This window comes from Arachis hypogaea, chromosome 5 (genome assembly GCF_003086295.3).
Source record: "Arachis hypogaea cultivar Tifrunner chromosome 5, arahy.Tifrunner.gnm2.J5K5, whole genome shotgun sequence".
In the NCBI taxonomy this organism is placed as follows: Eukaryota; Viridiplantae; Streptophyta; class Magnoliopsida; order Fabales; family Fabaceae; genus Arachis; species Arachis hypogaea.
The window spans coordinates 98104854-98176942 of record NC_092040.1 but is presented as its reverse complement, the minus strand read 5'-3'; the positions used below and the strand labels follow the sequence as shown (position 1 = coordinate 98176942).

General features: G+C 32.3%; 2 protein-coding genes and 1 pseudogene across 3 annotated transcripts; 1 reads left to right on the top strand and 2 right to left on the bottom strand.

Moving 5' to 3' along the window:
* Positions 1–15226: 15226 nt before the first annotated feature.
* Positions 15227–32558, bottom strand: LOC112803836 (aldehyde dehydrogenase family 2 member C4). 2 transcript variants are annotated; one of them, XM_072237581.1, is made up of 14 exons: positions 32310–32558; positions 26094–26236; positions 22127–22510; positions 21942–22031; positions 21448–21621; positions 21216–21353; positions 20893–21030; positions 20711–20772; positions 19258–20632; positions 19072–19175; positions 18862–18981; positions 17010–17538; positions 16671–16714; positions 15250–15950 (listed from the first exon to the last, which is right to left on the bottom strand). In XM_072237581.1, exons 1-9 carry the CDS (start codon positions 32404–32406, stop codon positions 20359–20361), a joined length of 1500 nt encoding a protein of 499 aa, XP_072093682.1. In that variant the 5' UTR covers positions 32407–32558; the 3' UTR covers positions 15250–15950; positions 16671–16714; positions 17010–17538; positions 18862–18981; positions 19072–19175; positions 19258–20358. The 2 variants fall into 2 exon arrangements, with proteins under 2 accessions (XP_029154280.1, XP_072093682.1); XM_029298447.2 differs by lacking the exon at positions 16671–16714 and having other exon boundaries at positions 15227–15950.
* On the top strand, positions 17023–17672 carry LOC112802164 (multiprotein-bridging factor 1c-like; annotated as a pseudogene).
* A 10254-nt stretch (positions 32559–42812) lies between the features above and the next one.
* On the bottom strand, positions 42813–53266 carry LOC112802159 (aldehyde dehydrogenase family 2 member C4). The gene is made up of 9 exons (XM_025845253.3): positions 52921–53266; positions 51560–51702; positions 45021–45404; positions 44762–44851; positions 44338–44511; positions 44107–44244; positions 43628–43765; positions 43451–43512; positions 42813–43211 (listed from the first exon to the last, which is right to left on the bottom strand). Exons 1-9 carry the CDS (start codon positions 53033–53035, stop codon positions 42938–42940), a joined length of 1518 nt encoding a protein of 505 aa, XP_025701038.1. The 5' UTR covers positions 53036–53266; the 3' UTR covers positions 42813–42937.
* Between the last annotated feature and the right edge of the window lie 18823 nt (positions 53267–72089).

Sequence of the window (72089 nt, the reverse complement as noted above, 5' to 3'; positions counted from 1 at the left end):
CTACCACAAGGGCTATGGGCACCAAACACAGGACTGCTTTAACCTGAAGGACGCACTAGAACAAGCGATAAGGGATGGTAAACTAACAGAATTCTCCCATCTTATAAGGGAGCCGAGGAGATGACATCGAGACCAAGATGAGGAGGGCAAGACCCGGTCAGTGAAACGGCGACAAGAGCCACAAGACAAAGACCACGGCCTCACCGTGATAAACGTAGTAACAGCCAAAAACACCGCGCCAAGGTCGAGATCAGCGCACAAGAAAGACACCAAGGTCCTGGCGGTCTCCTCCTCGCTGGTGCGAAGCTCTAAGAAGCCCCCATCCATCTCTTTCGGCCCGGAAGACCAATGGTTTGACGAGGCCCCTGAAAACCCACCCATGGTCATCACGGTCATAGTGGGAACCGGCCTCGTCAAACGAATCCTTGTCGACACGGGGGCAGACTCGAACATTATGTTCCGCAACGTGTTCGACGCACTGGGGTTAAGGGACGCCGACCTATCGACTCACCAGCACGGGGTCATCGGGTTAGGTGACCACTTCATCAAGCCAGACGGAGTGATATCTCTGCCGATTTCCATGGGACAGGCTCAAGGCCGAAGATCGGCAATGGCTGAGTTCGTGGTTTTCTGAGACTCCACAGCCTACAATATCATCTTGGGAAGAAAGACAATTAACGATGTTGAGGCGATAATCAACACAAAGCTACTAGTCATGAAGTTTGTTACCGACGACGGATCTATAGGGTCCATAAGGGGAGATCTAGAAATGGCGGTCGCTTGCGACAACGCCAGCCTCTCCCTAAGGAAGAAATCTAAAGAGGCGTCGGGGGTGTTCTTGGCCGACCTGGACGCCAGAGTTGACGACAAGCCCAGACCGGAACCAGAGGGGGACCTGGCGAAGTTCAGGGTCGGTGACACGGAGGAAAAGTTCACGTTTGTCAATAGAAACCTTCCACATGAATTGAAGGAGCCTCTGGCAGAAATGATCAGGGCCAATGGGGATTTGTTCGCCTGGACACCGGCCGACATACCGGGCATAGACCCCAAAGACATGTCGCACCACCTAGCCGTCAAATCGGAAGCCCGCCCGGTAGCCCAGAGGAGGAGAAAGATGTCCCGGGAGAGGGCAGAGGAGGTGGCCAGGCAGACGGCCAGCCTCCTAGAAGCGGGCTTCATACGGGAACTAGACTACTCGACCTGGCTTTCGAATGTAGTTCTAGTAAAAAAGCATAGCGGCAAATGGATAACGTGCGTAGACTACTCCGACCTCAACAAGGCATGCCCTAAAGATTGTTTTCCCCTCCCCAACATAGATGCACTCGTCGACGCGGCGGTGGGCTACCGGTATCTGAGCTTCATGGATGCCTACTCCGGCTACAATCAGATACCGATGCACCGACCCGACGAGGACAAGACAGCATTTATAATGCCTGGGGGGACCTACTGCTACAGGGTGATGCCATTCGGCCTAAAAAACACAGGGCAACATACCAAAGACTGATGAACAAAATATTTGGTGATCTCATAGGCAAGACAGTGGAAGTCTATGTAGACGACATCCTCGCGAAGACTACGCGGCCCGACGACCTCCTCAATGACCTGGGAAATGTATTCGCGTCTCTCCGACAACACGGTATGAGGCTCAATCCCCTCAAATGTGCCTTCGCCATGGAAGCTGGAAAATTCCTAGGATTCATGATAACCCAAAGGGGGGTAGAAGCCAACCCTGAGAAATGCCAAGCGATACTCCAGATGAAGAGTCCGGGCTGTGTCAAGGACATCCAGAGATTGGCAGGTCGACTCACCTCGTTATCCCGTTTCCTCGGAGCTTCGGAAACAAAAGCCCTACCCTTCTTTAACCTCATGAGGAAAGGGATAGCATTTGAATAGACGCCCGCGTGCGAGGAAGCTTTCAGACACTTCAAGGAAATCCTAGCAACACCCCCTATGCTCGGGAAGCCAAAGGCCGGAGAGCCGTTATACCTGTACCTCGCCATAACGGGAGAAGCCCTGGCCACGGTTTTGATACGAGAAGAAGGAAGGGTTCAACAACCAGTCTATTTCATGAGCAGAGCCCTACAAGGGGCGGAACTAAGGTACAACAAACTGGAAAAATTAGCTCTGGCACTCTTGACCTCTTTTCGGAGGTTAAAACAATACTTCCAAGGTCACCAGATTATCGTAAGAACGGACCAAGGAATCCGACAAGTACTCCAAAAACCCGATTTAGCATGAAGGATGATGACTTGGTCCATTGAACTCTCCCAATATGACATACGGTACGAACCCCGGCAAGCAATCAAGGCACAAGCAATGGCAGACTTCCTGGTAGAAGTGATGGGAGATCCAACCGAAGAGACGGGCACATGGTGGAGGCTCCACGTGGACGGGGCCTCCAATCAAACGTCCGGGGGCGCCGGGATCATCCTAGAGAGCCCAGCTGGGGTCGTATACGAGCAGTCGATCAAGTTCGAGTTCCCCGTCTCGAACAACCAAGTAGAATACGAAGCCCTCATAGGGGGCTTAGCCCTAGCAAAAAGGAAGTTGGAGCGACGAGGTTGGAAATATGCAGCGATTCACAAGTCTTCACCTCCCAAGTGAACAGGAGCTACCAAGCCAGAGACTCGCTACTACAAAAGTACTTGGAGAAAGTCAAGGATTTGAGCCAGAAATTCGAGGAGGTCACGATCCACCACGTTCCAAGAGAAAGAAACACATGGGCAGATCTCCTATCAAAACTGGCCAGCACAAAACCGGGAGAAGGCAACCGATCTCTCATCCAGGGTATGATGAGGGAGCTGGCAGTCACTCTGCACCTGTTAAGGCTAAGACCCTCATGGTTAGATCCCATCACCAGCTTCTTAGAAAACGGCAAACTCCCCGACGACGAAAAAGATGCTAAGAAACTGAGAAGGGAAGCAGCCAAGTACGCGATCATCCAGGGTCAGTTGTTCAGAAAAGGACTCAACCAACCCCTATTGAAATGCTTACACCCCGACCAAACGGACTACGTTCTCAGGGAAGTCCATGAAGGGTGTTGCGGCCATCACATAGGGGGCAAAGCCCTAGCAAGAAAATTAATCCGAGCTGGATACTACTGGCCATCAATGATGGCAGACTCTATAAAGAATTCGTTAGAAAGTGTGTCAAGTGTCAAGAGAACGCCAATTTTCACAGAGCACCAGCTTTTGAGCTAAGCTTGTTAACGTCCTCCCACCATTCTCACAATGGGGAGTCGATCTTTTGGGGCCCTTCCCGGTTGGTCCAGGACAAGTCAAATACCTCATAGTCGCCATTGACTACTACACCAAATGGATAGAGGCCGAGCCGCTGGCCAGCATATCCTCATCCAATTGCAGGAAGTTCATGTGGAGGCAAGTGATAACACGGTTCGGTATCCCGGAGGTCGTCATCTCGGACAACGGGACACAATTTACTGACAAGAAGTTCACGGAGTTCCTCACCGGCCTGGGCATAAGACAGAAGTTCTCCTCAGAAGAACACCCCCAAACAAACGGACAGGTCGAGTCCGCAAACAAGATCATCCTGTTAGGACTTAAGAAGCGGCTGGATAATAAAAAAGGTGCTTGGGCCGACGAGCTCGCCTCGATCCTCTGGTCCTACCGTACAACCGAGCAGTCATCCACTGGGGAGACCCCCTTCCGACTAACATACGGGCTAGACGCGATAATACCTGTGGAAATCGGGGAAGCAAGCCCACGATTACTTCTGAAGGGAGTGGGGGAAGCTGTGGAGAAGGACCTAATAGATGAAGCCAGAGAGATAACCCACTTGACGGAAACAGCGCTAAAGCAAAGAATGGCCCTGCGCTACAACACCAAAGTACTCAAAAGAGAGTTTCAACCAAACGACCTCGTCCTAAGGCGCAACGATATCGGTCTACCGACCCCGGGAGAGGGCAAACTGGCGGCGAACTGGGAAGGTCCCTACAAAGTTAAAGAGGTGATTGGTAAAGGCGCCTTCAAGTTGTAAAGGCTCGATGGCAAAGAAATCCCAAGAACGTGGAACGCGAGCAACTTGTGAAGGTTTTACTCCTAGCATGCGCGTGGCGATTTAGCGACCAAACGAGCTAAGTAGTCAATTCATGAGATTGTACTTTTTAATATGGCTTATAGACCTTTTGTGCAATTACCGACTAAAATATACTTGCCAAAAGTTTTGTTTCTTTTGTTTACTTTTCTTGGACAACCCATTGCGCAAATGAATCCCACGCAACGCGCACCGAACAACACAATAATATGTGGCCCCGGAATTGATCACCCCGGGAGACCTTCAGCTACCACGATGGCAAACGGCTACACTAAAAAGCCACGACCTGGCTTAGCCAGAATACCATCAATACGGTAGAACGAGTGCGAACAACAAACCAATAACGGTGAATATAACGAGAACACAACCAGACAAACGGAAAAGTATTAACTACAGTAAACCGGGCAGACGACCCAAAAAACCATTGTTCACAAGAGACTAAACAAAACCACTCACAAAGATTTCATGAAGTTATACAAGACATAAGAAGTCATTTCCTGGGCATGTCGACAATCTTGCCGTCTTTGATCATCTTGAAGACACCGATTGCCGACGTGTCGAAGTCAGGGGCAACGATTTGGACCTGAGCCTTAAGGGCCTCCTCAGTCGCCAATATTGCACCTTTTCCCTGCTTAACGACTTTCTTGTACTTTATTTTCCACCCCGCGAGCTCAGTCTCGACAGCCTCCTTCGCCGAAACGGCCTCGTCGCGCTCTTTCTCTAGCGCGGTCACCCGCCATTGAGCCACGCCGACTTGACCCTCTAAAGTCATTTCCCGCTCGACAAGTCGCGAAACGGTGGCATCAGACTCCTCCAGTTTTTTCTCGGCAGTGGAGGCCCTGTTCTCGGCAGCCTGGAGCTTCTCATTAGATTGGGCAAGTTTCTCCCGAAGAGTTTCAACTTCGCGTTTAAGATCATTATTGGCTTTCCCAGCAGATTCCAACCTCCTACGGAGGGATTCCATCCCGGACAGCTCAAACTCGGCCTTCCGAGCTATCACTGCGTTGCGCAAGAGGGTACGATACATCCACCTCGCTTGCCCGACCAGAGATGACTCGTGGAAGTGCTCTTCAATGCCAGGAATCAACTGAGCGTCTATGAAATTCCCAACGTCAAAATTTTTCTCCATCACGGTGAGGACCCCCTCAGGACTGTTGGACGTTTTCCTCCTTTTGAGATTGGGCAACTCTTCCACGTCGTCGTTGGTCACTGGATTAGACGTCGACCCCCAGTACCGACCACTTCGGGAAAAGGGGAAACACGCACCTCTTTGTCCCCGTGAGCTAAAGCACCCTGAACCGAAGTGCCAACCTCATCAGCCACAACTCCCAGCTCGGAAGAAGCCTTACTCTTATCCTCTTGGGGGGCAGTTGACTTCTCATTGGCCGCTTCGTCGTCACTCGCACATAAAAAGGTCTGGAACAAGTGAGGGAGACCAGTCACCTCGGTAGACATCCCCACTATAACAGGAAAAGGAGATTGTTAGTCGCAATGGAATATTAAAAAAAAAGAGCAAGAAACAAAAAGGAAAGCTCAAGTTAAAACTGCTCAGAAATATAGTTCCGACCGACTTCCCGATCACCCATGAGGAGGTGAGGATTCACATGATTCCTCCCGAAGACTGCCCATAACACGTCGGCAATCTTCTTGTCCACAGCGGACATACCCTTATAGGTTACTTTAATAAAGGCATTAGACCCCGCCCCGAAGCTCCGATACGTCGGGATGAGGCGTTGCCCTTCTAACGACAGCCAGAAAGGATGACGACCTTTGACGGGGCGCACCTTGAAATAGTTATCTTTGAACCCGTGGTAGGAGTTCTCAAACAAACCAAAAATCCTCCGACCTTGGGCAGATCGGAAGGACATGAACCCCTTCCTCGCTTTCCTTTCCTTTGAAGGGTTTGTAAGGCTGAAAAAGAAAAGGAAGACATCCACGGACACCGGCAGCTCGAGATATTCACAAATTATCTCGAAACAGCGGATTGAAGCCCAACTGTTCGGATGCAGTTGCGACGGCGCCACAGAAATCCGGCCAAGGAGCACCATTTAGAAGGCGGAGAAAGGAATACGAACCCCCACTTGCGTAAACATGGATTTGTAAAACCAAATCCAGTCGGCAACTCGGGGAGCACTGAAGTTGATCTCGTACAATCGCTTGTGGGGAGCCGGGACGAAGACGTCATAGTTAGACTCTTCGTCGGTTCCGCCGCATAAGTACCCGTTTTGACAGAACTCGGTGAGCTCCTCCTCGCCCATTTGATTGGGGGAGTCCTTCAGATCGGAAACCACCCAGGCGTAGGGGTCGTACGCCGCGGGAGAAGGAAAAGCTCGGGAGGCGATGCGAGCCATACCTACATGGGGGTACCACCCGGTTAGTCTAAGAGGTCGGGTGCTCGGAGTGAACGCAGAAACTAAACTCAACCTATTCTGCAACTAAAACTAAACACGGCTAAAAGGTAAAACCTAAAAAAAATCTACCCTAGAATGGCAACCTCCCCCTAATGCACCTACTTAAGGCCAAGGATCAACCATCATGCAAAGTTAAACAAACAGCATGCATGAAAAGGAAGCAACGACAGAAGCAAAAGAACAACAAAAAGAGGGTAAAAAGGATGCATAATTACCTGTATTGATTGCAAAGATATGAAAGGAAGACAAGAACAACACCCTGAATTGCTGAGGGAAAAGAAGATGGGGATAGCTAGATTGGAAACGAAAAGATAAACGCCAAATGAACACCAAAAGCATCACAAAACTGTTTTAAAACTACCACCAAAAGGAGCGCAAAAGCCTAGGGGTATATTAGTCTTTGCACGAAGGGTTTTAAACCCATTATGAGCATTTAATGCACTGTGCGAGGAACGAGGCGACAGAAGGTCACCTCAGCAACGAACGGACATGCGCGTAAAGATCGCGTCCTCTCCACGGATGGCCGATCTGACGGCAACACGCGAAGAAGGGATAACACGCCAATAACAGACCACACGGCTGTTACTGGTGCATTGGGGGCATTGTTACGGCCTGGCCCAAAGCGGCATGGGCCAGCCCGACCCATGGGCCCTCCGACCCAGACGGTTGGGCGAAAAGCATACGAAGTTTGACCCGAACACACGTCCTGGGCAGCTCCTCATCACAGCTGTCTAAGGAAGCTTCGAGGAAGGTGGGCTCTGCCCTTGCGGGGCCCACCCCTGACACGGTATATATGGGGGGTCCAGCTCTTCCCCAAGGTACGTCACACATTCCACCTGTCTATTTCTCGCCTGCACACTAACTGACTAGAGCGTCGGAGTGTCTTTGCAGGTGACACCCCTCTCTCTACAACAAGAGCCCGGTAGTCCGGTTGGCCCGATCCGATCACAACCGATCAGAACAAGGCGTCTCCACCACCTCAAACCTCCACCCGAATCATCCGGTAACCAACCAACCGTACAGATCCTTAACACAAATGTTGGAAATAACAATAAATATACTGTTTTTTTAATTTCTTTTAATCCATCAATTATAAAAAATTTCGACCACAAGGAATACTCAATTATATTTAAGGTGTAATAAATAAAAAAAATTAAAAAAAATAATACATGTATCTTACAGGAATTGAGACGATAAGTGAATATAGATTCTTCTCCGCAAAGTATGTTACTTGATGTGGGATGGACTTCAGTGGATTCTAAGGATGACAACAGATTAGAAAGGTCAAGAAATAAGGAATTGTATACATGAGAGAGGTACTCATTTTCTGCACATGCCTCACGGTTGGATCCAAAAGGCAACTTGCTATGGTGCATGAACGGGTGCTGCCTCATAACACCGTGCAAGAAGGGCTCTCCTCCTGACCGCACCACCGTGCTGTGCACAATGAAGTACCCAGAAAATTTATGTTAGGGAGACAAAAATAATATACATTATTTAATAAAAGATATATTAATTCAAATTTAAAAAAATAAAAATGCACATTAATTATGCAAATAAAAAAAACAAATATTACATCTAATAAAATAAGACGAAAGATATTTTTTAAAATATTTTTTTATTATTATTTCTAAAAATAAAAAACATATATTCTAAATTAGTAAATTAATCCATTGACTTTAGAAATTTATATGTAATATAATTACATATAATAAAATAGAACGAAAGATAAATAAATAAATAATAATAATCACTAAATTGAGAATAAAATAAAATATATAAATTTATAAAGAGATTGTTGGAGGAGGAATACGCGACATCATTTCCTCAAACCACCTTTCCAACAGAAGCTAGTGCTTGTTTGCTTTTTCTCCTTTATCCATTAGATAATTTTTATTTAACATCTCGATTAACATAATGTACTCCAGGAGAACATAATGTACTCCAGGTATGCAATAAAAAATATATCTTTAAAAAAAATAAAAAAATAAAAAATAAAATTAATACTTAAACTATAATTGCTTGAATTAAAATTTACAATTGAAAAAATAAAAAATTAGATTAATACCTCAAGAAGGGCACTCTCGATTGAAGATCATGCTGGGCACCACCACCGCGCTGTGCATGAACGGATGCTCCACCACAGCACCATGCAAGAAGGGCTCTTCTGGATCGTGCTGTCGCACCACCGCGCCGCGCATGGACGGGTGCTGCAAGAAGGGATCCCGTTGAAGATCGCACTGTCGTACCACCGCGCCGTGCATATGAACGGGTGCTGCACTACATCACTGTGCAAAATCACTAAATTGAGAATAAAATAAAATATATAAATTTATAAAGAGATTGTTGGAGGAGGAATACCAGCGACATCATTTCCTCAAACCACCTTTCCAACAGTAACTAGTGCTTGTTTGCTTTTTCTCTTTTATCCATTAGATAATTTTTATTTAACATCTCGATTAAAAAATTCTTTTGTCTTGACATAATGTACTCCAGGAGAACATAATGTACTCCAGATATAAAATTTTTTTATGCAATAAAAAATATATCTTTGAAAAAAAAAACAAAAAAATAAAAAATAAGATTAATACTTAAACTATAATTGTTCGAATTAAAATTTACAATTGAAAAAATAAAAAATTAGATTAATACCTCAAGAAGGGCTCTCTCAATTGAAGATCATGCTGGGCACCACCACTGCGCTGTGCATGAACGGATGCTCCACCACAGCACCATGCAAGAAGGGCTCTTCTGGATCGTGCTGTCGCACCACCGCGCCGCGCATGAACGGGTGCTGCAAGAAGGGATGCCCGTTGAAGATTGCACAGTCGCACCACCGTGCCGTGCATATGAACGGGTGCTGCACCACATCACTGTGCAAGAAGGGCTCTCTCTGTTAAAGATTGTGCTGCTGCACCACCATACATGAACGGGTGCTGCACCACTAGCATGAAGGGCGGTCCTGGTGGAAGCACCACCGCGCCGTGCATGAAGGGGTTGCTGCACCACAGCACCGTGCAAGAAGGGCGATGTGACATGGTAATTCGTAATCAAGATTACAGAAAGTGAGTAAGAAGAAGAGAGATTACAAGTAACATCAACAAACTAAAATAACCATCTAGTAAGAGATGAAGCCATATATATATATATATATATATATATATATATATATATATATATATATATAACTAGGGTAAAAAATGTTGATACGAACATGAGATAGTGATATACATAGTAAATTTTTATATTTTTTAAAATTGTGGATGTACACATTTTTCAATTTGTATTTAAATTTTTTTTAAAATTTGGAGTACATAAATTAGAGCTTTCTATTTGTGTTTAAAAAATTAAAAAAATTGAGAGTACACAAATCAGACTCTTTGATTTATGATTAAAAAATTAAAAAAAATTTAGAGTACACGAAACTAAATTTTTTTAATTTTTTAAACACAAATCGAATCCGGTCAGATTTATGACAAAAAATTGGACGGTCCAATTTTAACTTCTAATATCACAACTGTGTAAAGCACTCATACACTCCGTAACTGCATCCTACACCATTTTCTCTTCCATATTTAAATTAAAAAGTGGGTAGACTGAGCAATTTAGAGTGGCACAGTATTAGGTGATTAAGGCTTGGTTTGGTAAAGCTTTTCGAGGAGGTGCTTGTGCTTTTTAAAAGTACAAGCTCCTCATTTTGTGTTTGGTAAATAAAAAAGATTATGTGCTTGTGCTTGCAGCTTTTAAAAGATCGGGATACTTTTAAAAGCACCTAAATAGGGGTGAAAACAGGCCAGGCCAGGCCAGACTTTGCTCTTAACAGGCCTGGCCTGTCATACAATTGATTGGCCTGAGCCTGGTTTGCAGCCTGTTATAGGCTCTTTATAAATTACTAGGCCTCACTTGTTATTCAGCCTGGTCTGGCCTGAAGCATGTTAAAAGGCCTGATAATTTTTTTACCAAAATAAAAATATTATTTAAAAAATTATTTTTTAATAAAAATAGTTATATTTAATATGTCATATATTTAATATTTATAAAAAATTTTAAACTTTTAACATATTTAAAATATACAAAAATATTTATAATAAAATATAATAAATTTAAAATATCTCATAATTTTATTAATAATAAATAATTATTTATATATTTAATTATATTTTAACAGGTTCAGGCAGGCCTGACAGGCCTATAAAGCTAATTAGTAAGTCTGGGCTTGGCCTATTAATGTATTAAGACTTTTAAAAGAGCCTGTGTACTTATTTTATAACAGGTCAGGCCAGGCCAGGCCAAACACAGGCCATGCTGCAGGCCCCTGGCAGGCCGCCTAACCTTTTTCCACCCCTACACCTAAGATAGAGCTTTTTAAAGTTGGCTTGTGGTTTTCAAAATTTAAAAGTATAATATAACCTCATATGTTAATTAATTTTCAAATTTAATGCTTGCATTTATGTCTATTATAGTATTTTTAAATTTTAAAAGCTATTTTACCAAATACAATTATTGTTGCTTGTGGTTATTAAAAGTAATTTTTAATTTGATTTACCAAACATAAATGTCACAACTTTTAAAAAACTATCTTTTAAAAGTTAGCTTTTATAAGCTACTTTTGAAAAGTAAAAACTTTACCAAACTAAGCCTAAGCACGGTAAGTTTATGAGTTTACTGGAGCAGTGGAGGGATTTTGACCTCAAAATAAAGGGCTGTGACATGGGCCAAAGTGTTGGTGGACAAAAATTCTTGTTTTGAAAAAATAGTTGGATGAACCAAAGATTGCTAGATCCCTTTTAACCATGAAATTTAGAGAATAAAAATGGATCTAAAGTTCTAAATTAATAACCATAAAAAAGTTTTAGTATAAAATTTTCTTATATTAATTTAAGTAAAATTGAATTCATTTGAAAAAGACTAATTCACCCTTGTTGTAATTTTGGAATTGGATTTATTTGTAATTTTCTTATATTAATATCAAGTAATAATCTTAAACAGTTTAAAATTATTTTATTTAATAATTATTAATTATTGCTAGAATGTACAATTATATAATTTTAGATATAATAAATATATATAATTATAGTTGTAATTTAAAACAATTAATCAAATTAAAATTTTTCAATATTAAAGATTTATCTTATCCTAAACCATAAATAATCTTAAGTTTTAATTTAATTGGTTTGAAATAATTTCTATTTGTAAAATTCTATAATAATCAAGACTCAAGTTATCAGAATGTACACAAGCAATTGCGTTAAGAATAATGAACATATAGCCTGAATTCCTATGAAAACATTTTGTTCCATATATATATTCATATCATATGGATATAGTCCAGGTAGTGTGTACAGATTCAGAAGGTTAATCATATTGTGTGCATATTAAAACCAGGTTCATTTTGAAATAAGAAAAACAGAATTACCAAATATATCATAATATTTTCCAACCACAAGATGTTTATTACTATACAGAACCGTGCGAAATCAATTTCAAGTATTGCTGTAATAGATGTGTAGCTCCCAAGCCGAAGAAACACCCATATAAAATCCCATTAATACATCCCCACACCAGCAACAGAAGATCACATCTCACCATGTAATGAGAATTTTCTAAGCGCTTTCTGAGCTCCTTTGGACAGCCCTGAAAAAAACATTATATTTTAACATGAAATAATGGACCTTTAGATTTGACATGTATTTGAGAATAGATTGTTGTCACCTCTACTTTCATATATTCTTCCTTAGGCGACGCCTAAACACCAATGCCCAAAATTAAATTAGCTAAAAGTTTTACAAATGAGTTACAATTCATGAAACCTATACCCTAATTATAAAAATGAAAAATAGGTAATTAAGATGTCCCAAAACATGCTTGCATCAATAAAGCTCCCAGAGCAGAACATGATGCATCACCATCAATGGAGCCAACCCAAAATCGAAGACGAGCACAATCAACAAAAGCAAATCCATACACAACTGAACCATCATCCAAGATGGTGCTACCCTGTAAAATTTTCAATTTATCACCATTTAACAATTCAAAGTACCAACAAAACTATCTATGCATTAGGTATACTTATAATAGCTTGCAAAAATTAATAACTCAGTGCAAACCTCTTTTATTGCAAGCAGATAGTTGGCATCAGGCCCAATATTACCCTCCACAGTGGTTGATGGAGTGATGACCTGAACTAATTTTCTTTGAATAACCTGAAAATATGATGACCCTCAGAGTAATACCAAGCAAAAAAGGCAATCTAAATTTGCACGTTGCATAAGATAATTTGTTAGAACTCAAAAGCATTAAGGATAATGAAGACAAATAGGTCCTTGACCTTTTACCCCGCGGACATTTTCGTCCCTAACTATTGAAAAATACTTTTAAGTCCCTGACGTCCTTAAAAATTGGACAGATCAGTCCCTCCGTCCAAATGCCTCCGTCAGACTCAACGGAAAAGTCTGACGTGGCTACTGTTCTTCTTACCTAGCATTACGGCTGCCCACGTGGCTTGTTAGTGAAATGGAACTTTTGAAAAATGGACAAAAAAGTCCCTGTCTCTCAATGCGACGTCGTTACCCCACCACCACCTACCAAAGCCACACTTTCCTCATTCCCTCTCCCAAAAACTCATTACACATCAAGTTCATCATGTTCTTCAACTTCAAGAAGATTCAGAGTCAGGGCCTACAACAACACCAGCAAGTTTGGAAATTTTCTCAACTTGAAGCCTGCCCATCAACCTAAACCCTTGGATTTTGATCTCCCATGGTGCCATCCTTCTGATCGATCTCGTTTTGACGTGATCATCATTGGATCTGGCCCTGTAGGCACTCGTCTAGCAGAGCAAGTTTTCCGCTATGGAATTAAGGTTTGTTGTGTTGATCCTGACCCACATGGTACGGTGTGTGGGTGGATGAGTTTGAGAGTATTGATCTTGAGGATTGCTTGGAGGGTGTGTCTCCAATGGGGTTAAATTTCACAAGGGAAAGGTATGGGGAATGAGCCTTACTTGAGAGCTGATAATTCCAAGTTTTCTACTTTTTTGTATGCAATGCCTTTCAGTTCCAATCTGATATTTCTTGAAGAAACTTCCCTTGTTAGCCGTCCGGTTTTGTCTTACATGGAGGTGAAGAAGAGGATGGTTGCAAGGTTAAGGCACTTGGGAATCAAAGTGAAAAAGATATTGGAGGATGAGAAACAGACATGCATCCACACCACAACCTATGCAAAGAAAGTTTGATACTTTTGACTGCAAGTGTGTCTTTTTCTAATAGTGATAGTATTCTTTATGCATATGATAGGCTTAATCCTGTTTTCTCCTATAATGAAGTTCTAAATAAAAGAAATTTTAGATTAATTACCTTACATTATATAGATGCATCTATAAACAACACGAATAATTTTGAAACTAGTGCATTGCTACAACTAACTACAGCCTGAAGAGAAAAAGAACAAAAGGAAGCATGAAACAAGAAAATGGCACATATACCACAGAAACAGAAAGAAAATGTAGCACAACAAAAAATTGGTGGGCTAGATAATAGAGTGGTTGAAATTTCATAGCGAGTAGTGAAAACGCTGAGGATGGTCATGCTTTGGTGGTAAGGTGTGATTTGGTTTGGTTGGTGAAATCTGAGGTACTGTTGGAGGGGCCTTAAGCATTGGCGGATTCTGCTGAGTGATTCTCTGAGTTGGTGCTGGTGCATGCGCCTCTCTTCCAAGCTTTGTCGTTGGGGAAGGTGTTGAGAGTAAAAGTTGGTGGGGTTGGGAGGGAGGAGGCAGTGGTGGCGGATATACTCTTGGGAGAGAGAGAGACAGGGACTTCTTTGTCCATTTTTCAAAAGTTCCATTTGACTAACGTGCCATGTGGGCAGCCGTAATGCCAGGTAAGCAGAATGGAAGCCACGTCAGACTTTTCCGTTGAGTCTGACAGAGGCATTTGACAGAGGGACTGATCCGTCCAACTTTTAAGGACCTCAGGGACTTAAAAGTATTTTTCAATGGTCAGGGACGAAAATGTCTGCGGGATAAAAGGTTAGGGACCTATTTGTCCTTTTCTCTAAATAAAATGATATATAAAGATTTATCTTAATTCAGTTCAATATCATGTTATCTGCCGCAACATTAGGTAGGATCTTTCTGAAGCAGTTTCCAACACATTCGATAGACTAAGACACAGGAAATTCAAAATGTTTGAATGAAGATGAATTTATCCACAACTAGAGTATAAAGCTATGATGAAAAAACTTTCTATGTACAACCAAAGAACAATGTCATCTACAAGAATTTAACAAAGCCAACACAACTGTAAGCATGGAAAAACTTACAGAGTTGGCTCCTCTAGCACGGATGTCTCCAACTGCTCCACCCTTCCAACCTTGTATCTTCACAATGAAAAAAAAAACTCAAAACAGGCATACGAAGTCCTCAATTCATTAGCTAGGAAATTTATATGCAACATGATTAGTAAGATTAATTCATATCATCCAATCTATCTGGAGTTAGCCATACTCATCTATGTGCTGCACAAAATCTCCACTTCAGATGTACATTACATTTAATCAAATCAACTTTCAAACGAAATCTCACTCTATCCTTAGTACTTACCCCCGAGCAACCAAGTTTTGAACAGCATCATCAATCCCACTTTCAGATATACCAACCAGAAGTAGCAAGTAATAACAACTCTCTTTAATCTTTAAGAGGTAAACAAGTAGGAAAGTAATAACCAAACGACTATATACGACAAAAGAGTTGAGCTGTCGACATTTTCCCACACCACTTAATGTTATTTTCCAATCAAGCTCCTTATGGCCAATTTCAGCATCCATTTCATAGAACTCATAAAACTTCCCCTGTGATTGCCATTAATTATGGCAGACTACTATTAATTGAAGTTAATGAATACACAGTAAATCCTCAAAATTAAATGGTATTACGACATCAATAGTCAAAATACTTCATGGACTAACCACTTTATAGCAGAACATCCATGTATTTACACTTGACACTCCAATACTGTTTCTGTGAAGCTGACATCTTTTTCAAAGCATCCGGAGGTATATAAAGTGTTGTCCTGTCGTACAAAGGATCATTGGGCCTTCTTCCACTTGCATCCCTGATTCGAGAAGGATCAAGCCACTCAAACCTGCTAGCCACTTCTGCTTCCTTCTTAGTCAAGTTCAGTGATGGTGAATCCTCAAGAAATCTGAATCGTTTGCCAGAATCCATCAATAAACGAAACTTGGATTCGTCATCTCGACTTCACTTAGCATGAGAAGCAAGAGGCTGCATTCCTGGTGTTTCAGGCCTAACAACATCATCATTAATTTCGATAGGCACCATGTTTAACTGATTTGCCTTTGCCTCGAGACTTACAGCAGTATTTTTCACCATAGGATGAAAAGCTCCTTCATATTCCTGATGCTGTCCTTTACCGTTATCACATAATGGTGAAGAGACTTACACAAACTGTCATCTGATGTCTGGCTCCTGCAAAAACATTAGCGCACATAAGATCATTGTAGTGGCAAAATAACAAAAATAAAAATGAAACTAAACAGTATTTTTCATTTAGAAATTTCAGTTCCAGCTGTATGTTCGGTATCGTTTAACTTGCTAGAGAATCAAATTCTTTGGAGAAATCAAATTGCTTCAATTTACTATGTTGCAAAAGTTCACCGAATAATCCAAAATATTGATCATCATTCTCAAAGTGAAAATTCACATGCTATTTTTTTTCCAATCACCTTTCACATGCATTTAGTTCAGATAACACATTGACACTTCTGTAAACTTACATTTTTTCTATTTTCTAATAAACTTAATGGAAAAAGGAAACAATATAAGAAAATAAAACATCGAAACTTTACGAAATAAGCACATTTCATTTTCTTCTCTCGCATTTTGGTGAAACAGAACCCTAAGGGGAACGAATGACTTGCCTATGACTAAGCTTATCGCCGTCGCTGACAAACTTGTGCATGATGCTCTCAAAGAGGTTAGGAGCAAAGCCATTCCAAGTAAGATTCGATCCAAAAACTAAAATAATCCTTTAGTCTACATTTAATTGATTAAGTATTTTCACACTTTTTAAAAACCAAAATTTTAAGGAAATTTAATAAATTATTTGCTTAAAAATACTTCTTATATTTTTTATTCAAATACAAAATTATTTTTTAATAATAAAATTTAAGAATATAAATACTTTACCTTCGTCCATTGTCTCATTGTTTGCTTTCCCTGAAGTTCATAATCTATAATGAACATCCAAATAAGGAAACAAAACAAAAAATATATAAAAATATTATTTATATATTAAAATTACTCACTAATATATTTATATATAAATATTTATGAAATTTAATTTATTTTTAATATATATTTATATTTTAATATATATTCTATAATGATATTTTTTTTATACTGGTTTAATTTATACTGATTTATTTTAACATAATAACATATATTTTATACTGGTTCTCTTAATTTATTTTCACTCAACCAGTTTTCTTTATTCAATTCATCATTTCGTTTTTATTCAAATCTTACCACGTGTTTTGCAATGATGCCGACTCGATCAGCGGGGACCATAATGCAGGACTGGGAGCCTGTGATTCTGCACAAGTCCAGGCCCAAGGCCCAGGACCTTCGTAACCCCAAGGCCGTGAACCAGGCCCAGAGGTCGGGCGCCGAGGTGCAGACCATCAAGAAGTTTGACGCGGGGTCTAACAGGAAGCCCGGGCCTGGGATCAACGCGAGGAAGCTGGAGGAAGGGACGGAGCCTGCGGCGCTGGAGCGGGTGGTGGTGGAGGTGAGGCAGGCCATACAGAAGGCCCGTCTGGATAAGAAGATGAGCCGGGCAGAGCTGGCGAAGCAGATCAACTAGAGGCCGCAGGTGGTGCAGGAGTACGAGAACGGCAAAGCCCAGCCCAACCAGGCCGTGCTCGCTAAGATGGAGAGAGTTCTTGGTGTCAAGCTCAGGGGCAAAATCAGAAAATGAAAGAAGATTTTCCTTTAATAACAGTGCTTTGTGTTGTGGTGTTGTGTTGTGTTCTGGATCAGGTCTGTTGTTTAATATCTGATATGATAGAAGGGAACGTTAACCGTGTGTGATTTTAGGGAGAAAGTGTTAACAAAAGTTTGATAGTGTAATGAGATCTTGCTGTAGATTAATGTCATTATGACTTATTTGATTTTAAAATTTGGAGATTACATTGATTCGCATGTGAAAATTTCATTAACTAAATCATTCTTCACCCATGTTTGATATCTCAAAACATACATTCATTTATGCCATATATCACTTTCTTCTCAAATCACTTTACCTTGAAACCAAAAGTCCTTTCTCTTTATACCATTCTTTTCCACACCATCTAATTTTTCCAAACCAACCTCAAAATCATTTCATTCTTAAACCATCCGCTTAACCACTTTAAATTAGGAATTATTAATTAATTACCACCACAAAGTCTCAAGATTTTGAGGGAGAATCTATCAAATTTTAATTTCTTAAATTCATTAAAGATCCTTAAAAATCATTGTTTTCTTAATTTGAATCAAAATCAAATCACAAAAATCAGAAATCCCAAACAATTTTCAAAGCCGAATCACTTAGAACAAAACCAGCCCATTCAAACCGAAACCACCTTCAAGTTCACTTTTAAAACCAATTCTCTGACTTCTTCCAAAACGTCACAAACAGAATTACTTAATCAAAGTCCAATTTCTTTTAAATCCACTAATACTCCTCCAATTGAAATTCTCAAGTCAAATTCAAAAACATAAACCCTTTTCACATTTAAAACAGCCTTAAGACATAAGTTTCTTCGAAATGACTTGCTCCCAAAAGAAATATAATATTTTTCTCAAGAAAATAGGACTAAATTATAATTTTCATTTCAATAATTCATTTCTAACATGGTTCATCACTTTCTTGAATAATTCAAGTAAAATACTAAAAATCTTAAAATCATAATTTTCCGAAAAACATTTCAATAAAATCTCGAATTTTATAGGAATTTTGGCAACATCTCCCCCAAAACTTGAACTTTGCCACCCTTTCCTGGTCCCAACTAAACCATTCCACAACCTTTTCCAACGGGTTCAAAAATCAAATCAGTTTAAAATCAAGCTAATTCCAAAAATTCATATCATTTTCGTATCTCAAGGAAATCGATTCAAAATCAAATCATTTTTAACGAACCAAACTCATTTCCCAAAACTTTAAAGAATTAATTTAACAAAACCAAACAATAATCCAATCAACAATAGTCATATTCATCCCAAAACAGCCCGACAATCCATAAGACTTGCATAATCACCAGAAATTGTATTTATCGCATCCATATCCATTTATAACAATTCCAAAATATAAAATAAGTTTCTAGAAAAACACCCCTACCTCGACAAGCCGAGACCCGAAAACCAAACGCGTCAAGGAAACCTTCCCTCTTAGCGTGCAATCCGCGGCAGCCGCAACCACAACAACTTTAATCACGGCACGTAAGAACTGAACTTAAACCTAAAGCATTAACGTTGCAAGGACCTTAGAAACATATCACAGAATAGCTACTAAAAGAAATCGAAACAGGGAATAGCTTATTGAACCTACGAATATCCGCAAAAACAGAACGGCGGCGACTCCGTTGACGACACGGCAGCTTGATGTCGCATGCACGACTACTGAACTCGGCATGCACGAACCACAATTCGACCCTATGCTACCATCATCTCAGTAACTCTAACAAGTTATGACAGAAAAGCTGATTTCAAAGGTCTTAGAGACGATAACGCTTACCACGACAGAGGATCCAGCGGCAGAGGCAAGGCACGGCGAAACCTAACTCTTCCTCCTTCTCCGCGACTCAGACGGCAGCACGGGTAGCCACAGCGGCGGCGAGCTTCAGCCGCGACGGAGAACGGCAAAACAGCGTCGTTCTTCCCCTCCTCCAGCTCTTCCCTCTTGAATGTTGCGCGTCCCTCTCTTTCCCGGCAACAATGGCGATGAAGGCGAGCTTGGTGGTGACGGCGGCAACACGCGACGGTGGAGGTCCGCGATGAGGACGACGGCAGCGCTGTCTTCGCGGTGAACCGACGCGGTCTCTCTCACTCCTCGCGGTTCTGCTTCGACGGCTGCTCCAAGGTAGACCGGCGGCGACGGCAAGTTGGGTGCTGGCGCGGACAGCTCCCCCTTCTCTTCCTCTCCTTCCTCGAGCTCCCTTCCCCGTTCCCCTTTTCTTTTTCTTTCTTTCATTCTTTTCTTTTTTGTGTTGAGTGTGAGTGTGAGTGTTGTGTGTGAGGGGTGGGGCGAGTGTCGTTTAGTTTAGGGTTTGGGGTAGATTAGGGAATTTTAATAAAATAAGGGTAATAACATAATTTTATAAAATAAATAAAAAGATAGAATAATAATTAAAAACTAAATTAAATATAAATTATTTATCTTAAAAAAATATTTTTTAATTACTAATCAGCAAATTATTTTCACTTAAATACCAATTTAATAAAAATTGAAAATAAGTAAATTAAATCTCTTCTATTTATAAAATAAAGTTAAAAATTTATATGTTAAAATTAAAGTATATAAAATACTCATTATTTTTCAATTATAAGAATTCTAAATAATAAATAAGAACTTACTCAACTTATATATAAACATTTTTAAAAATATTATCTTAAATAAATATTATTATGAATCATAAATAATTTATTAATTTCTTTTCAAAATTCGAGTCCTACACTAAGGGTTGAATTAATGAAGACATGCATTTAGTGAGCCCCCACGAGACCAAAGATGGAACAAAAAGTTTCATAAAGTGGGAATTTTATGTGTGAGGAAAGGTATACATAGCTTCAAAAAGTTTCATTGGATCCATTTTATTTGATAGAGGGAACATTGAATTCAAAGCCAAGGAGAGTTGTAAATTGGAGTTACAACAGATTTCTGTTGCAGGTACTGGTGGAGTGCTTGCATTCCATATTCTCTTCCAAATCCACTCTGCTTATACCCTCCATAAGGAATGTCACTCCCAAATATGAAATAGCAGTTGATCCAAACAATGCCTGCACGAATGGATCTGGACACTGTGTTTGCAATATCCAAATTCTTTGTCACAATTCCTGCTGCTAGCCCATACTTGGTGTTATTAGCCCTCATAATTGCCTCTTCAATAGTCCTGTTTCAGTTTTCCATCCATTATTGTAATAGTAATAGTGTACAAAGAAAACATAAAGCAGTAACTTGTGTAACTTACTTGAATTTCATTAGTGACATCACAGGGCCAAATATTTCATCTTGTGCTATAAGCATGTCCCCCTGAAAATGATTGTTTAACAATAAAAGGGAAATATTTGACAACATGATGGTTAGTTGTCTTGTTTTCCCAAAAAAGGCTGATTCAAATATTCAATACTCCTTTTTGGAGATAACGTTCACCTTAACATCAGAGAAAATTGTTGGCTCAATGTAGTAGCCCTTGTCTCCTAATCTTTTACCCCCATATAAAAGGGTGGCTCCTTCTTTCTTTCCATGCTCTATGTAGGAAAGAATTTTCTCAAATTGCTTTTTATCAACCTACAAAGGGATAATAGTTACTAATAAAAGATAATTATAATTATTTGTTCTTAATTTTATTCGTATCGATATATAATCTATCTACTATTTAGACTTTATTCATTAACAAATGATGAATGTAAGGTATATTTATTTAAAATACGACGAAAATGATATAACATGATATGGTAATATTTTCCATATACCTGAGGGCCTTGCTGAGATTTAGGGTCAAAAGGATCACCAACAACCCAAGCTTTTGCTTTCTCTACCAACTTCTTCTCAAATTCATCATATATCCCTTCCTGAACAAACACACGTGAACTTGCAACACATATCTCACCCTGAAATCAAAACAAGAACAAAATGTTAAAAGAGTGTCATTATAATGTGTAACCTGAGTTTCTTCATTATTAATTCACTTAAGAGAAATTTGACCTTGTTATATACTGTGCCCAAGAGAGCAAGGCTAGCAGCTTTATCTACATCAGCATCATCAAAGATTAGAAGAGGTGACTTTCCTCCTAATTCAAGTGAAACTTGTTTCAAGTTGCTGCTAGCTGCAGCATGCATTATTTCACGGCCTACCTCCGTCGAACCGGTGAAGCTAACCTGCACACACAAAAAGCACAAAAATCAAAACATTAGCCGAGTTTAACATACAAATCAAACAACGCTATAGCCAAGTTACATTGCAGTCAGTTACATGAATCAAACTATCCAAGACATCCCACAATGTGACTTAATATAATAAAGCGGGCAAGCCACAATGTTGAAGTGGTTAGATATATAACTATTGATGTGCATTTTTCTATGAGCTTAAACTTTTAGGAAGAATAGTTTCATGATATAATATAACTTTTATGATTTAAAGATCTAGAGTTCGATTCTTATTGACCTAAAAAGAAGAATTATTCTTATCAAGTGATTACCTTGTCAACATTCATGTGTGAGGATATTGCGGCACCAGCAGTAGGTCCAAATCCTGGTACTACATTGAGCACACCATCTGGAATTCCAGCCTTAGGATAAACAGAGCAAACACAATATTCAACTTAGAAAAGCAAGAAATTAATAACGCAATGTGACATTCAAAAATTGGACAACAAAACCATACCTGCTTAGCTAAATGAGCATAAAACAAAGCCGACAGCGGTGTTTGTTCGGCAGGTTTAAGTACCATGGTGCAACCAGCAGCCAATGCTGGACTAACCTTAGTTAAAAACATATTACTAGGAAAATTCCATGGAATGATGTGTCCAACAACACCAACCGGTTCCATCAAAGTATATGCATGGAACTCTCCAGAAGCTTTTAGCACCTCACCATGGATCTTATCGGCAGCACCGGCATAGTAGCGTAGCATATTCGCTGCTGCAGGAATTTCTTGGGCCTTGCACCTATTGTACAACTTTCCAGCATCAATGGCATCCAATGCTGCTAACTCTGATGCGTTTTGATCAATCAGATCTGCCCATTTCAGCATGATTTTGGCCCTCTTCTGGTTTGGTTAGTCAGTTAAGCCATGTTGAGTTTAATTAGTATCTTGTAACATTCCAAATTCTAACTGATACAATTTGGTTCAATTAGTTTGGTTTTATTATGACATTGATATTTCTCTCTTACAATATCATGAGTTAACTTGGAGATATTTGAATGTAATTTACTCAATTGTTTAACAATGATAGGATAAGATTTCATGTCTATATCTATGAAATGGTTGTGGCCCTGCTTCATAATCAACTAGGTATACATCAAGATGAGCTAACAGATTCAACTAGGGTTAATGTTCAAATTCGTCCCTGAATGATTTTTTTAATTAAATTAGTCCTTGAAAGATAAACTGTTAGTCAAATTAGTTCTTTCGTCAATTGAATGATGACGTGTCACGTTAAGTGCTACGTGGCATGATGACGTGATACGTCACGTGATCGGTCAAAGTTTTCTAATAGTCAAAATAGTCCTTGAAAGTCCAAACGTAAGTCATTTTCATCCCTCAAATTTTAAAAATTAATCAAATTAGTTCTTATATAATTTTTTTATTTTTTCTTCATAAAATTATCTCTCTCTTTTAATTTTTCTCAAAATCTCTCTTATTCTTTTCTATTCTAAAACATTTTTCTTACATTACTACATCTTGCTGGAATATATATATATATATACTCAAAATTGAAATGTATGTATTTATTAACCTAAACAAAGTTATATGCTCAAAATCAAAATTTATGTATGTTAACCTAAACAAAGTTATACCACTAATTTTTTTCTACTACACCTTTTTTTTCCATTACGGTATTAATTACATATAAGATGTTATGGTTGTAATACTTAGAGTCAAAATTTAAGAAGATTCACAAATTTTGATTCAATTCCAAACTTTACAAAATATTAAAAATTTGTTGGTTAATTATTATTATTATTATAAACGAATTGTTTCTTAAGCGTAATACGTGCAAAGATCATAATAAATTTTTATGTGTTTCACATATTTGAGAAAGATTATATAATTTTTCTTTTAATTTCACAAATGAATGAGATAAAATGAAATAGGAAATATTATACCTATGCATAACACATGCTACTCCGCACTAGTATATTATATAAATAAATATGCTTCGTATTAAAATAAAATTCCTTTTGTTTTAAATAAAATATTTAAAAAATTATATTAGAATATTAAGATTCAAAAAGTGATTCCATAAATCAGTTTTTCAATTATTGAGTTTTACTATATAAATTAAATAATAATAAAAATTATAATTTTAAAAAATTTAAAAGATTTAACATTTAAAATAATTACTATATTATTTAGTAAAATTTAAAATATTAAATTTTTAAATATATAATCAACAATAATTTGATAAACTAATTTAAATAAAAAAATTCACATAAAAAATTACAATTTGAAAATGTAAAATTTTAAAATACAAATGATAAAATAATTTTATAAAAATTTAATTATTTTTATTATTTTATGTAAAGAGAATTTTATTTATTAAGGTTTAAAAAATAATATTAAAATTAGTAGTATAAAAAAATATTATAAATTAAATATTATAAAAAAATTATATAAGGACTAAGTTGACTAATTTTTAAAATTTAAGGGATGAAAATGACTTACGTCTAAACTTTCAAGGACTATTTTGACTAATAGAAAACTTTTTTTATATGTCAAGTGTCACGTGGCGTGTCACGTCATCATCCAATTGACGGAAGGACTAATTTGACTAACAGTTTATCTTTCAGAGATTAATTTGATTAAAAAATTCATTTGAGGACGAAAATAAAGATCGCGTGATCTTTCAGGGACGAATTTGAACATTAACCCAATTCAACTATCAATATAAAATACACATTGAAATACAAAATATATATTAAAAATGAGTTAAATACTATACATGTATTTTATACATAAAATACATTGTGACTGATTTCGATGTGCGAATAACATTTTTGTTTCACAATAAAGCTACTTTAATTTTAGGAATATGCCAATGCTGGCCTACCACAATCCTGGGATTCCTTTGAACTTCCAGCAGCTTAAAATCAAAATCAGAATCTTATCTACCAGAGCAATTAAAATATTTTACTGGAGAATAATCAAATTGTTTTACGGTAGCATAACAATTTTTTTTTTATAAACATCAAATGTACATTCTTATACAATAATTGTTTGGTTATTCATTTTTGGTTTTCTTGTAACATGGATAATGTGATTTTCTTATGTTATAAAAATGTCAAAAACTAGGTAGGTGGTATATTTGATTGTGAATATAAAACAAAGAATAAGCACATTATAGTAAGAGGTACGAATTTAATAAACTATACCTTTGTCGCAATCAGTATCAGCCTTGAAACAAAGAAGAAAAACAAACGTGATGGATTATTCAAGGGGAGGCATCTGATTCTAGAATCCTATATCTCTATATAATAAAAACATAAATATTTCCTTTTTAGAAATGTTCAATTTCTAACACCTTTATTTTTATGTTTTTATCTTATATTTATACTAACACTAACAAATTCTCAATATTTTATACTAGAAGTGATGGTCTTATAACATTCTTTTTTTTCTTTTAAGCCTGTGCAAATTCAAGAATTCACTTAAAAATATATTAGAATAGTGAAGTTTAAATCATAAACTCATAAGAGCTTATCAGTAAACCATAAAAAAAATCTTATGTGTAAAATTGTAAATTTAATTGAAAATCTAGACGGAAAAACTTATAAGAATACGAGTTACTTGGACAATTTCATAATGATAAACCGTATTCCCCTTTATTCTTTAATATTATCTAAAAATAGTAACTTTTCAGAGTATTTAGTTAGAAAGTATTTTTTAAATATTTATTAAAAAAATAATAAAAAGTTTTAAAATTTGATATATTCAATTATTGAAAATATAAAACACCTATCCTTAATAGTAAGATTTTTTCAAAAAAATAATATTCTTAGTTCTTAACTAAACTTAGCGTATACTTGTGAATAAATTGAGTGTTTTTTTTAGTATGGAGTTAAAAAATTTGAGAGTTAAATTTTATAATAAAATTTTATAAATATACAAATTTGATCCTTAAATTTATTATTTAAAAAATACAAAAATTATAAATATAAATCTGACCTTCACATTTTTTGTTTCTCAAATCTGACTCTCTAATTTTTTTTATTTCTCTTCCACAATTTTATGATACCTTCCTGATTTCCATGATACAATAAAATACACATTCTTTTCTAATAGGGTAGTGTTAGGGGGAACATCACCATACTATCCAGAATAACCATCCGGATACCGAGGATAACCATCCGGATTTTGGGGTTCACCAAGAATCGAACTCTTGACTTTTCGAATCTAGAACTCTAATACCATATCTGAAACCACTCATTCCAAAAGCATAACCTGACAGGACAATGTAACACTAATGGTCATATCTCTAATACTTCCTAAACCTCCATTGTACACATTGTACGCTTAAACCATTGGCTCCCTATACTATTAAAAATAAAAAACGTGTATATACTTGTTAGCAAAACATATTCCAAAATAACTTTTTTTTTTTTGCTAGAGACTAGAGAGAGAAACTTACAGCTCCGGCCATGCGAGGCCATGGACCGGTGTCAAATGCTTCACGCGCCGCTTTGACGGCAGCATCAATATCTTCTTTTCTTCCTTCCGAGATTCTCGCAATTACCTCTCCTGTTCTTGGATCTATTGTCTCAAACTCACTCCCTATTTATTTTTCCCCAATAACCACAAAGGAACAAACAAAAATTGTTTATATATATATTTGATGTACTAATAATATTACACTTTATTTGTTGGTGTAAATCACTTTTACATATGTAACTAGTTATATATGGTCATATTATTAAAAAAAATTATTAACAGTATGAATAGTCATTAAAAAAATAAATATGATCAGATAATTATATAAAATATATACTATTAATGTCTTAAAATTAAATTTATAATGTTAAATGAATTTTATAATATCATTAAATTAATTTATTTTTATATAATTATTAAAGTAGTGGATAAAATTTTTAAAATTAATTGTAGTATAGTTACTAATATGATTATACATGAGATTATATAGTTTTAATACACTACAAAGATGTATTCAATTGAATATTTGTAGGTATGAAATATTAGATAAGTGACAGAACTAAACACTTTTATATATATTAATATGATTATGTAACAATTAAATATCTATGTACAAGAAATTACATAGTATTAATACATATTCAAAATGAATCTGATTCTAAAACAACAAATAATCTTTGGGTGGTTCAAGATGTCATGATGGAACTTTGTGCAATTAGAAAACGAAATCTTAATCACTTATAACTCGTCATATTATAATTATAAAGAACAAATTATTTAATTTTCTTTTATTCATATTGAAAGATTCTTGCATAATTCGGGAATTTGTACTTGTTTTCAAATTTTTTGGTAAATATTTGTTGCTTCTAAAGAATAAGTGGTTAAAAATTATTAACTTAATTATTATTAAGGAATAAAAATATGGATTAATATGAATCTACATAAGAAATTTATAAGTCTAATCATTCCATTATGAGCAGAAAAAAGAATTACATTTTGATACTCAGCATCTTAAAATTCTCGTATAAATTAAACGAGTTAAAATCAAGAATTATATTAAAACTAGAAAAAAGATTTAGAATCAAATTTTTAGCAATAATTAGTTAATATTTATCTTTTTCTTATTTTCCTTTTCCATGTTAAACTTGTATCCATTCACTACTTTCTTAGTTAATTGTTTGCTTAAAAATAAATTGATTCCCTAAAAAAAATTATATGTCTTTAACTAAATCAACTTTTCTTTAACAAAAAATAGGGAAAAGCTCAGTATACAAGCAATTAGGGCTTGTAACTATTACAAGTTTATTAATGCCTAATCCACTAAAACGTGTTGCAACTCCTACGTCACTTACACGCGCTTTATTCATGCCGTTTCACGTTTTTTTTGTGCCTCTTTTTCTTTTTCTTCTTTCTCCGTGCTTCCTCTTTTTCTTCCTCTTCCTCTTCCTCTTCCTCCTCCTCTTCTTCTTCTTCTTCTTTCTCTGTGTCTCTTTTTTTTCTCTTCCTCCCTCTTTTTTTTTTATTGAAATTTCTTCTCCTCTTTTCGTTTTCTCTTTCTCCTTCATCAAAATCACTAGAAAAAACGAAGAAATATTATTCAATGTACGTTTCTTGCCTTCTCTTTCTCCTTCTTCTTCTTCTTACTACACGTTCTTCTTACTCTTTCTGTTCTTCTTCATTTACGTGATTTTCTCTCTGTTTTCTTTTTTCGTTATTCTCGATTTCTATTGTTTTTTGACATCAAGCTCTGAAATCGTTTTTGAAGAAGAAGAAGTAGCAGAAGATGAGAAGGAGAAAGAGAAAGAGAAAGAGTTCTGAATTATGCATGATTTTGGGTGTATTTTCTTAAATCCTTTGGGTGTATTTTCTGTAATCTTTTGGGTGTATTTCTATAATCGTTTGGGTGAATTCCTGTAACCGTTTGGGTGTATTTCTGTAATCTCTTGGGTATATTTTATGTAATCGTTTGGGTGTATTTCTGTAATCTCTTGGGTGTATTTTATGTAATCGTTTGGGTGTATTTCTGTAATGCCTGCTATTTTTTCTGAAATGAAAAATACACCCATAGATATCAGTAAGATACACCCATAGATATGAGTCAGATACACCCATAGATATCAGTCAGATATCACTCAAATACACCCAAATGATTACAGAAAATACACCTAAACGGTTACAAGAATTCACCCAAACGATTATAGAATACACCCAAAGGATTACAGAAAATACACCCAAAGGATTTAAGAAAATACACCCAAAATCATGCATAATTCAGAACTCTTTCTCTTTCTCCTCTTTATCTTCTGCTGCTTCTTTTTCTTCAAAAACGATTTTACCATGAAAAATTGAAAAAAAAACGAGAAAACAGAGAGAAAAGACGTAAATGAAGAAGAAGAAAAAGAAAACAAGGAAGAAGAACGTGCAGAAACGAAAGAAAATGAGAAGAAGAAGAGTAAGAGGAAGAAGAACGTGCAGCAAGAAGAAGAAGAATTTCAGAAACCATGAAAATCGAAAAAAACGAAGAAGAAGAAGAAGAAGAAGAAGAAGAAGAGGAAGAGGAAGAGGAAGAGGAAGAGGAAGAGGAAGAGGAAGAAGAAGAAGACGAAGACGAAGAAGAAGAAGAAAAGAAGAAGAAGAAGAAGAAGAAGAAGAAGAGGAAGAGGAAGAGGAAGAGGAAGAGGAAGAAGACGAAGAGAAATCGTTTGAGTGGGGCGCATGTAGTTACGCTCCATTCAAAATGAGTTGGTGCGCGTGTTAATAAAGTTTGGACTGATAACTTGTAAAACTTGTACGGTCTTTTTACTTGTATGTGTAGCAGGCCTCCAAAAAATAATAGTGATATAGAATATGTAGGCCACTAAAAATTTTATAGGTTTATAGATCTCAAAAAGAAAAAGTATCCACAAGCAAATATTTCAAAAACTTATTTATAAGTCTTTGTAAATTATGGTAGTGTTTGTTTTCCGACACCGAAAGAAACTGGGACTAAAAACTAAAATTTAATATTAGTTTAGTGATTAGAGATTAAAACTAATATTTTAATTCTAGAATATAAAATTTTTGTCATCTTATTATCAAGGTTTTTATGATGAATATTAAAATTTTAAGGGTTAAGTATTGTTTTCGTCTCTAATGTTTTGGGTTAAAATTAAAATCGTCCCCAACCTTTTTTTGTTATTAAAATCATCTTCAACGCTCAAAAACGCTTTAAAATCATCATTTTCTAAATTTTTGGATCAAAATATCCTCATCATCATCATTCTCCTCTTCACCTTCCTCACCCCACCACCTCCACTGCCATTAACATTGCCGGCGAAAAGAAGAAGAAGAAGAAGAAGGCTTTGCCGGCGAAAAACAACGCAGCGACAACAGTGGCAACCCGCAACCCCTCCCTCCTTCGCATTGCTTCTCTCTCTTTTTTCTCCGATGAATCAGTGGCGGCAGCACCTCTTTCGCATCGCTTTTTTCTCTCGCTCTCTCTTCTCCGATGAATCAGCGACCCAACGGCGGAGAACCAGCGACCCAGCGGCAACAGCAACACGTCCCTCCCTCTCTTCACATCGCTTCTTTCTCTCTTCTCCGATGAACCAGCGGCGGCAGCCCCTCTCTCTCTCTCTCTCTCTCTCTCTCTCTCTCTCTCTCTCTCTCTCTCTCTCTCTCTCTCTCTCTCTCTCTCTCTCTCTCTCTCTCTCTCTCTCTCTCTCTCTCTCCTCCAATGAACCAGCGGCAACGGCGACGACCCTGCAGCAGCAACGGCGGCCCTACAGCAGCAACCCATCTCTCCTTTCTTCGCATCATTTTTCTCTCTTTCTCTTCTCCAATGAACCAGCGGTGATCCAACGAATGACCTTGTAGCAGCAATAATGGCAACCTAGTGGCAGCGACAACCCAACAGTAGCCCTTCCCTTTGTTATGATGACAGTGAATATGGTTGAGGCAGTGGGGTGAGGAAGGTGAAAAGGAAAATGATGATGATAAGAGTATTTTGGTCTAACAATTTGAAAAATTATGATTTTAAAGCGTTTTTGAACGTTGAGGATGACTTTAATAACGAAAAAATGTCAGAGACGATTTTGATTTTGACCTAAGACGTTAGAGACGAAAACAATACTTAACCCAAATTTTAATAACATTTTTTTAAAAAAACACTTTTATTTAATTTTTTAAAGTTTAAATTTACTTCTTAATCTTTATATTTATCTTAAACTAAATATAACGCTTACATTTTACACTAAACACAATACAAAAACTTAATTTAATTTTATCTCTTAATTTCGAACTTCATTCCAAACGGAGCCTAACATATTAAGGGTCCGTTTGGAAAACACCAAAAAGCTATTTTTTTTACTTTTGACTTATAAAAAGTTACATTAAGAGTCCGTTTGGGAAGTAGCAGAAGCTACTTTTTTTTACTTTTGGATTATGAAAAGTCATAATCTATGTGTTTGGCACTATTTTAAAAAAAGCTTTTAACTTCCCAAAAAGTTAATTTGCAACTTTTTGAAAAAGTAGAAATATATGACTTCTTACTTCTCGAGAAGTCATTCTACCACTTACTTAAAAAAGATTAATTTTAAAACAAAAAAATTTACTTTCTTTCTTGACTCTATGAAAAATACTGACTCTTCGTCACCATTTTCACACAAGGTCTGCTAGAAGCACGGGCCTTCCACCATCATTCTCACGCAATGTTCCAAGTCTCACCATTTTTACGTAATGAAACATCTGATGGAAGTATTGATCATCCACCACATTTTCAGACAATATTACATCTGAACAACTTACTGCATATATTCCTTCTAAATATTTTTTTATCATTTTATCACTATTTTTATTATTAAATTTGTATTCAAGTGTGGTATGAAATTTCAGTTTTAATTTTATTTTTTTCATATGTAATTTCATAGCTTATTATTATTTTCATAATTAATTATTTTTTTTACCTCAATAAAGGAGAAGAGAGTTCTAATAGGAATAAAAATAAAAAATAAAAAACAGCAATAAAATATATATTGACACACATTTTATATTTATTTTTTATTTTCATCTACCATATCATACACAATATTAGTGATTAGGTTATGTAAAATCAACATTTAATATTGAAAAGTATTTGTTATTATCGTTATTTTAATATTCATTCTCTTTTGTAAAAAAAAAATTTATCTTTTGAGTTATTTATCCAAACGCTACAACTTTAAAATAAGTACTTTTATAACTAAAAATCCAAACACAAAATAACTTATTTATAACCTGCTATTAATAAAAGTCCTTATGTTTTAAATTCCTTTTCCAAAAGAACTTATTTAAATTATTTACCCAAACTGGGCCTTAATAGTGTTTAGTACAATTTTTTAGATAAACTTTTAACTTTTTAAAAATTTATTTAAGAGCTTTTGAAAAAGTTAAAAAATATGACTTTTTCTATTTTCAAAAACTATTTTATTACTCCTATTTAATGCATAACTTTAAAACAAGAACTTTTATAATAACTTTTTAAATATAAAATAACCTATTTAAAAATTATTATTAATAAAAAATTTTATATTTTAAACTCTTTTTTAAAAGAACTTATTTAAAAAATTTAGCCAAATTAGTCCTAACTCCGTAAACATATGAATTATGAAATGCTGGCTTTACTCGTTGACTAAACTGAGTGGGAGGCAAAACTGAAAAAGGAAACGTATCCAACACATGTGCAAATCCAATAATGCAATGCGATTCTTCAAATTACAAATTTTTAAGAACTTATTTATTACTATTTTTGTCATAAACCTTTATATTAAATCATCACACAAAAAAAAATTTAAAAACCATATTTGATTTTTTCAAAAATTCCATAAAATTGTTTGCAGAGGCAAATATTACTTTACTATGTTGCATGATTGAGAGTAGTGTTCATCTCTTGCTGTACAGTACAAAGTTTAATAATTGAAAGTTTGAAACCGACAAAACTGGGTTCTCTCGTCTCCATCTATCTCTGGAATTTTATTTCACTTTTCATACACGTGAAATTAAAAAGCAAGCCACCGTGTATGTATAAGATGAAAAAATTATATGAAAATAAGATGCAGATAATTAATTGGATAATTAAAATAGAATAGAAGGGAGAGGTAGGGGTATAAATAATAACAGAAAAACCCTGTAAATGTAGAAAAGTTGTTTAAGAAGTTAATTAAGTTAGCAACAAACTAACCTGAAAGGGAATCGACAAATTGTCCATTGATGAAGAGCTTGGTGAACTTCACGGTGGTGGGAATCTTGACGTGGCCATCGGAGATATCATTAGACATATTTGGTTTTGTTATCAAGGCAGATTCTAGTGACAGAAAGAATAAAAGATAAATAGATGAAGGCTTTTTAGATTGAGCAAGTGAATGGGAGAATACAAGTAGGGACTACTCCACTATTTATCCCATTATTTTATGGGAATAATGTTATATATATATATATATATATATATATATATATATATATATATATATATATGGGTGTGTGTGTATGATATGGTGGCCTTTTTTTTATTTAAAAAAAATCTTTATTTATCGATTGCAATACAAACATAGAAATATGCCCTTTTATACATTTAGTTGTGTTAAAAACTACAAAAATAGAACTGATATTTTTAATGAAAAAATTATAATTTTATTAAGGTTTTTTTATTTAAATAAATTAATAGGAGAACCAAATTACTCAATTCCCCTAAATGGATTTCGAAAACGTAATTTTCCTAAATCATATAATATATAAATCGTTCTTGGCTTTTGTATTTTAAATAATATATGAATTATGTTATCCTGGGACGATTTATGCATGAAATGCATTGTTCAAAAATACATAAATCGTCCCAAATCTATGTGTGTTACAAAAAATATATAAATCGTCCTAGGTCACCATAAGTTATGTTTTTTACGTGTAACTAGTCACTACTCAAGACTCTAACACGATTTATGTGTTACTATGGTAAGGCACATTAGGCTGGGACAGTTTATATTAAAAAACACAAAACTCATGACAATGGAATAATTTATGTACTAAAGGAGGCTATAAATAAACGAAAACGATGCATATCGAGCCATAGTTAAGTTGAGAATTTTGGGAAAATGACTGGGAGTGTGTGTAACACCCGACTACACTGAGTTTTACGCTTAAGTCGTAGAGGTAGTGTGGTGTTACAGACCTCTAATCAGGAAATATTTACATCTAATAGTGGAAGGACATAATATATTAGGAGTTTTGAAGAATGGGTAAAACAAAATTGCAAAATAAAAAGCATAACGCTCAGGAAATAAAATTACTTGCGTGCTAAGAAACCTAAAAGTTAATGATATGAATAAGCGAAAAAGCAAAGAAAGCCAAGAATACATCATAAATAGCTCCTGACTTAGCCCGTGAAGTCAAGGCTAGCCGGAGAATATATATATACATACATATATAGGTATCCCAAAATACTCAAAATACAAAATAAGACCCTAGCTCTCCATCAACCTCTTGGTACATATATATACAAACAGAAAACCAAAAATAACCCAGGGACTACTCCGCTTCAAGATCCAGACGCCTAGCGAGGTGCCTCTCAACCTGCATCTAAAAATAACAACATAGTATGGGGTGAGAATCGGAGGTTCTCAACATGATAAATGTGCCACACGTATAATAAATAAGGTCCTAGGAATGCCAAAGGCAATCCTAGAACTCCGTCATACAATTGTAAAACTTAATTTCTAAAAAGAAGCCATAAATAGGGGTAGGTAATCTAGACATTCCTAAACTTACTCACTTTCAAACCTAACATCAACACCAACCCATTTTACCCTTCCTCCGTTCTTCCGTCATCCATAATCCAGCAGAGACAAGCAATCAAACAAGTTCACGCACAAGTAAGAAACAGATAGTACAAGTAGTAAGTATAATAGGTAGCAGAATATACATGTTCAGTTAGGCAATCCCAAGTAATGCATAACAACCAAAACAAACAAATGCATATGATGTATGCCTGTCCTATGGCTGATGAGGCTCATCTGTCGGTTATCCAGCCAACCCAACAAGTCCGAAAACCTTAGACTGCCCCCCGTCGCGTATCCCCATGAGTCTATGCATAGATTTCACATTCATTCATCATTTAATCACTCAATGAGGGCTATCCATACCCGGAAATTTATACATGCCCGGTCACCCTTACGACGTAGGGTCAACAGAGTATTGAGATTCAACCTGGAACACGTGGTGGCAAGCCACGGTTTTGTTACCCAAAAAAACTCGTATCTCAGATAACATCATTCAAAAGTCGTTTCGTGTTCATAATCATAATATAATCATTCATCAAAGTCATGGCATCATAACTTCATTTCACATTTACATCTCTTCTTTATAACTCATCATATTTACCTCTTTCTTCATTCCTAAGTTACCTTATTTTTCTAGCTTCAACTAGCTACTGGACTTAGTACTATACCTTAAGTCTGAAAGGAATAAAATAGAGGTTTAGAGGTAAAAATCTGGTTTAAAACATAAAATTCCAATTTTGCAACAAGCAGGGGCCACGCGTGCGCGTGGGCCACGCATACGCATAGGTGAGAACAGCATGTCACGTGTACGCGTGGGTCATGCGTACACGTGGTCATGCATGTTGGCTCATCACGCGCACGCATGGACTACTCGCGCATGTGTAGTTTAAAATGTCACGCCACGCGTACGCGTGGATCTACATTTTTTCAAAAAAAAAATAGCAAATTGTCCAGAAAGCTGCAAAACCAGCTTTAACAACCTGCATACACATTTTTCCCCACCAAACTTCCGTCGTCCATAACTTTCTCTAAAAAATTCCGTTTTTCACAAAATTTATATCTTTCAAAAGTTTGCAAAACCATCTTTCATTTGAAACAAACGCATTTTCATCCAAAATTTGAGGAGCAAGTTATGAACTTCCAAAGTTCGTCAAAAACCACCTTTTACCAAATTACACTAAACCTCATTTTTTTACCAAAACCACATTTTTCCTTTCAAAGCTCATTCCCATTCAACCCACTATACCATAACCATCAATACAACTTACTCTTCACCATCATACAACCATTCTTGCAATCTTAGCTCAAACATATCACATTTCTCCAACTTTACACATTTTAGTCACAACTAACATCTTATTCCAATTCCCCATATTATCATCTTCATAAAACTCTTCAAACATTTCATTCATCACTATCATATTAGCATATATACATATTACATACAAACCCTTAACTCCCATTATCAATTACTCAACACAAGCACCATATCAATTTATCCATCAACACCACAAACACTAATTATTTAACACATTTAACTATTTCAACTTATCCTATAGTGCGCTAGCCTAAGTTTTCATAAAATCTTATATGTTAAACGTGTGAAACCTAAACCATATATACCTTGATCGATCACTATATTTAGTCCAAGTCAGCCACACGAATCACAACCACAGCCCCTCAAACTTTGAGAAACCAACCAAAATCTTAGCTCCAATCACCACTAAACTTCCAAATGCTCACAATTCAATCCCAATGCATATATATCTACTTAATTCACACCTAATACACATATATATTCCAAATTCAGATTTTACATAATAAAATAAAAATTGGATTAAGGTTTAGGTGATCCTTACCACATCCACATGCGTATCAACTAAAACCCAATAAGCTCCGCAAGCTAAAACGAACCTAGAACACCAAAATTGAACAATTTTTAACATAATTGTTTATGAATTTTTGAAATTGGAAAAAGCTGTTTGAGAAGAAAATAGTGAGTTATCTACCAAATTGTTCCATGAATTTCGTAGAGTTCGTTGCGGTGAATACGTAATCGCAAACGGTTCGTCAATCAGAGTTTCGGATCAAAAGTTATTGAGAAATCAAATTTGAGTGAGGGTTTTGAAAGTGCTACATGCTCTCACCCTTCATGCTGCTTCCCAGGCTTCTTTTCATGCCAAATGGGGGAGGAGAATGAGTTGTGCTTATTTGATTAAGAGGAGTTAAGTTGGGCTTAGGCCCAATATGGATCCGGTTCGACTGGTTCAGCTCGTTCAGCCCAATTTTGGGTCAAATTCTTTAAAATTAGTGTCGAAATTTTTGTTTTAACGAACTCTATCTTATTTTAATATTAGATTCACATTTTTAATATTTTTTATTAAAATTTAATTTATTGACTAATTATTTATTAATTTTACGGGATTTACAGTGTGTTTTTGCTAGTTTTATTACCGAAAAAAAAATTGATGAAAACACAAGTGATGAGGTATAACGTTCAGTAGTAAAAAGCAGGTCAGAGTATTCATAAATCCTTCAACGAGTTTAGAAGATTTATGAAATAGTATATTACAGAAGTAAATAAAATTACAATAAAAAATAAATAAAATTCATATGAATAAAACTAAATAAAAAAAATTAAATATTTTATATACAACATAAATATAGTACAATAAAAAATATAAAAAAAATTATATAAACAAAAAAATAAAAATATCATAAAAATTAATAAAAACAAAAATTTATACGACAATATTTGTCATATGAATAAAAAATACAATAAAAATAAATAAAATCATATGAATAAAATCAAATAAAAATAAAAAAATTCATAAAAAATATACATATAAAAAATAGTATAATAAATGATAAAAAAACTCATATGAACTAAGAAGTAGTATGTACTCTAAAAATATAAGATCAGCACACTAAAAAATAATATAAAAAATATTTATCATGTACATAAAAAATACAATATGATCTTATATTTTTTATATTATTTTTTTAGTGTTCTGATTTTATATTTTAATTATTTTTAGAATACATACTATTTTTTAATCATTTATTATACTATTTTTTATATGTATATTTTTTTTAAATTTATTTTATTTTATTTAATTTTGTTCATATAATTTTTTATTTATTTTTATTATATTTTTTTATTCATATAACAAATACTGTTGTATAAATTTTTATTTATATTAATTTTTATGATATTTTTATTTTTTTATTTATATAAATTCTTTTTTTTATTTTTTATTATACTGTATTTATGTTGTGTATAAATTTTTTTTTAATTTTTTATTTAATTTTATTCATATGAATTTTATTTACTTTTTATTGTAATTTTATTTACTTCTATAATATACTATTTCGTATATCCTCTAAACTCGTTCAAGGATTTACGAACTGACCTGCTTTTTATTATTGAACGTTACACCCTCACTTTTTTATCAATTTTTCTTTGGTAATGAACTACAAAAATACATTCTCAAACATCTTCCTAAAACTCTCAACTTAACTAAGAATCGATATTCATGGTTCTCTTTTATATATAACCTCTTTTAGCACATAAATTATTCCATGGTCATGAGCTTTGTGTTTTTGAATGTAAATCGTTCTAATCTAGTGTGTCTTACCATAGTAATACATAAATCGTGTTAGAATCTTGAGGGGTTACTAGTTACACATAAATCGTGCTAGGACAATAAGTTTTAGGATAAAAAATTTAACTCATGATGGCCTAGAATGATTTATATACATTTTATAAAACACAACAACTTGAGACAATTTATGTATTTTTTAGCAATGCATTTCATGAATAAATCATCCTAGGATAACATGATTCATATATTATTTAAAACACAAAAGTTTAGGACAATTTATATATTATATGATTTAGGAGAATCACATTTTCAAAATTCATTTAGAGGAATTGAATAATTTGATTCTTCTATTAATTTATTTAAATACAAAATAAATAAATAAATATCAATATAAAACAATAGAATTTTTGTACTAAAATTATAAAGTAATCTCTAAAATTAAAACCTATCCGATATTGAACTTTAGGCATCATAATAGTTCATGTGCCCCCTTTTCAGCAGTGAGTCTGCATCAGAGATTCAGAGGATGATCCAACATAACCAATGCCACATTGGATAAAAGGGAAACAACATTGTGGATTTTGGGTGATCATAACGGTTTGGACAAAGAATGTTTTGATCATTTTGAAACTTTGAAGATCTTACGTTCACCACTCAACTCTTCCTCTCCTTCTTTTAGTACCCATGGCGTGAATTTAGGTTGGACTGCACATGGATGAGTTCAGATTCAATATGCATATCTTTTTTTGTAGGAATTGAATCGGATATTAGATATATCCGTAAATTAGAACTAAAATTATTTATATCTATTTTTCTAAAATAATAAAAGTTTAAATCATTACAATAACACCTCAAAAATTAGAAAAATAAATCTTTTTTATTTTTTATTTTATTTGAGAGAATAAAATATAATTTTTTATCATATATTTTGTAACTGAGACTAAAAAAAATATGAAAAATAAAGCATTGAAAGATTAGAGATCAAAATTTACTCTCTCAATTAAAAAAAATTAAAAAAATTAATTTCCAAAAATTAGATATGATCATTGATATTTAATTGTTAAAAAAAACTCAAATCTTTTACTTATATTAAAACTATATTTTGTATTGGAATCTACAAAAAATTATAAAAATAAAAATATTTAAATTTCTAAAAATATAACCATCACTTTTCTAAAAATATATTTTATAACAAAAATAATTAATATAAATAGTATTTTTTATTTTACATCTAATTTTAAAAGAAAAAAATAAAAAGAAGACCAATAATGAGTAATGTGAACTGTCTCAGGTGGAACTTTATCAAAAATACATTACAGGTGATTAGGATATCTTCTTATATTATTGAGTTAATTTATTCTTGCATTTCTACGGCTGAGATGAGAGTTTTATAGAACGATGAAATTCTTGATGAATTCATTCTCTTTAGAGGTATCTATGAAGTAGATCCTATCTCTCCATATTTTTTCGTTTTTTGCATGAAAAGGTTATCTCATCTCATCAATGCTGCAGTTAATATGGATTTTTGAAAAACTTATTCAGCTGAATCGAGATGGTCCCAATCTCTTTTACTTGTGCTTTGTCGATGATCTTATTCTATTTGCTGAAGCTAACATAATTCAAGCTGAGATCATTAATAAATTTTTTTAGGCTTTTTGTACTAGCTCTGACAAAAAAAAATAAACAGAAGCAAAATTTGTATTTTTTTTCAAGAATGTGGGGAATATTGTGAGAAGCCAAATTAGTAATTACCTGAATTTCTCTAAAACCGATGATTTGACAAAAGTATCTAGGTGTTTCTATTATCTACTCAAGAGTCAACAAAGAAACATACAAGGAGGTTGAAACTAAGATCATAGCTAGACCTAATAGTTGAAAAGCACCAATCTCTATTCATAGTCGGCAAATCTACCTTGGTGAAATTTGTCAATCATCTATTCCTTCTTATACTATGTAAATTGCTATTTTACCTTCATCTATATGTAACTTTATTGATCGTAAATGCAGGAGCTTTATTTGGGAAAAAATCGAGCAAACAAAAAAATTTACGTGTTAAATTGGAGAACTATTGGTAGACCTAAAAGAACTGGTGGCTTAGGAGTTCGGCAAGTTAAGGATCTCAACCATGCCTACATGATGAAAATTAGTTGGGGTTTGATGGAGAAAAAAGATGCGCTTTGGTCAAAGGTGTTGAGAGCCAAATATAGATGTGGCTATGACATCATACCAACCATAGAAAGATGTTCAGGATAACACCATTTGACGTGTGGGTGACGGCACAAAAGTTAATTTTTGGAAAGATAACTGAGTTCCAAAATTTAGAAGTCTAAATCAATACACTCATCATGTAAGTATAATTTCAGAAGCAGGATTGTCTCTCACAGATTTCTTAATTGTTTCAGATGATTGGGACATGACTAAACTTCAAAAATGGCTCCCCGAAGAGGTTACTCAAAAAATTGAAATTTTATCCCCTCCTTCCTCATGGAAGCAAAGTGATCAGATTGCTTGAGCCCCCACCTGAGATGGACTTTTTTAACTGAAGACTGCCTACCAATATCTCCAAGTAAATCCATAAATATAAAACAGAAATTTCAACCTCATTTGACACTGGAGGGATCCTAAACGTATTAGGTCATTCATGACTCTTAATTCATAATGCAATTCTCACAAATGTGAAAAGAAAGAGGAGACACTTGACGAATTGTTCAGCTTATCCACGGTGCAACCATAACGATGAGACATCGATTCATGTTTTCCGAAATTGTCCCTTTGCTAAAGTAGTTTGGTGTATTCTACAGCCTCAATGCCCTGCTAATAACTTCTACTCCCTTGATAGATTTGAATGGATCATCAGAAACTTATCTCTTCATAGCGTTTGGTCGTGCACCTTTGGTGTGGCGGTCTCATCCCTTTGGTTCTTCCACAATAAGCTGGTATTTGAAGGATCTATCTCCAACCCTATGTCTGTGGCAGAATCTATAAAAATTAGGAGTTCAGTCATTAATAGTGTGATGAAATGCAACCTTATCCCAAAAAAGTTACACATCAACAATGATCATCTTATTAGGTGGTATCTCCGTCAAAAGGTGTTATTGATATTAATGTTGATAGATTCTTTTTCTCACATACAAATAATGCCTCGCATGACGGTGTCATTTGTAATCGTTTAAGTAGGTTCATAAAGGTCTTCTCATGTCGCTAAATTATGGACCATTATCAAAGTGTTGTAAATTGTTATATTAGAGAACTCTAGAAATATTGTCATTAAATCAGACTTATTGATGGCCATAAATTTTATAAAATAATGACTCACTTTTCCACTATTCATGTGCTGCTCTTCTTGAAGACATTCGTAACATGGTAAATTGTATTCATCTGGTTCATTAAAATTATACTCTCTTGAGAAGCTAATTTTGTTGCTAACATTTTAATAAAGAAAGGTTATGATTTATTTTTTGGCCTCCATACTTTCGGGTTGTGCCCCTCAGATATCATACAAGTTTTATCTTTTGATAATTTTAATTCTTTTAGATTACGAGGATGTAGTTAGTATTATTATTATTTTTTGTTTTATTTTTCTTTCTTTGTTTGGGTCCTTGACCTCCTATTCTACCAAAAAAAATTTATGAGATTTAAATTGACAATAACACGCGTTTTAGAATTAGCAAGCTCCGTTATCATCCTTAGCAATGGATGTTTTGGGCATCAGTAAGGTAGCGTTTGTTTGTAGAGACACGACAGAATAGGACACTGAGATAAAGACAATAGGACAGAGACATTAAAAATTATGTTTTGTGTATCGTGTTTGGATACGATGGAAAGGACACTAATGTAATGTCCAGTATTATGTTTGGATACACATGGACAAGACTAAAATATTATATAAAATGACTAAAATAGTCATGTGATTCCAAATTTTTTAGTATAAACTAATTTAATAAATAATGAGAGTACGTAGTAAGAGTACAGACAGTGGGAACTTGAAAAAAATATTTGAAACAGTAAAAAATTTTAATAAAAAATTATATAATAGTATTTATATTAAAATAAAATTTATAAATATAATTATTTTTTTAAAATTTATTATTAATATGTAGGAATACATATGGTTAATATTAACAAAAAAAATATAAGTTTGATTAATAAAAAATTTCATTTAGGTTAATAAGCCAAATTAATTTTAAATACAAAATCAATTTTAAAAAAAGAATCCATTTTTAAATGGAAAAAAATTAATTTTTGCACATAAAAATCTATTTTTATTTAGAAAATTAATTTTTTTATCTAAAATTTTATTTTTCTTTTCAAAAAATTAATTTTTCTTTAAATTATATAAAATCAATTACAATTTATAAATTATTTTTTAGCATTTTAAAATATCAATTTTACCTTTATAATATTTATCTTTTAAAAGTCTCCAGACTAATTGTTTTTATTATTATTTTTATTACAAATCAAATAATATAATATAAGGTTAAAATGATGTTGAAGTAAGAATGATAAAAAAAAAAGAAATTATCCAGTTCAATAAAAAATTTTATAAAAAGGAGAGAGTACTTGAGAAAAAAGAGAAAGAAAAAGAACGTAGAGATAGAAAAAGAGCATGGAGTAAAAAAAATACTTTCTGAGAACAACGCAAAATAGGAAAAATAAGAAGGGGTAACAGTGGAATAATAAAAAATAGCACCATGGACAAAAAAGAAAAAAATTTATAAAAACAGTCTATGTCCCTCTTCCAAATCCCGTGTCCATCATTGTCCTTCATAAAAGAGTGGACACAAAAGTATAAAAAACTGTCCCGGAGACAATATGTTCAGTGTCCATGTCTTTGCTTCCAAACGCTTTTTAAGAATGTGCTGTCCATGTCTCCGTGTCCTGTCTCCGAAAACAAACGCTATCCAAGTGACTAGTATCTTTAAAAATAAACTATTAAATAAATTATTTGTATAAAATATATATTAAAAATAAATTAAATAATATAAAATAACTAATTCAAAAATTAATTTTTTATACGTACATAACATTTTTATTTCAATTATATTGATAACTATCATATGACTTTAAGAGATCACTTGAATATGTTATGTTTAGATAAATAAATCATTGTACAAAATTATCTATTTAAACTCTCTTACTTATTTAACCTAATTTTTAATAAAAATATTAATTAATTAACCAAAATAATCATAATTTATCTTATTTAATATTTATTAATTTTAATAATAATTAATAATATTAAATAAGATAAATTCTTTTTTTTGTCTTTTTAACGTTTTTATTTTTATCGTCTCCTATAAAATTGGGTTTTATGCACAATAATAAGTGGCTCGAATTTTATTGCTTTGATGAACTATACATGCATAAACTGCTGTATGCTCACACTATAGTTTCACACACACACAAACACACAAAACTACATGATATCTAATTCAAAGCCAAGGAGAATTGTATATGGGAGTGACAACAGATTTAACTTGTAGGTACTTATGTAGACCCTCCATTCCAAAATCTCTTCCAAACCCACTCTGCTTATACCCTCCATAAGGAATGTCATTCCCAAAAGCAAAGTAGCAATTGATCCAAATAATGCCTGCACGAATGGCTCTTGACACTGTGTTTGCTGTGTCTATGTTCTTCGTCACTATTCCTGCTGCTAGACCATATCTACTGTTGTTAGCACTCTTAATTCCTTCCTCAATCGTCCTGTATTTCATTTTATCATCATAATTTCATTTAGTTATCGTCAACAGACAAATACCAATGCTTTTCAAAGGAAAATAAAAATAAAAATATCGATAAAGTATATTTTTTATTTTTAATGTTTGTGTGTTTTTTTTTTTTTAAATATCTCCAATGTTTAATTTTATTTTTATTATTTTTAATTTAATTTTGTCTCTAACATATTTATTTGTGTCAAAAAATATTATAAAGATATAATTTACCTGAACTTCATCAGTGCCAAGACAGGGCCAAATATTTCATCCTGTGCTATGCGCATGTTTTCCTATACAGGTTGTAATGAATATAAAGGGGGAAAAACCAAAAAAAAAATTATGGTTAGTTATCTAATTGTTCTGAAACCACCCTGTTTCATATTTTTGTGGAGTTAAAAAAGTCACCTTGACATTAGAGAAGATTGTAGGTTCAATGTAGTAGCCCTTGTTGCCCACTTTTTTACCACCTGTTAGTAGGGTTGCTCCTTCTTCCTTTCCAATCTCTATATATGAAAGGATTTTCTCAAATTGGTTCTTGTCAACCTACAAATGAAAAACTATTAGTCAACTAAAAATAAGTATCATCATAACTCATACTTAGTTAACAAGAGAAAATGTTAGTTGATTAATTTTTTTTCTTATATTTATTTTATATTTGAATTAGTGCTAGCTAATTTTTAAATTTTTTTAACTAAAAATATTAATTACTGATCATTTCTCATTACTTATTTTTGTTTTTACATGAAAAATAAACTAATTATATGAACATAAAAAGATCGAAAATAATATTTTTTTTAAGTGATGTTTAACTAAACCGCATAACATAAACATCTAAATCTCCAAAATATCATTTTCATGCTATCTTTTTGTGAATATCCAAATACCTGAGGGCCTTGCTGAGATTGAGGATCAAAAGGATCTCCAACAACCCAAGCTTTTGCTTTCTTAACCAACTTCTTCTCAAACTCATCATATATCCCTTCCTGAACAAACACCCTTGAACTTGCAACACAAATTTCTCCCTGAAATTCAAAGCCAACATTGTTAAGAGATGAAAGTGCTGAGTTAGTTGCTTTATGCAAAAAGAGTAGGATTTCTACAAAAGAAAACGTCACCTTATTAAACAAGATTCCCAAGAGAGCAAGATCAGCAGCTTTATCTACATCAGCATCATCAAATATTAGAAGAGGTGACTTTCCTCCTAATTCAAGTGACACCGGTTTCAGATTGCTGCTAGCCGCCGCGTGCATTATGGCACGGCCTACTTCCGTTGAACCGGTGAAGCTAACCTATTCATCCACCATGGAAAATCAATTTTAGCAAGCTTCACTTAAAAATCTTACTAATTCTAAATCAAAATATGTAACATTTACATGCTAGTAGAAATTCACATGCAGTTGTCTTTACTTGAAGTGTTAATTAAAAAATGTTAAATAATAATTTAGTCAAGCATATCAAATCATCTAACGATTCTCAACTAACAACTTCACATGAAGACAACTGGATATGAGTCTTATCCTTACATGTATAATAAATTACCTTATCAATGTCCATGTGTGAGCTTATTGCAGCACCAGCAGTTGGGCCAAATCCGGGTACTACATTAAGAACTCCGTCCGGAATTCCAGCCTTCAAAAGAGGTCAAATAAACAAGGAAAATCAAATAGCTTTAGGTACAAGTAACAAATTTGATCATGGAATTAATTACACATTTGTATATAAATGTAGACATAATAACGATTTTTGCTGATATAACAATACACGATTGGATGTCTCATGTGTGTGTGAAAGAGAATACCTGTTTAGCTAAATGCGCGAAAAACAGAGCCGAGAGAGGTGTTTGTTCGGCCGGCTTAAGGACGACGGTGCAACCGGCAGCCAAGGAAGGACTAACCTTGGCAGCAAACATGGTGCTAGGGAAATTCCAAGGAATGATGTGTCCAACAACACCAATTGGTTCCATCAAAGTATATGCATGGAGCTCTCTAGCACCTTTTAGCACCTCGCCATGGATCTTATCGGCAGCACCGGCATAGTAGCGTAAACAATTTGCAACTGCAGGGATGTCCAAGACCTTAACTAAGTGGTACAACTTTCCAGCATCAATGGCGTCTAATGCTGCTAGTTCTTCTACGTTTTCTTCAATAAGATCTGCCCATTTCATCATGATTTTTGCTCTTTCCTGTGTTGCATTAGAGTGTCAAAATACTCACAACTGATTCATGGAAAACTACTTAGCAATGCTAATATGCTATATCGTTTTCTTAATGAATATGTGTGACTAATGTTAAATTATTCCGTTCTGTTAAAAAACTAATTAGGAATAAAGTCAATTATAGTGAAAGGCTGATTCTACCATGTGTATGAGTTGTTGTCTAAACTTAAATTAACTTTTGTAATAAATTTTAATTTTTTAAAAATTATTTATTTTTATATCTTTTAAATTAAATATTAATTTTTTTAAATAAAAATATTACCTTTTAAACATCATAGTATTTATCTTAGTTAAAAAACAGATTCATTACAAAAGAAAAGTTTACTACTTTAATTTTTCAAATTAAAAAAAAAATTAACTTAATTAACTTAAATTATTATTAGTCTCCTAGATTTTTTCTAAATTATTACTCAAATATTATTGTGTATTAATGGTTCTTCTGGTGCATGGGATGCTAAAATTTCTAAGGGAAAGTCTAGGAGGCCAGCAATTCTATTGAATTTTGGCCAGCATGTAACCAGCAGAAAAAGATGAGCCATTGGATGAATTCTCACACCAATCTCACACCATCAAATCATCATTGATGGCTAATTGATGGTTAACAATCACAAAAATTGCTGGTCCCCTAACATTGCTCAATTTCTAAATAGTACATATGAAACTCTGCTCAATAAATATTATATTAAATAATTTAGTCAAAACATATTAAATTATTTAATATTTTTTAATTATTATCTTTATAAACAAAAATATTTTCATATCAATAATACATATGAAACTCTCTCACTTTAAATTTTTCTCCACACTAACAATGATAACTGACGGCTGACTGACAAGTATGCCCCCGTTTTTTGTTTGTCATGAATCATGATGCATGTTTATTTTAGTATAATAGACATGCATGTCATTTGGTATTAATAATTTCTTTTCCTTCTCATTTTTTCTTTTCGTGCAAACATACACTTCTGTTGGCTATGTTTTCTATTTGGCTTGCTTGTTGCTACGTTTCACTAGAGGACACATTGTCATGTTGAAAAATCAATTCATATTTTGGCCCACAGCATTTAAGTGGGGCTCTTATGTGAGTCAACTATGACACACATAATAAGATAATAGATTATTCAGATTTTCTTCTGTTCACAGTTATTCGCGTGTTGCATGCGGGAACAACTTTTTAGCTTTATTTGTTTTAAGAAACAACTATTAATAGTATTTCTATCAATTTTTGTTAATTTTATTTATAATTATATCTAATAAAAATATTTTTATATATATATTTTTTAGATGTATCTTTTTATATATGTATTTAAAATATAATAATTAATTATTATTAACAATATATTGACAAATAGCATTATTGGTAACCTATATTTTTTTAAAAAAATTTAATTTATTTTTAAATATTATTTATAAAAATATATTATTATCATATTTATTTGAAACTTTAAATTTAATTTTCAAAAATCATTTATTATTTAAAATGTAATATTATGTTTTATCCAAAAAATAGATATTTAATATTCTCATGCTAAGAAAATAAAAATTAAGGTATGAAGTTATTATATATCACTCAATTGTTATATTTTTTGTCAAAAAATCATTTTTTTATTGGCACTAGAGTTATTCTAAGAATTAAAAGTTTATACTTAAGAATATGTATAATAACACAAACGCATCCTAATTTATTCTTTATATATAATATTAAAAATAATTTCTAACTATTTGTAACGCTAAACAAACAAGTCTTTTATAATACCGAAATATAATATTCTCAAACATACTATTTGTAAAAATATATTTGTTAAGCTTGAGACAAAAGGTCCATTTAGAATTCAATTTCCACTAGGCACACTCATTGAAATAGATGAAAAATCTTAATTGTGACTAACAAAGCTACAAGCATGACTAGTTATGATAATAGATTAATAGTATGAATCATTTTCAACTTGATTTTACTTTCTTAATCAATAATAAAAAGTTTAACATATAACAAAATAGTGTTTGAATTCATATGTAACGTGCTAAGAGAGTTCTATCTCTTGTGAGCATTTGAGTCATTTGACTTTACTCCTCCCTTATTAAAATCATAATGGTCGTAATCAATCAAATAAATGACATTCATTGCTTTGCTAATTTCTCTCCACAATTTACAAGCAACTGGCATAAGAGTTAACTTCTTCTTAATTAGTGGGACTTAAATTATTTGGGGTAAAGGTCTTTTTCTAGTTTTCTACTTTTCAAACGGTTTCCTGTTAGTATGGGTCATCCATGTCTCCATCACACATGCCTGTGATTTTTCTTTTATACTATATATGGTTAATTTTGTATGTACCCAAAAGATTTTTTTTATACCCAAAAAAAGTTATTTCATAATAATCTCAACTGAATTGTGCTATTGTTCAAATATTATCACTCAATTATTGTTATGCTTATTTTTCAAAATTTATCAAAAAAAAAAAGATAAAACAAGGATGATTCGGTATAATAATTAACTTAAATTTAATGCTTAAAAACAGAATAAAGCATATCAAGAAAAAAAGTGATAGATATATTTTAAAGAGAAAAGCAACATATTCACTTGTTTTATATTTAGTTGAAAGGAAAGAAATAGAGAAGAATGAAGTAGAAATGAAAAAAAAAATGAAATAAAAAAATTAAGTAAATTATTATTATTATTAGATATATTTAGATGAAAGAAAAATAAAAAATATTATAAAAAGATAATTTTATTTTTATATTATAAAATATATTAAAAAAGAAGAAATAATATTAGAAGTAAAAAAATATAACAAATTTTTCATTTTTTTTCTTCTAATATTAAAGAAAAAAATTAGTAAATCCCATAAACTCTTTTTATACTATTCAACTTTTTCTCTTTAATTTTTTTAAATAAACAATTAAAAATAAATATTTTTCTTTTAATTTTTTTTCTTTCTTTCCATTTTCCTCTCAAATAAACCTAGTCAGGGAGCAGATGTTGGGTCCCAAGTGGGTCTAATTAAGGCAACTATACTTAACTAATTATTATATTCATTTTTATTCAATTTGGTGACAATATGTGAAAGTGACAAAAAACCGAACCCCTTACCTACAGGCCGGGGATTGTGTATTGGTATTTATTTTTTCTTTATTAATCCTGTCATTATGTTGAATTGATTTATGTCAATTTTTCTTTATTGTCTTTATGCTGAATCGATTGATCCAATAACATAAGTACGTAAATGCCCCTAATATACTTGTTAAATATAACATTATTTGCTTGAACGAAATATTCTTTTGGATTTAACTAACATATATTTTAAAAATATATATTAAATTTATTACTAATAAAAAATTTTAAAATTTTAATTTTAATAAATATCAAATAGATACATTAAAAAATAAATTTTATATTTTTTATAATTTTTTAAATAATAATTTTAATATGTACTTTTAAATATATATATTAACTAAATTTTTTTATATAATAAAATAACCTCAAAGAAAGTTGACCTTTATTTAGTCAAAAAACATCATAAAACACCTTTATGAATTTATTAGCCGCCTCTTATTATTTTTGTTAATTTACTAGAAAAAGATGATTCAATTATTAGTATTTTCTAATGACTTCAAATCTTATATATGCCTGCCTTATTAAGAGATATTGCTTTTTATTTTCATCACAACAAATAGATATTGCTTGGACTTGATTTGATAAAAAAAATTTAAAAAGTTTTTGTATTTTTTATTTTTATTTTTCAAAAGTACGAATACTTTATTTTATATTTGATAAATTAAAAAATTTATATATGTATATGTATTTGTGTTTGTAGCTTTAAAAATTAGAAGTATTTTTAAAAACATCTAAATTTTTTTTAAATTAATATATACTTTTTTTTTTACCAAAGATAGGAAGACTCAAATCTGCAATCTCTAAATGAGTATGAAAAGACTATGTCATTTAAATTAATATATACTTATCAAAATTTTTAATATAATTTCGTATATTAATTAATATCAAAATTCAATTCACATTAATGTTTATTATAGTTTTTTTAATTTTAAAAATTAATTTACCAAACATTTTTATTATTATTTGTATTTATTAAAAAATATTTTTAATTTATTTATCAAATACAAATATTATAATTTTTAAAAAATTAACTTTTATAAACTATTTTTAATTAAAAAAATAAAAATTTTATCAAACTAAACCTACCTTAGTCTAACAGCGAGTGGCAAAAATAAAGAAAGCAAAACATATTTATTAGGGGATAACAAAAGAATAGATTCGATCTCTCTCGCATAGAAAAAAGATATAATTGTATATGTATAAATAATTTGGTCATATATAAATATTTATTATTAATTGAAATAATCTTCTATAGGTTCCGTTAAATCTCAATTTTCAATTAACACATGTTAATGTACTAGTAGGACTGCAGAAGGCGCCTCAAGTATGATGCGCATATATTTTTTGAAAACTTATTTTAAACGATTATTAAAATATTTAATTATTAAAAAAAATTTAATACCAAAATTATCAAAAATATTAATTTTTAAAATATTTAAAAAAATTTTTAAGAAAGACAAATATATTTTTAAATTATTATTTATTTATTTTTTTATAGACTTTTTTTAATTGTCTATTATATTCAAATTTTTATTAATATATTTTTATTTATAATAAATTTATTACTGTAAATCACCAATTTTAGTAAATAACTTCATTATTTCATTATACTATTACTACCAATAAACCCAACACAACAGTAACATAAGAATAATAAAGAGAGAAAAAATTTTTATACTTTTATTAATTTTATTGAAACTTGAAATCCATATGTAAACTATAGCTTATTTTATTATGAACATAAATATATTATTATTATTATTTATACATATTTTTAAGTTGATTTTGTCGTTTCTTTTTAAAATAAAAATTTAGATTCTCTGTTTTTCTCTTAGTTCTTATTTTGTCCATGTTGTGTTGGATTTGAGAGTGCAAAGTGAAAGTATAAAATAAAATGACAAAGTTATTTACAATAAAATTTAAATAAAAAATAAAGTAAGACACAGAAATTAATTTAATGCATAAAAACATAGTTAAACAAGAAAGAAGAAGAAGAAAGATAAAAAAATTTCAATTAAAAAAATATGTCTTTAAAAAAATAAATAAATAATAATTAACAGTATATTTGTCTCTTTAATAAAATAAATTTGATTTTCCTTTTTAAATGTTTTATTAATTAATCTTTCTTAATAATTTTCATAAAAATAGGTCTCTTTTAATAAATAAATTTTCTTAACGGAATAATTTTTTCAATTTTCCCCTTTCATTTAGAAGAAAATATTTTACTTAGATTAATTTTTATACACTAATATATTAACCAATTAAATTGTAGAAAAAGAAATGTGCAAATAATTGCGTATACACTAAACTGTTAGATAATAAAATTATATGGTTGCCCACTTGTTCACTCGTTTGTATACACAAAATTTTAATTCAATATTTTAAATAAAAAATATTTTTTTTCTAGTTTTAAAATTCTAAACACCCCTTAAAAAATGAGAAATGGTTATTTTGTGGTCCCCGTCAATTAGTTATACTGAAATAAAATTTCAATTTTATACATATATACATTTATAATGGATTATATCTGGCCACGTTTTTGTTTGTTGGAGGTTGGGACATTAGTAGCCAAATAGACAAATACCCATTACTCATAAATTCATCATGTCTTTAGACAATTATATTTCAGCTCATTTATTATTAATTTTGTTCCTTTCCATTCCACCGATGATTGGTGCTAGTTCGAAAATCAATTCCCATTTATTTTATCCTACTTTTCATATTTTCTCATTAATCATGCAATGTATCATAAAAATTATTATATCTTAAATACTTATCTTTAAAAAAATCATAATCTAAAATTAATTAATAAAAGAAATGTGACTTGATAAATACACACCTCTAACCTCTTAAATTTGAAAGGACTAGTTGGTAGCTATTCGAATCAGCTATGAAAATAGTAGAATTAGAAATTCAAAGATTTAAGATTTAACTAAAATTTAAATATTTTAAATTAGTTAATCGAAGAGATGAGAAGTATGTAAAAAGAAAGAGAGATGGAAAAACGTACCGCACCAGACATGCGTGGCCATGGACCGTTGTCAAATGCCTCACGTGCCGCTTTAACAGCCACATCAATGTCTTCTTTTCTTCCCTCCGAGATTTTTGCTATTACCTCTCCTGTTCTCGGATCTATTGTCTCAAACTCGTTTCCTGTTAGGATTTCCAAATTTTTTCCATATTAAAAATCAAGTACAAAAATTAAACCAATATAAAAATGGTATGATTTGGATATTTCATGTATAGTCCATACGGGTTCTTCATTCTTCGTCTCTCTTATCTCCATCGTAAGTTTCTTTTTTCGACACGTAGTTTCAATTAATGCATACAAATACAATCTATGGAGGATGGATGGATGAACGTAAATTAAATTCTAATAAAATACTGAAACTTTTAATAATTTTTAATCATTAATTTTTTTATAACTATTTAAAAAAAATTAAATTAATAAAAAAAGACATATAAATAATTATATTTTAATATATTTTTTAGATAAAAATTTATTTTGCATTTATGTGAATTTTGTATAAAATTTTTTTATCTATCTTATGATAATTTTCTTTTAGAATTTAATAAAAATTAAAGTCTAAATCTTTCAATCATACAATTTTAATATCATATAATAAAACTACAGCTTAAAATAATAATATAAGCCGCATGAACAACTATGTCTATTACAACTTTACTACGGAATTTGTATAAAGATAAAATATATACGCATAAATCATTATATTCTGCTCTACAGTTATAAATTTGGCAATATGCGGTTCAAAGTCAAGCTCTAATAATATATTCATAGGCATTATAGATTAGCATTCTTTTAGAAAAAAAAGATTAAAATATGTTTTGCCTGTGAATCCTTCTAACATACTAACACCCAAAAGGAGGAAAAAAAAACTCAATTTATTTTTGATATCACTGATACAATTATACAACCAATATTAGTATTCAACCTCCCAGGTTCAACTAGTCCAAAACCATATATATCCAAATTTCCAATAGCAAAGTTTCCATCTCCGTGTACCCGTGGGAATATGACAAATCTTTCACGTGATGAAAGTGAAAAACAAGGATTTCTTTATTTTAATTTTTACGGTAAAGACGCAAAGTACGACATTCATTCGTAAGAAATTGGACATTATCATTTACCATATTTGACTTAAATAAACAATTATTTAATTTAATACCAATTGAGAGTTCCTAAAAAAGAAAAGAAAGGAAAGAAAAAGAGCAAAGTGATAAAAGGAGGAAATATATATACATAGAAGAGAAAGCTTAGAACTTAGAAGGAAGCCTTAAATAATAAGGGATATTAGTAATTAAACAAGGATGAAGAAAGAAAGAAGAAGTGATGAGTATTGTTAGTATTACCTGAGAGAGAATGAACAAAGTGGCCATTGATGAAGAGATTGGTGAATTTGATGGGTGGGATCTTGAAAAGAGGAGAAGAGTTATTAGCGGCGTGGCCGTTGGAAAGAGCTGTCATCTTTGTGTGATTAGTTTAGTATTTTTGTTACTAATTACAAACAATATTTGAGGTTGCTAATTGCTATGTATGTTGGGGGAACCACTCTTCTCTCTCTTTAAATAATGAAGAAAAGGAAGACTTGTATGTAAGAACAACGAACTTCACGAAATCAGAAAGAGGAGGTAATGGACCGTCTCACTCTCTCTTGCCGTACACAACTGTCACTTCTTCTCATTTATTTATCACTCCATTCACATGCTACTTTCTACTTAATTACCTTATTTTAACTCTACAAATTCATTAACGATTCTACTTGTAAATTAATTACTTGATTATATTATAAAAAATTTACTCAATAGTAAATACTATTTTTTCTTGCTATTTGTATTTTATTTTAATTTTATTTTTAATACTTGAATACATTTCAGTTTACTTCTAAGTGAGATAATATATAATATGATAATCTTACAAGAATAATATTATATAGTCAATAAATATTATTATTTTTTGTCAGCATTTAATCAGTAATAATTTGTACTTATATTTATAGATATTTTATATACAAAAATATATAATTTCTACTTATATTTACTACAATTTTATTGACATAAATCAATATATTTTATATCCATATTTTTCAAATTTTACACACATAAATTAAATTTTTTTATTAAAAATAATTTAGTATTTATATTATTTAAACAATGACAAAAAATATTAAAAATTATTTGCCTCCAAAAATTTCTCATCTTACAATGATATGGTACTTGTGCGTTAGTATATTTGCTAACGGTATTAATACTCAAGATAGAATTGAACTATATTTAAAACATTAAACATAAATTGAAACAAATTAAATTTAAAATATATTTTAAAAAATGTTAAAAATAAAAAATAATTTTTTTGATCCTTATTTTAAATAATATTCTTTTTAGAAGCTGTAGAAGAAATAAATTTTCTCTAATTGTTAACCGATATACTATGTCAATATCTTCATGTGGAGGTTAGTTAGCATGCAATACATATTTTTTCTTGACTAGCTAGCATGCAATACATTTTGTTTTGTGTCAGAAACTACTCCTTTTAATTATGTAATTTTTTAACAAAATTATTCTTCATTTTCGTCATTTTATTTTTCTTGACGATGAGAAAAAAATTCATAAAAATTGTTGGTAATTTGATTGTAATAAACAATAAGGGAGAGTAACATTATCAACTAGGGATCAAATATCAAAATCTATCTCCCTAATTCTATTCTATGAATATTATTGTATTTTTGACTTTTTTTTAATTTCCAATATTAATAATATTTCAAATTAAATTTTATTCTCTCTCCTTTAATAGTGGAAAGAAAGAAAAAGCTTAAAGCATAATAAATATTCATAGCATTAAATTATAAAGTTGTTCCACGTTTTACTTGATCAATGAAACTTTTATATTTTATTAAACACTAAAGTTTTTCAAACCCAGGCGCTATGACGTATGTATCTTTGTTTGTTATAAAATGTGATATTTTTAAAAGATAAATAAATGTAACATATTGAATTTTGAAGGAGACCAATATAAAGGTAACAAATCAAATGGAAAAAATATTATATGCACGTTAAAAATTAATAACAAAATTAATTATTGATTATTTAACTTATTTTTAATAGATATTTTATATAAACAATTAATTTAATAATTTTACCGATAGGATGATTGGTCAAGTGGATGTATCATTTACTGAAGTTGACAAAATATTTGGGCTCCACAACTTAGCTAAGGCCTTATACTTTTTTTTTTTGGTTTGAGGTCATGTGGAGGGGCCTTTGACATTTATAGGGCTGCGATGAACATGGACAAACAAAATGAAACTCCTAGCTGTTGCTAGAACATGTGGGTAAATGTGTGGGTGTGTTGTAATATTTAAAGATTGAGAGTCATCTAAATTTATCTAACCAAAAAAATAAATTGGAGATTTAGCCGTTGTTTAAAGAGTGTGTATAGGCCTTGTGCATGCAGCAACCCATTGGCCAGCGACAAACCCTTAAATGGAGCTCAGTACCGCGGTGGATTAGTCCTTGGCCTGCCGGGTTGGGGGATACCGTGAGAAACCAAAAAAAAAAGAGTGTGTATAGTTCAAGTATTATTTTATTATTTAGATTTTATTTTTATGAAAATTAAATATATTTAAAAAAATATAAAAATTGAAATGATGGTATTTTAATTTTTTTAGAATTAAACTTATTTGAGAATAATTTTTTAAATTTTAAATCATACATAAAAATATAATATTTCTATCTTAAAATTTTTAAAAATTATATATAATTCTCTCAATTATACAAACCCAAAAAATAATGTTAGGGTAACTAAGACTTTGGTTGAGTGACTAAATATATTATCTTTTAATATATTACATCCGAATTTAAATTTGACGGTGACTAAATATATAATAAATAAAATTTTAAAATATATGTGTGTGTATGATGTGTGTGAGTGTGATGCTTAAGGTCAGAGATCTTCTAATCTGTCTGGTCAAAAAATAAAAAGATAATATTAAGTAATTTATTTTTTGTTAATATTAATTATTTTTTAAATTATTTTATTTACTTTAAATTATAAATATTCGATTATACACTCTAAGTTATGAATATTAAATTTTAAAATTAATTAATATTAATTAACTAAATATTAATTCTCTTTATTTTTTTGTTTAAAATTTGGAATCGGGTATTATAAAAATTAATTAATAACTGTTTCAAAATGTTATAATTTTTATTTTTATAAAAAATACTTCTCTTAAAATATTTTAAATAATAAATATACAATAAATTATGTATGCATTTAAAAAAATCTGGTAAATGGTTCTTTTTCTTCTAAAGTTAATCCAAACAAACCCTTAACTTCGGTTGAACTACTCATTAATTATCTTACATATATTTTATGTATAAATAATTTTTTTACTTCAAATGCCTTATATATATGTGTGTGTTTCATAATTATATATTTTTATAAAATAATCGATCACCAAAATAATCAAATGTTTCAATAGTGTTTGATAATATAATAATCAAACATGTCATAAAAGAATAATTAATATTTTTACAGCGATATAATTAAACTTTTTTATGAATACAAAATATGTATCTCCATCAGGGGCGGAACTACATACTGAAAAAAAGGGGGCAACGGTCCACATAATTTTAATTTTTTATATGTAAATTATATATAAATTTTTGTTTAATCTCTTTTAAAATTTATTTTAATATTATTTTATTGTGTAAATAATTTTAACTCCCTCTAATATTTTTTCTAGTTCCGCCCTAATCTCCATACAATAACTAATATGTAATTGATAATTAGCGTAGATGTAGTATGACTAAGTTAAAAGATTTTGCTCAAATTATATATTATAGTTTCTACGACGAGCCAAATTATTCATTTTCATATCTTAAAAAGCTTTTTTTTCCAAAGGATGAATATATAACGTTTATATTTATTTTCTTATTTGCTAAAATATACCACGCACAGTATTCACCTATTAATTTTTTTTAAAATAAAGGTTAAATTTCATCAAGAAATTAAAGTGAATTTATACGTCCTATAAATTTCAAGTTTAATAACGAATTGTGTTTTAAAATATCAAAATATAGAAAAAAAAAATATGTATCTCAAATTCTGAATTTAAAATTTTATTGCAAAATAAAAATAAAAAAGAAAGAGAAAACACGTATATGGTGAATAACTTATGTGATGAGCAGTTACAAAAAAAAAACCTTATGTGATGAGAACTACAGAAATTGGTAGGCTATGTATAACCCACAGCAATGGAAGCATGTTGACAAAAAATTTGGATACTATTTTGTCAAATCAAAATGCAATAGAATACAAATTTAAAAAATTATTTAGTGATTTAATGTCCAGTAAATATTTTTAAGAACTGATTTTGATTTTTTTTTAACAAGAAAAATAAGGGTTTATTCATAAAAGATACTAAACAATATTTACAAATAGCAGAGATGTATTAAATCTAGATCTTAATATGAAAGTTAGACATTTTCTATGTTGAAAAAAAATTGAAAAATAACTAAAATATAGTAAACTATTTTTTTTTTCTTAACACATCGGCCGAATAGAAATTCTTCTAAAGATGATCACTCTCTCTTGATGCATTTTCCGAAATTTTCAAGATCTGAAATATCTTCAAAATAATCAAACTACCACAAAAAAAAAGACTAAAAACACCACAAAAAGGAGATTAGTTATTAATATGATAAAAATAAATATTTAAAATTGGAAAAATAGAAACCAAAAAAAGCAGAAAACTAAAGGCAAGAAGGAAAAAAAAGTGTAGAGAAGAGAGGGAATAGGAGTGGATCTTTTTTAGTGAAAAAAAATTTGGATAGTGTCTAGTGTTTTATTTTATTATTTATTGTTTTCTTTTATTATTAATTTTTGGTCTCACTTATAAAATTAAAGATGAGACATTTTATTCCAAAAAAAATGGAAAAAATCCATTCTAAAGAGGGAACAAGGTTTTGCTGTCACACACACCGCAAACAAATTTTGACTTTACTCTTATTGTTCTCTTAGATGGTGTAGGTCCATATGAAAGACATATTTAGTATTTTAGCACTTCTATGAATGATAATATCTATTTATTTTAGCTAAACCTTCAATTTTTCAGAGTTAGTCGTAATAAAATAACATAAACAAACTATCTAAATCTAACGTTGAATTCCTAAGGCATCTTTTAGGGTTATATGTTTTTTCTACTTTTGGCAATAATCTATTGTTAAGTTTGTAGATATTTATCATAACTATGTTTATGAATAATGTCCACCTTTAAAAAGTGATAAGGACCAAAATTAAAATATATAATGTTAAAGGATGTTATTCGAAATAAAATTATTACATTTTTATTTCCATATCAAAATGTATATCTATTCCTCATCCCATCACTTTCAAAAGTACTAAAAATAAAACAACTTTTTACTGTTGCTGTTTTTTTTAGCACATTTCTATCCAATTTTCGATTGAGCCTCTCTATTATAACAGATTTTGTAACTAAATTTTTGTGATGATAAAAATATTAAAATTAATAAAATATTCTATTAAACAAAATAAATATATCTATTACTTAACTAAATATTTTGTATAGTTTAACAGAATATTTTATTAATTCTAACATTTTTGATACGATAAAGACTTAGTTACAAAATCTGATATAGTATAGAGACTTAATTAAATATATATATATATATATATATAAATCTAATTAAAAATCCGATAAAATTATAGAGTCTAACAGAATAATTAAAATAATTTTTTATAATAGTTCTTTTGATATAATGAATCAAGCGATATTTTTAAGGCATTTTAAAAAATCATTATTTATTTCATTCATAAGTATGTAAAAATAGAAATTTTTAAGAATTTGAATTGAAACGCAAAATTTAGATTTTGTTTCTTATTAGTTATAATATTTTATATTATATTTTTTGGCGACCGAACATAATACAAAGAAAAAGGATCTAAGAGAAAGAGTAGCACTCCTTTCTAATAATAATGTCTAAATTGTTAGGGAGTAACAACCACTCTAGGTACACCTGCTTGTTTAAAGCAGCAGTCTTAGCCATTAAATCAGCCGTTCTATTTGCTGTGTGCTGCATGAGTACTAAAGTAGCTGTCCAATTGCGCTGGAGCATCTCTTTGATTTTATCAAGAAAATCAGAGTCATTTCTAATCATGCTGGTTGTGTCTCGCGAAACAAGAAGAAACGCATCAAGATTATCAGTTTCACATATGACATTTTTACACTCGCAATCTCAAGCCATAACAAGCCCTCTCCAAATAGCATGAAACTCACAACAGAGAACACTAGAAAGAGGTATACTGGAAGAACAATCTTTTATCCAAATTCTCATACTGTCTCTAATAATACACCCAAAGCCAGCTAATTATTCATTTTCAAAAACGCTTGCATCGCAGTTCACTTTACAGACATTCATTGGAGGTGGTTCTCAGTTATATTACAAAGAGTAAGGAATAATATATTTTTGGGTGGTAACGACATTGGAGAAATCTCGAGCAGCATGTTTAACCAAGTGAACAATTTTCTCTTTACTCCATGGATCATCTTGATGGAAGATGTCATTGTTCCTATCCCTCCAAATCCACCAAAAGGCCGCTGCAAAGAGGAACTCGTTTTTGTTGAGATTATAACGAACCCAAGACACAAAATACCAAATTAGAGTTCACAGCGGTCATTCCCAAGTTTAAGCTAATCCAAATCTGATGAGCTTTTTGGCAAGTCCTAAAGCAATAGTTAATATCCTCTAGAGCAAGATAACATCTCTGACAAAAATTAGAAGTAGCAAGACCTCTTTGAAATTGATAACTAGCTGTATGTGGGAACTTCGTTGTTGAGGCAAAGTCAGAGTAGACACTTTATCTTCTCCGGTATTCTCAAGCGCCAAAGCCAAAGCCAATTTTAATTATCATTCTAGCCGAATTTCTTCTTCAATAGCCATTCATACCCACTTTTAGTCAAGTAGGTGAGAGTATTTGAGTTTGTCCAAAACCAACCTGTTTTATCTCTTGCCTACTTGATAGGATCAAGGAGCATCAAATCAAGTTTAACTTCTTACGGAAACATTGTGCAAAGAAAATTCCACCGTCAATGTCCATGGTGCCAGACATCTTCTAGCTTCAAGTGAGAATCAGAAATATGTACAAAAGGAACCAAAGGAGCTAGCGTTTCACATGGTCGCCAAACATGATACCAAAAAGATTGAGACATCCTGCCTGTACACTTATCAAAACCATCACGAAGCTTTCTATTCTCTTATAAATTGCTCGCCAAGTGCTTGAAACATTATTTGAAAAATTGGTTGAAAAGCAAGAACTCCCAGATAAATATTTTGCCAATATAATTCTTACCAAAAACTTATCTTTATTATGCAGTAATTGCCAAACAAGCTTTCCTAATAAAGCAAAATTTACGCATTGAGTATCTCTAATTCCCAAGCCTCCATATTTTCTTGGAGTGACAACTTTGCTCCACTTGACCAAATTTAAGCAACGCTCCCCCACCTTTCCCTTCCACAAGAATTGTCTAACCATAGAATCAATCTTTTGACAAATCGAAGTAGAAAAAAGAGTCCCTTGCATCTGATAAATAGGAAGAGAAGAAGCAACATATTTAATTAAGCGAAGCCTGCCTGCTCTTTTAAGGAGCTGACCTTTCCAATTAGCCAGCCTATTCTTGATCTTCTTTAAAGAGTCCGAAAAAATAGACCTAACAACTCAAGAATGATTAAGGTTCACCCCCAAGCATTTACCTAGGTCACTAGTAAAAGGAATATGAGAAATACTAGACAATATTTTCTTCCTTCTATTAGAGATTTTTCTAGAACAAATAGCTTTAGATTTTTCAATATTAACCTTCATACCAGAAGCTTTGCAAAACAAGTCCAAAGTGTGCACAACATTCTGAACTTGATTTTTCTTCACTTTACAAAAAAAGAGGAGGTCATCTGCAAACATCAAGTGAGAAACTCTAGGTCTCTCTCTAGAAACAGCCACATCATCCCAAATACCCTTGTCAACTTGTTTGAAAATGAAGCACGCCAATCTCTCCATGCACAAAACAAATAAATAAGGAAAAATTGAATCTCCTTGCCTGAGCCCTCTGCGAGGTTGGAAGCTGTCCAATCTATTCCCATTCCAAATGATGGAAAGATTTGAGGTTTGAATACAATTCATTACAAGTTGAATAATTAGAGAAGGAAAGCTAAAAGATTCAAGAGTGTGCTCAAGAAAATTCCAATTAACTCTATTATAAGCATTTTCTAAATCAATCTTAAAAGCTGTAACTCCTTTTCTAGACTTTGTCCGCTTAAGAAAGTGAAGAACTTCTTGGGCGACAATAATATTATCAGGCGCTCCTTTACCATGAATAAACTCTCCTTGAGTTGTGCTAACAATTTCATCTAAAAATGGTCGTAATCTATTAACCAGCACTTTAGTTATTAGCTTATAAATTACATTACAAAGGCTTATTGGCCGAAAATCCTTCAATCTAGTTGGAAGGTCGTACTTAGGGATAAGAACAATCAAAGTTTTCAATAAAGAATGGCTTAACGTCTCCCGTAAAAATGCTTCTTGAACAGTACGCCCCACCTCATGACCCACCATATCCCAATATTCCTTAAAAAAGAAAACTTGAAAACCATCCGACTCAAGAGCTTTGAACAAGCTCATATTATCCAGAGCTTCTTTAACTTCCAACATTATCACTGGTTTAGACAAATTATCACAAGCATCTTGGCTAAGAGATGGCATAGGAATTTCTCCCATGCAATTAACCTCAACAGGCTCAATAAAGCAAAAAATATTTTTGAAGAAATGAACAATCTCTCTTTGCAAAACTTCCGGATCATCAGACTAGGACCCATCACTGACCAGCAACCTATGAACCTTGTTAGATTTTCTTCTAAGGATGGTTTGCATATGGAAAAAACTAGTATTTCTATCACCATACCAAACCTATTGATCTCTTGACTTCTCGTACCAAAGCAATTCTTTCTGGGCCAACACTAGATTAAACTCAACTCTCAATTCTTCCTCTTTTTACTTCAAAATCAGATCATCGTCAGCTTTCATTTTCTGTTGAATACAATTCAAATAAGCCTCAAATTCCCTCTTTTTAATAAAAATATTACCGAAGACCGTAGAGTTGAATTCCAACGAAACTTTTTGAACCCCCAACAACTTCCTATAGATGCCAAAGTCTGTACTATCCCAAGATTTTTGAACAATGACCTTGTAATTAGGATGCGTTGCCCATGCCGCTTGGAATCTAAAAGGCCGGTTTCCTATCTTGATAGAAACTCCTTAACATCGGATAAGCAGGGGACAATGATCAGAGTGAGAACGGCTAAGAACTTCAACAAAAGTTTCTGGAAAAAGAATGCGACATTCTGTAGTACAGCAAACTCTATCCAATCTCTTTGCAATTTTTTTGTTTTCTTGAATTTTACGGAACCAAGTAAACCGTCTTCCAGAGGTTGTCAGATAAAAAGAGAGCACAAGAATCTAGAGTATTTGCAAAGATACTACTGCAATTCGAATAGAAATTATCCCCTTTCACCTCATGAACACTCAAAATATCATTAAAATCCCCTACCACCACCCACGGGTCCTGAATGCACAAACCAATACCAAGCAGATGACTCCATAATTTTACTCTTTTAGTGGCATAAGGGCTGCCATAAACTGCACTGCAGATCCATCTTCTCCCACAACCATCAATTTCCAAAGTTACACATTGATTCATAGCTCAAAGAATTTTACAAGAAAATTTTAAATTAGTAAAGAAGAACCAAATTCCTCTCTTGTGCCGAACAGCATCTACAATTCCTACAGGATAATAGTCTATTCTCCCCCAAAATTCTTTCATAGTTTCAAACTCAATATGAATTTTCACCAAAATAAAAAAAGTTGGTTGAAATTTTCGTACCAACTCTTTACAGTGCACCCGAGACATCTTATTTGACGCCCCCTTACATTCTAATTAATAATATTTTAAATGGTCACAATCTATAAAAATAAATTAAATAATTGAAATGTTTAATCATTCTACCTCACGTTGAGGACCCATGTCTCCAAGTGTCTTCTCTTGAACTTGCGCCGCAGAACCATCATTACTTCTGTTGAGGTTGGTTCTCCAAGTTTGTTGTTGCACTAGCTTTATCAAGCTCTTTTTGTACTCGAGAATCCATTGATAATGCTTCAGTAGATGAGTTTTGAAGTGAAATAGGACGCTGCCTTTTGTGCCCTGCTTTGGAAAAGGGTCTACTCTGATCCTTGAAAGCCACCTGAGCTATTTCCAAAGAGCCAAACGTGGATGGAGGATTCTTCTTTTTCTTAGGCCCCACCTTTGCATTTGATAAGGACTTTACCCTTGCATTTGACGAGGATCCAGCATGCATGTTATTAGGCCCAAAAGAAAATTTCTTACTCACTAAATTGGAGCATATTGGGCCTTTACCCATTTTTTCTTGCCTTTTCTACTAACTGTAATCCATTCACCATCTTTTGCACGAGTATCACTATCCATGCGCAATTCTTGCAAGTTATCATGCACTAGATCCGCTGCTCCATGCTTCTCCATAATTGAAATTGATTTGGCATTAATTCCAAATTCTAAAGTTGAATTTTGATTTTTTTAACTGGGATTTGATTACCTTCTACCGTTTTCTCGTTGTTATCCACCGAAAATAGTGACGGCAATTTTTTCTCCTTCATCGTGCTTTCCTTCCCAGTGCTATTGTTATTCTCTTTCGCACATTCTCTTGTTACGTGCCCAAAGCAGCTACATTTTTCACAAATTAAATTCAAGTGCTCATATTCTATGTCATATATATGACCATTAACTTGATTTTTTTTATGACTAGAAGTTCCAAGTTAATTTGCACACATGCTCTTGCGTACTTTTTCCTCTCTGTAGACTTGGTGTCTAAGTCGATGCAGATCGATTTGCCAACAGCTGACGTAATCATTTTCATGGCTCTCTCTTGATAATAGTTAATATTTAAACCTGTGATTTTTATTGAAACCATGGTAGACCCAAAAGTGTTTTCACAAGGTATGAATGAAGAACTCTAAGGTTTAACCGCAACATAACTACCATTAATCATCCACGGTCCTCTAAGGAGAACTTTTTCTCTATCCTCCAAGAGATCATATTTGACTAAGAAATAGCCACAAAACCGACATCTAGTACCTCATATCCTCCTTTGGTTCTCCAGACACCTTTAAGCTTGTGCGTGATTGCCGTATAGCTAAAAATTTTTTTCAAGAACTTTGATCACGATAGCATCTTTGTAGGGCTTTGTCAATATCTATTTTGCTTTTTTAGTGAACGTCACAATTGGTATCGTAGTTGGTATCTCTGAATCGCCTTACTTACAACTACGGTAGTCATCTTATTCTCATCAGGAGAATAAGCAACCTCCAAAACACTCCTGTCTGAAGTACCAACAACTTTATCTGTGAACGATGTCCGCTAACTGTGAGTTTGTTACTGTCCCCTTTAATCCCCTCCTTTTCGCCTGATGCATGCCCTCCTCCGCTCTCCCCTTATTGCTTCCGCCAGCATGGTCAGCTGCCTCGCTATGTGCCACCCTCGAAGACTTTACCTCGCTCTCCCCGCTCTCTCTGCTTTCCATTTCACGTACTCTCACGTATTCTCTCTCGTATTAGGGTTTCAGAGTTCAAAGTCTTATATTATATTTAAATCTAAATAGGAGTATTTTTTTATTTCATGTTTTGAAGTTAACAATATTAACTTAAAAATAAAAATATTAATAAATTATTGAGGAGAAAAAATTATAAGTCGTATTTTATTTTGAAATAAATTTTAAAAAATATAAATAAAATTTTTTAAAATAAAATACGACTTATAATTAAAAAAAATCCTTGTTAAATATGACTTATTTCGGTGTACCTGTATATTTTTGGAGACGATGATAGTGGTTGTCATTATTAAATATGGCTTATTTTTTATAATTAAAAAAATCTTTGAACCATGCTTGTTTTCTGTATATTTTTGTGTACTCCTATATACTGTTTGTAGATCTATATACTATTTGGAGATGATGATAATAGATTAAAATGGATTAAAAACGTGGGTTTAAAATATTTGAAGGGGGTTCGCCGGAGGTAAGGCGAACTCTATAATTTTTACAGAGTTTGCTGGGAATGCGACGAACTTGCTCTAAAAAAAATTATATTCAGAGAATTGAAGTTCAAAAATTGTATTTGGAGAAATATGAATTTTTTTTGAAAAAAATCCAATTTGTTTTCTATTGACCGGCTGTAATAATAGAATCGAAAATATTTGATAAAAAAAATAAAAAATAATTAAAATTTATTTTATTTAATTTTTATTAATTATTATAACCACCAAAAAAATTTTTACCTTGTCTGGATGACAAAAACAGCAACAGAGAAGAGAAAATTCACTCTGAATCCCACGTAAAAAAAAATCCTGTAGAAAGAATGTTGAAACGAGAAATTATTTGTTTAATTGTTTGTCCTTATATATTTATATAAACAAGTTATAAATGTAATTTTATATATTTTAAATTTTTCTTCTTTTCAATTTTCCTCTTCTTTTTTCTTGAATAAAGCACATAATATATATATATTTTCCCTTCTTATTTTCTGTTCTCTCTATTTTCTTTGCTTTTTCTTTCTTTTTATCTTCTTTCCGCAGCCAAACAAAGCATAAATGGAAAGGCCCTGAATTTACAGTCAAAATTCTTGAACTATGTACAATTGTCACGTGAAGACCCATGAATAGCCTATATCCGTGCTTACATTTTTTCCCCAAGACAAAAGTAGTTTTTAGATTTTCTTAATAAATTAAATAATAAAAATGAAAAAGTTAATTAAGTAGGACCAAGCAACGGCAGAATTTCCTGCGCTTTAAGAGGGGTGAAATTTGAAAGTTGAAACATTGTCGCCTTGAGTATCTACTTTATCATCATCATCATGGGTTATATTGTGATGGGTCATTGGTGACCTCCAATTTTTGTACAAAAAATGAAATCTCCAATTTTTTATTTTTCATAATTGAAAATATTAAATACGATTTTACCAGATATAAATTTTAAGTGAGACTAGAAGAAACTATGAGAAAATGATTCGTTTTTAATTGTGAAGAAAAATTTGCAGAATTTATTCTTTATATGTATATAAGCTGTAGCTAATGTTTTGTGTAGTTTACTTTTATCTCGCGTATAGTTTCTTCTCTTAAAAAAAAAAAATCTAGGAGGTCAACAATTTTATTGTATTTTGACCAGCATGTAATCAGCAGAAAAAGGTGAGTTATTGGATGAAATTTCACACCAATCTCATACCATCAAATCATCATTGATGGCTAATTGATGGCTATCAATCACAAATATTACTGACCCTAGCATTGCTAAAAAAAAAATTATTCATGCATTTCTTCTCTTTTTCATTATCTACATGTATATCATAAGAATATGAAAAAAAAAGTTTGATATACATTTTTTAATAAACATTACTATATATATTTATAAAAAGTATTATTTTAAGACTTAAATTATATTAAAATATCATAATGATTGTTAGTTGATATAGATTCTTATTACATCTTCCCTATACTATATGGTAAGTATAGTAAAGCTGGTTAGTCAGAGATTACTAATGGTTAACTTACTTACTTAGTTGGTTGGTTTTAATTTAACTATATTTGGTTAGTTCACATACTGTTGTATATATAATGTAACTATCTATATCGAATTTTATCTTTGTGATTTTCCATTCTCTTTCAACAAGAAATTTGAATTATTTTACCACTTTTTCTGCTTCTCGAGAAATTTAAATTATTTTACCATTTTTTCTGTTTCTCTTCCTTCTAGCTTTCTCTGTATCTGAACGTTTCACGATTCTAATTTTTACAATTATAATGTAAAATATTTACTATTTTAATTAATTTTATATGTAGTATTGCTATAATATTTAATAAATAAAAACTAAAACAATAAAAAATATATTAAATTTTATTAATATTTTACTATTTAGAATTTAACTTTTTTAAAATAAAAAAATTAATAAGTTTATAAAATTATTTTATAAATTTATTAATTCTCTCACTTTAAAAGAGTTTAATCCTAAATAGTAAAGTATTAATAAGAATTAATATATTTTTTATTGTTTTAGTTTTTATAAAAAATTAATTATTCTTAAACTAAAATAAAACATACGATAAAAATTACATAGGATTAAACTCCTATTTTAGAAAATCTAAATTCACTGAGGATCAAAACCGGAAATAAGAACAAGAAGCAATTAATTAAATGTGTAACTGTGTCCCCACAAACAAACCTACTGTCCGGCACATGGATCTTATCCCTTATTATATATGTACGTACCAAGAAAATAAATGGACCTTTTTGGTAATTATGAGTCATCATACATAACCCATAAGTTCATAACATGGAAGGCGAAGCACCTCTCAACTTTTGGCTCGAGTTATTGGCTCATCCAACCCGCCGCATTCATGAGTCAGCTTGTTCAACTGTGCCTCGGAGACGCACGGCTGAGAAGTACCATCAACTACCACGTGAATTGGATCGGATATGACCGAAAATTTGATTCGATCCGCACAATTTTCATCGGATCGGATCGAATATGATATCCGCATTTTTTAATGTTGGATTCGATCCGCAAATGTACAGATCAGATCAGATATATCCGCATAATTGAATCTTTTTTTAATCATATTTTTATGTAAAAATTTTAATAAAAATATTTTTTTTACACTTTTAAACTTATTTATTTCTAAAATATTTTAAATCAAACTCTTTTTAAATAACCAAAATAAAATAATATAATATATGAATAATAATTACTAACTAAAACATACAAAAATCTGTGAATCCGCGAATGTAGAACAGATATCCACGATCTGATCAATTTACGAATCGGATCGTATCCACAATTTTCAGATTAAATGCGAATATTTATCGCGAATATACGAATAGATCCGATCTATAAACATCCCTAACTCCCATGCATGCATGGTTGTCCCTTTCCTTTTTTTTTTGTTCTCGTCCCACCCAGCAAGATAAGGCTTAGCCAAAAAATCGTTAAAAAGCCTTATTTGATTGGTCAAGCCTTATTTTATATATACACACATATCAGTTGAAAAATAATTGATAATGACAAGAGTTCTGTCAAAATATTTTAAAATGCTATAAAAATAACAAAAAAAATTCCAATGTTTATAAATACTAAACGATTTTTGTATCTAATAAATTATACTTGATTCAAAATTTAATAAGAATCTTTAATAATTATTTATAAGTTTTATGCAAAAAATTGAACTAAAATTTGGCCTTTATGTTTTTTTACATTTTAAAAATATTTTTGGTTATTAAAAATTTACAAAAAATATTCATTTATCGTAAAATAATTGTCAAATTTTATAGATAAAGAGTTTTGTTTTTTTAATTATGTTTGTAAAAAAATATATCAAAATTTAATCTCTAATTTTTTTTAAAATATATATTAATGTTTGAAATTTCTATCACATTTTTAGAATATTTTAAAGATATTTTTACTATTAATAAATTTGAAAAGAATTTTTTGTCAGAATTTAAATTTAAAATTCAACTTTTAAAATTATTTTTAAAAATATATATTTAACGATTTAGTATTTTTATCATATTTCAGAATAAAATTTAAACAAATATTTAGTTGTAAAAAAAAATAATCAATCTTAAATTTATAATTTTTAACATATATATGTTGAAATAAATTAATTTTATTATCTCAGATCATTCATATTGAATCACCAAAAATAACATAATGCGGAAGCGTATCTGAATTCATAAATATGAATCATACGATCGGAAGAGTTTGGATCTTGTGGTTCTTTCGATCTTCCTCAACCAAAGCCTTCTGTATTCCTAGGCGGCTGAACTGTAACTCTTTTGATGGGGAAAGAGCAACAAAGGCGGCTTTTGGTATATTGGGGATCGAAACCCTGAAGGTCTATTTATATTTGAGCATGGCACCCATTAAACCCTTAAGCCCAAATAAAATAGTATCTAAAGCCCAAAAGATAATATATCTAAAATCCAAAAAGATAATTATCTAAGGAACAAAAGATAATATCCGGTTTTATTCTCATTTAATTCCAAATCAAAAGTAATAATGACTTATTCAATTAGCATTTATAACAATAAATGAGATCATCATTATATAAGTCATTTAATTTGAAATAGCATCATTTGTGATTATAATTGATATATGTATTGCCCACAAATAAGTTAGGAAATTAAATAATTTCCTAACAATCTCCCACTTGGGCTATACATATATTCTTTCTTGACATAATCACATTTTATAAACTTTATGCGCGCATCTGAATGCTATTTCTTTCATTACTTTAACAATCTGGTCCGTCTCGTACATTAGATATAGAACTACCGCAGCTTTTATCACATTAAATGCCGTGACTAAACCACGCCAATCACCATCCTAATATACTTAACGACATAGATCAAATTTGGATGAGTAATATGGAAATTACATGCCAAGTGATCTCATGCATGTCTATTTCCAGCTGGTCCAACTTTATCGAGATCAAACACAATACAAATATTGCAAAATGAACATTTCATATAACATGAAATAAACCATCAACTTAATTCTGCAGAAAATAACTTAATATCTGTCATAGGACATATAGCATGGAATAAACTCCCACTAAACCAAGGCATCATAAATATTGACACCCATTCGAGCAGTGTGCTCATGAAAAACTTTAGGGTTCAATCCCTTGGTAATGGATTTGCTAGCATATACTCTGTTTCCATATGTCCTATGGAAATCTGTTTTTCTTAAACTTTCTCCTTGACAACTAAGAAACTTGATGTCTATATGCTTCGATTTTGTCAAGCTCTTGTTGTTATTGGAGTATAGTACTTACTGACTTATTGTCACAAAATATCTTTAATGGCCATTTCAATGTCATCTACTATATGAAGCTTAGTGACAATGTTTCGCAACCATATGCCATGAAATCGGAATCAGAGTACCTAATGATCTCCAAATTTTCTGATCTCCGATAAATAAGCATGTAATCCTTTGTTCTCTTTAGATAACGCATTATGCGTTTAACAGCTATCCAATGATCCATATCCGGATTGCTCAAGTATCTACCTAACACTCCCACTATAAATGATATATCAGGATGTATGTAGACTTGAGCATACATTAAATTCCCTAGTGCTAATGCATAAGGTTTATCATGCATTGCTGTCCTCTCAAGATCATTTTCAGGGCATTGTTTGAGACTAAACTTGTCTCCTTTAGTTACGGGTATGTCCATTGGTCTACAACTTTCCATGCCATATCTACTTAAAATCTTTTCGATATAGTTCTTTTGTGAGAATCCAAGAATACCTTGAGAGCAATCTCTTAGTATCTCGATTCTTAATACAAAAGAGGCATCACCAAAATCTTTCATTTCGAATTTTTCCGATAGAAATTTCTTAGTTTCATGCAACAAGCCTATATCGTTACTAGCAAGTAGAATGTAATCAACATATAAGACCAAAAGGATATATTTACTCCCACTGAACTTGCGGTATACACATTCATCTATAATATTTACCTCAAAATCATATGAGGTAATGACTTGATTAAACTTGTGATACCATTTAACAGGAAGCTTGTTTGAGATCATAGATGGATTTTCTCTTTTCTCTATTGGATCTCCTTAATGACACTTCTTGAGGTTGTTGAGCTTGCTGTATGGATTGGGATTGAGGAGGATTCTCATTATTTTTCTGTGCTGTAGCAGTATCTTGAGCAACAACGATATTCTCATTGTTCTCATGTACTGTAACTGGATCTACAGTAGGATTCTCATTGTGCTTTTGTACTATAACTGTGTCTTGAAAAATAATAGGTACAAAGACCTGATCATTGTCAGTTATAGAATCCTCATCAAAAGCAACATTTCTAATATCTCCTTCCCCCCAAACTCAACATCCTCAAGAAATCTCGTATTTCCTGTTTCAAAATAGACCTTGATGCAGGATTGTAAAACTTGTACCCCCGTGAGCGCTCAGCGTAACCAACAAAGTAGCAACTAATTGTTCTTGAGTCCAATTTCCTTTCATGCGGCCTATAAGGTCGCGCCTCAGCTGGACATCCCCAAATATGCAGATGCTTTATACTGGGCCTTTTTCCAGTCCAAATTTCATATGGGGTTTTGTTAACTGCTTTGCTTGGCACCCTATTAAGGATGTACACTGCGGTCTTTAATGCTTCTCCCCAGAGTGATTCAGGCAAGGAAGAATGACTAATCATACTTCTCACCATGTCTTTAAGAGTTCGGTTCCTTCGCTCTGCAACACCATTCATGCTAGGTTTGTCTGGCATGGTGTATTGCGGAACAATACCACACTCCTCTAGAAAAAGAGCAAAAAGCTCGGGACGTTGCTCACCTGAACCGTCATATCTTCCATAGTATTCACCACCACGATCAGATTTGACAGCTTTAATTTTCTTTCCAAGTTGAAGTTCAACTTCAGCTTTGAAAGACTTGAAAACATCCAAGACTTGGGACTTTTCATGAATTAAATATAGGCACCCGTAACGAGAGTAATCATCTATGAACGTAATAAAGTACCGTTGTCCATTCCAAGAGACAGTAGGGAATGGGCCACATATATCGGTATGTATTAGTTCTAAGACATCTCTAGCTCTCTTGGCACCTAATTTCCTTTCGTTTGTCCTTTTCCCCTTTATGCACTCAATGTAGACTTCAAAGTCTGCCAAATTTAGGGGTCCAAGAATTCCATCCGACACGAGCCCCTGAATTCTCTGTTTAGAGATGTGGCCTAGGCGTTTGTGCCATAACGATGCCGAATTCTCATTTAGTTTTTGTTTGTACCCGTTTGCAGTATTTCATTATTATAGAAATTTAAGTCAAGCCTATATATAGATTATCCACCAAATGACCAGAGCAAATATTATTCGAATTATAAAAGAGACTGACTTTATTGTCTTCGAATGAACAAAAATAACCTGATTTGTCCAAACGAGAAACAGAAACCAAATTTTGTCTAAATGACGGTACATAAAATGTCTCTAATAAATCCAAGTAAAATTCACTCGTGGAACATAATCTAAAGGTTCCTATAGCTTCGACTGCAACTATATTGCCGTCTGCCACATAGATGTATCTTTCAGCATCACTTGGCGGTCGGCTCCACAGGCAACCCCTTCTTTACACACCAAGTGGCATATTTGGTACAATCCTTCTTCATGTGTCCCACCTTCTTACAGAAGAAACAAGTTGAAACCTAATCTTGTTTCTTAGCCTTTTTCTACTGAGAAGGCACATCCGCAGTAGTATCATGCTTTCTTTTGTACTGAGAAGATGAAGCCATGTGAGCACTTTCAGTCTTATCTTGCTGTAGCCTCTCTTCTTCTTGCACACAGTGAGATATAAGCTCATTTAAGAACCAAGTGT

Excerpts from the sequence above, each read along its gene's own strand:
- LOC112803836 (XM_029298447.2), bottom strand. The coding sequence starts at position 32,406 with ATGTCTAATGATATCTCCGATGGCCACGTCAAGATTCCCACCACCGTG. Across the intron at positions 22,511-26,093 it reads GGCCTCGCATGGCCGGAGCT|AAGAGGGCCAAAATCATGCT; the intron begins GTAAGTTTCTCT and ends TAACCAAACCAG. Across the intron at positions 21,622-21,941 it reads CACACATGAATGTTGACAAG|GTTAGCTTCACCGGTTCGAC; the intron begins GTAATCACTTGA and ends TTGTGTGTGCAG.
- LOC112802159 (XM_025845253.3), bottom strand. The coding sequence starts at position 53,035 with ATGACAGCTCTTTCCAACGGCCACGCCGCTAATAACTCTTCTCCTCTT. Across the intron at positions 51,703-52,920 it reads CTTTGTTCATTCTCTCTCAG|GAAACGAGTTTGAGACAATA; the intron begins GTAATACTAACA and ends AAATCCTAACAG. Across the intron at positions 43,513-43,627 it reads CAATCTTCTCTAATGTCAAG|GAAAACATGCGCATAGCACA; the intron begins GTGACTTTTTTA and ends CAACCTGTATAG.